The 61,750-nt window shown below is 49.6% G+C and overlaps 3 protein-coding genes across 5 annotated transcripts; all 3 read right to left on the bottom strand.

Annotated features, from left to right (window-relative positions):
- Positions 1 to 2,103: 2,103 nt before the first annotated feature.
- Positions 2,104 to 3,828, bottom strand: LOC310923658 (class II histocompatibility antigen, B-L beta chain-like; the record flags this gene model as incomplete). The annotated part of the gene is made up of 3 exons (XM_083885578.1): positions 2,104 to 2,388; positions 3,035 to 3,304; positions 3,744 to 3,828. Coding segments are annotated over 3 exons (640 nt in total), but the record flags the coding sequence as incomplete, so codon positions are not given.
- Positions 3,829 to 17,447: 13,619 nt separating this feature from the next.
- LOC310923659 (uncharacterized protein) lies at positions 17,448 to 40,719 on the bottom strand. 3 transcript variants are annotated; one of them, XM_083885580.1, is made up of 2 exons: positions 40,639 to 40,719; positions 17,448 to 18,511 (listed from the first exon to the last, which is right to left on the bottom strand). In XM_083885580.1, exon 2 carries the CDS (start codon positions 18,390 to 18,392, stop codon positions 17,472 to 17,474), a length of 921 nt encoding a protein of 306 aa, XP_083741706.1. In that variant the 5' UTR covers positions 18,393 to 18,511; positions 40,639 to 40,719; the 3' UTR covers positions 17,448 to 17,471. The 3 variants fall into 3 exon arrangements, with proteins under 3 accessions (XP_083741706.1, XP_083741705.1, XP_083741707.1); XM_083885579.1 differs by having other exon boundaries at positions 40,597 to 40,701; XM_083885581.1 differs by lacking the exon at positions 40,639 to 40,719 and adding an exon at positions 24,355 to 24,376.
- Positions 40,720 to 40,794: 75 nt separating this feature from the next.
- Positions 40,795 to 45,833, bottom strand: LOC310923657 (serine/threonine-protein kinase PAK 3-like; the record flags this gene model as incomplete). The annotated part of the gene is made up of 6 exons (XM_083885577.1): positions 45,720 to 45,833; positions 45,230 to 45,329; positions 44,634 to 44,830; positions 43,011 to 43,093; positions 41,274 to 41,384; positions 40,795 to 40,873 (listed from the first exon to the last, which is right to left on the bottom strand). Exons 1-6 carry the CDS (start codon positions 45,804 to 45,806, stop codon positions 40,795 to 40,797), a joined length of 657 nt encoding a protein of 218 aa, XP_083741703.1. The 5' UTR covers positions 45,807 to 45,833.
- Positions 45,834 to 61,750: the final 15,917 nt, after the last annotated feature.

Below are 61,750 nucleotides of genomic sequence, written 5' to 3'. Positions count from 1 at the left end.
CTTCTGGGGGTATGGGGAGACAGATGTAGTGCTAAGGGCAATCCTGCCCCTATATATTGCAGCTGTGTTAATTACTGAAGAGTGAGAACAGCCTTGCCCTCACAGCTATGGGTGTGATACAAAAGTGAGTTAGTTGGTAGAGAGTCAGTTGGCATCTGCTGGCCGTGCTGTGAGGAGGAAGGGACAGGAGGCTGGGCAAGGGACAGATAAGGTGGGCCACTGCATGAGGGACAGACAGAGTTAAGTGGCTTTTGTAGGGACAGGAAGCAGTGAGCTGGAACTGCCAAAGAAAGAGAGAAGAAGGAGAAAAAGAGCCTGAGCTGTGTGGAGCTGCCTGGAGGATTGCTACATAGAAAAGGTATGAAGAACTTCTAGATAACAAGGTGCTGATACTTGAAGGCCTCTGAAGCTTTTTGAAGCACTCTGAGTTCATGGCCGTCTCAACTCCAACATGGGGGCATCAATAAATACTGGATAGTCTTGGAGGTGTTTTCCAACCTCAGGGATTCCATGTTTTGATTTCCTATTGCCCAAGAGTGTCTTCCACAGCCAAATGGTGATGATCTGGGGCAAAGACCAAGATTTTGGAGATTGCGGTGGAAACCCCTCCAAAAATGGTACTTCCCTCCCACCCAAGCATGTGGATGCTCAGCTGGCTCAGACAGGGAAATCCTTTTCTTTTGGCCTTCATTTGCTTTTCATTTCTCTTCATTTAAAATATCCAACACTGTGGTAAAAATAAAGACATGGAACTAAGACATGGTTGGGATGACAGGGGACATAGACATGGAGAGTGACATGGGGACACATGGATATTTGGGGGGTACATGGTCATTCATGGGGACACGGGGGGAACACGGGTACAGATAAGGACGTGGGGGACAATGACAGGGATGGAAACATTATGGGGAGACAGCCACGGGTGAGGACAGGGTGGGACATGGCCAGTGACATGTGGGGACATGGCCATGGCCGGTGCCATGGGGGGATCTTTTAGGGGCTGTGGGGGATGCTGGGTTTGAGGGAGCTGAGGGTTCCTGGGAAGGACATGGGGCTTGCTGAGGGCTTTGGGGACCCCAGGCCCAGCGGCTCTGGCTGTGCTGGGAGACCCTGGGGGGAGGTTCTGGGGCAGCTGCTCCCCGAGACCAGGGCAAACTTCAAAGCTTTATTGGGAACACTGGGAGCAGCCGGGCAGGGACAGAGTGACAGCGGGGCTGGGGGGACACACGACCCCCCCAAAATCATCTCGGGGACGAAGCGGGAGGTCCCGGCTGGGCCCGAGGCCACGGGGAGGGGCTGCGGCCGCCAGCGGCTCAGGAGCTCTGTGGGCAGAGAAAAGGGGGTGACACTGGGCTGGGGGGCCCCGGGGAGGCACACACGCTCTGGGGGAGGGGGGACACGACCCCCGGGACCCCCCCTCACCTTCTTGCACAGGCAGAGGCCCAGCCCCAGTGCCAGGAACACCGAGCCCAACACCAAGCCCCCGATCCCCGTCAGCATCTTGCTGTGGGCGGCGTCCGGCGGCATCTCTGGGGGGTCCAGAGGGGTCAGGATCCCCCAAAACCTCTCACCCGCACCCCAAGCCCCTCCAAACTCCCTCTCAGTCTCCCCCAGCACACCCAGGAGCCCTCAAAACCTCCCGATCCCTGCCTGCCCTCCCCACCGCCCACCAAAGCCCCTCCTGGCCCCTCTCACCAGCCCACAGCCCCAAACCGCTCGCCCCCCACCACCCCACGACCCCCCCAAACCTTCTCCCAGTCCCTTCCCAGCCCCTCCACCGCTCCCCCACACCCCTCCCAGTCTCTTCCCAGCATAACCGACCTCAGCCCCAGCCCCGCTTGCCCATCCCCCAGCTCCTCCCAGCCCCTCCAGCCTCACTCCAATCCCTCCCACTTCCACCCGCCGCCCCAAACTCCCTCCCGGCGCCCACCAGCACCCCCGGCACCCCACACCCCCCTCCCCAGCATCCTCCCGACTCCTGCTCAGGCCTTCCACAGCCCCCAGCCCCTCTCCCAGGTTCAACCAGGATCTCTCCAGTTCCCTCCCACTCGCTCCCAGCACACGCCAGTGCCTCTGCCAGCCCGGCCAGTGGCTCCCCCGTACCCCAGTGGCGCCTCAGGGGCTGCTCCAGGCTGACGTGCTCCACCTGGCACGTGTAGCTGAGCCCGCGCCGGGGCGGCCTTTCCAGCAGCACCAGCAGCTGGTGGCTCCAGTCCCCGTTGGGGACCACGTCGGTGGCCACCACCTGGCCCGACAGCTCCTGCTGGCCCTCGAACCACCTCACCTGGATGTGGGCGGGGTAGAAATCCATCACGGAGCACAGCAGGCCTCTGGCACTGCCGCCCTGCGAGCTGGAGGGCAGCAGCGAGATGGAAACGCTGGGGGGCACTGGGAGAGAGCAGGGACACACTGGGATCAGCTGGGGGCCACTGGGAGAGAGAGGGGAGGGGCGGTGTGGGCTTGGGAGGGGCTGGGAATGGACTGGGAGGGACAGGGAGTGGATTGGGAATAGACAGGGAGAGACTGGGACACACTGGGGTGGCAATGACAGAGATGGGAGGGGATGGGGGGCACTGGGAGAGGGGGTCAAAGTCTGGCACTGTACTGGGAATTAACAGGAAATAAACTGGGAAGGACTGGGAAGAACTGCTATTGGACTTGGAGGGACTGGCACTGGACTAGGACTGGACTGGGATGAACTGGGATGAACTGGGAATGAAGCGCGCGGCACTGGGAGGCGAGTCCAGCGCGGGGCACTGGGCACTGCGGGTCTGCCTGGCAACAGATGAGTCATCAGAGAGACGAGCGCTTTCATTGGCTGATCGGCGTCACCCCACGCACGGACAGGATGGACACCCCGGGTGGGGGGCACTGGGATGGACTGGGAGAGGCCCAGGTTACCCTGGGAAGGACCGGAGACGCTGGGAGTGGTCCTAAGGAGGGCGGAATACTCTGGGGTGATTCCCAGGGAGGGTTTGAGGGGCCCCAGGGTCATTGGCAGGGCCCGAGAGGACACGCTCTGCCCCACGCTCACCCCTGCGATCAGTGAGGAACGGGGCGGACAACTCGTAGTTTTGGGGGCAAAGTGTGTCCGCTTGATCCTGATAATACCCCAGCATTTCTGGGTTATTATTCATGGACCAAGCCACCTTCTCTCCATAGGGCGTTTCTCCCACAAAGTGCCCCACGTCGCTGTCGAACGTCACGTACTGCTCCCTGTTGTAGAGTTTCCTTAGCACGAACCTCACCTTCTCCGTGCCGTTAATGAAGTGACACTCGTACTTCACCATGTGCTGGAACACCCCTGAGTGTGCAGGACACAGGTCAGGGGGGCCACCCCGGATCCCCACTCCGCACCCCCCGTGCCCCACGGCCGCCCCGGGACCCTCCTGCCCGCGCTGCCGCTTCCTCTGTAACACCCTTCCCCCATTTCCCCTTTCCCATCTCTTCCCCTCCCCGGCCGCATCCAAAATTAGTTTTGGAGTCATATTCCCTCCTTTTCTCCCTTTCCAAACCTTTTAAACACAATCCTCTCAATCCCAAGCCCCCTCCCGCTCAGTTTTGAGGTCCCACCCTCCCCTTTCCCCACTTTCCCACCCTTTTCCACCCCTCCCTCGCCTTCCCCCGACCCTCAGCCCCCGCCGCTCTTCCTTTCGGGGCTCCCCTCCTCCTCCTCCCCCGCTTCCATTCCGGCCTCCCCCCTTTGCCCCCTTCTCCGCCCCTGCCCACCGCCCCCCGCTCACCCGAGAGCTCCGCGCCCGCAGCCGGGGCCGCTCCCAGCACCACCAGTGCCCCCAGTACGGCCCCGGCTGCCGCCCCTCGCCCCATGGCCAGCGCCGGGAGGGGCCGCCAGCCCCAAAGCAGCACCAGCCCGGCCCAGGGCGGGCTCGGCAGCAAAGCCGCGCGCTCTGATTGGCTGAGAGCACTTTTGGGAGCCGATTGTCCCGAGGCTCTGCGCGGCAAGTGATGAGGCCAAAACACCAACTCGCGCTCTCATTGGCTGCAGCGCGCCCCGCCCGTGTTGGGATTGGCTGAGCGGGTTTTGGGCCGCTGCAGCCGCGCCCTGGGGGTTTTTGGGTTTTTGGGGACGGGGGAACCTCGGGGCGCGGGGCAGGCGGGAGCTCAGGTGTGCCCAGAAATGTGTCCGCAGGTGCGCGGGGGGCGGGCGGTGCCCGTGGCCAGGGGTGAGGCCGGCCTGGGGCCGGGGCCGGGCACCCCCCAAAGCCGCCCTGGCCCTGCCCCCGCAGCCGCGCGGGGCACAGAAAATGGAACTGGGGGTTCCTGGCTGGGGACAAGGACAGGGAGAGATCCCTCAGCAAACTCCGACACGGCCACGGCAGACCCTGGGAACAGCGAGGGAATTTATTACCGAGCAAACCACACCACTAAAGTAAAAATAATTTGTGGAAAGTGAAGTAAAATACTTAGGGCATAAAATTAGCCAAGAGACCTGGCGTTCGAATCCTGAAAGGATTGCAGGAATAACCTCACTCGCCTGGCCAGAAACTGAAAAAGAAATCAGAAAGCTTTTGGTCTTCTTATTGTAGGTTATGGATAGAAGGATATACTCAAGTTGTTAAATTGCTGTATTAGTAAAAGGTGAAATGGTGTGAGGAAAAGAAGATGAGCAAAATTTTGAAAGTTTGATAGAAAAATTGATCAGTGCACCTGCTCTAAGTCTTCCTGCTTTAGATAAACCCTTTTACTAATTTGTTGAGGCTGAAAATGGAGTAGCCCATGGAATCTTAGCCCAAGAATGGGGGGGATCCAAGAAACTGGTGGCTTATCTGTCAAAATTGTTTGACCCTGTTAGCAGGGGGTGGCCAACCTGTATCCAGGTGGTGGCTGCCACTGCCTTTCTAGTAGAAGAAAGCAGAAAATTAACTTCTGGAGGGAAAGCCTAAAAGTGCACACCCCACACTCAGTGAGAAATATTTTGAATCAGAAAGCTGAGAAATGGCTCACTGATTCTTGAGTACTGAAGTATGAAGCAATTCTAATAGAAAAAGATGACTTAGAACTAATTACAGATAAACCCCTCAATCCTGCCCAGTTTTTGTATGGAAAACCAATAGAACTAGTGCATGATTGCTTAAAAATGATAAACAGTCAGCCCAAAATGAGAGAAGATCTGACAGACCAACCCCTTCAAGGGGGGAAGCGATTATATGTTGATGGGTCTCCAAAGGTCCCTTTCAGGTGCTGCTCACCACTGAACCATCTGTACAAACTGCAGAACAGAGATGGACTCACACTGCCAGAATAAAAGGACCAGTAAAAGAACTCGGCAAGTGGAAAATCGTCACTTCCACAAGAGGACTGAAAATGCCTCTAAAGCAAAGTGCACAAGCTCAGTGTGGCAAACAGACAACGAGCGACCACAAATCAATCCAGGCTGGGAGGGAGTTCCTTGTAAGAGCCTGAATGAGAGATATGGGGTCCAGGCAGCTCTTTAAAGGTGCTGTTTATTCCATAGATTGAAGTCACAGCAGTCATGGGTCATGGGTAACAGAGCCAAGCCTACAGCTATCAGCATCAGCCTATGGGCAAAACCTGAAACCACTTCAGCTCTGGTTACAATGCATTATATAGTTTTCTTTAGTGAGCATCTTAATACATCAAAACCAATCAGCATCCTATAAACAAACATTTACCTATAGCCCATCATAACTACTATTATTACCATATTATGTTACAGTTTAAACTTAAAGTTGCTTTTCAGCTTTCTTGCGGTGGAAAATTCTTACACCTTTTTTCTACTTGGTAAAAAACATGTTTTTGTTTGCCTGTGGTATCTTTTGCTTTTCTTGAGACCTCTTTCTGCTTGCTAAGAACATCTTCTTTGTTTGTGGTCACATATCCTTTGCTCTAGCCATAAATCTCCTTTCCAACTTGACACAACCTTTGCCTTCTTAGTTGTCCTTTAACTGGCTCAGTAATCTTTAATTTAGACATCTTTTATTCTTCTATATCAAAACTTGCTTCTACCTTTACTCCACTTACAGGTTCCACATTCAGAGAGCCTTCTCCTTAGCTTTCATATCTGTGAAACTTTCCTGTAAACTTTCATCATTCCCAGCACCCATGGTGGTGTCATGGTCCTCTTGTGGTCATCTCATTGTCACGATCATCCCATGGTCATCTCATGGTCATGGTCATTTCCTGATCACCATCTGTCCTGGGTTGTAGTGTAGGATGTACACAAAGTATTTATTCTATTACCATCTTCATGAACTGTTAAAACAAGTGGGGCAGTGTTCTAGTGTTTCCAGTCCCCCTTTCCTTTGGGCTCTTCTGCTAATGGCCCATCAATGCCTTGCCCAGGACTCACAGGTAACTCCCTCCAGGAGTTATCTCTGTTTAATCGGCCATCAAGAACCCACTGCACGACTCCTCATCCCATTGGGAGATGCTCCGCCCAGGGGGAGAAGCCAAGCATTCTCACCTGGATAGAAGCTGGGATTTGGGACAGGACAAGCAGCCCTGACCCACTGGATTCCCAGAGGAGCAGAGCTCCCAGACCTTTCTACAGGATCACTGCTTCAGGAAGAGCACCTCACCTGGACTGTTTCCACCATCCTGCTCAGGTTGTATTCTGACTCTGTCAGTGATCCTTTGTGTTATTGCATTTATTTTATTTTATTTTTACCTTTTTACCTTTCTTCTTATTAAATTATATTTCTGACTTGGAGCCTCTCACTCGTTTTGCTTTTCAAACCACAACATTTTTTGGTGCCCAACGTGGGGCAGAGGCACTGAGAAAAATCAGAATTAAAATTTTATATTGAAGAAGACACCTGTTTGCTATGATGCTCAACATGCTTACATGTGTCTTATACCTATCTCTCTCTATTTTTCCACACATGGGGCACTATCTGCCGGTCTTAATGCTCCTGCATAGACCAGGGTATGGTACTAAAATTGCCTTATTGGTCTATTATGTCCATTGCTTGATAAACTCCGAGGCAATGAACAGCATTCAGAATATATACCCAGTTTTGGATTCGTGTCCTGGTCTAGGATGCTACATCTGGGGCCTCAACAATCTCACTCAGCCCCTGTGGGGAGGAGTAAAGAATGATTTTTTCCAGCTTTTCAGGCATCACACAGCAGTTTTTGAAAATATTGAGTACCCTCTGGATGCCAAGGACAATATTATGTTATTGTTAGTCCTGCTTTCTCTTCTCTGCACAGCCCTTTGTTTTTTCTGCACCATGCTTGGGATCAAAACACTACCTGGTGTGATACAGCATGTTCCTAAGGAAGAGGAAGAGGGAAGGAGAAGCAAAGCAACATCATCAGCGTCTACACAGACTGTCACAGAGGAGAAGGGAACCAAAGGCAAGTCAACAGTGTCCTCATCTACACAGACCATCACAGAGGAGAAAGAAGCCAAAAGTGAGGCAACAGTGTCCACATCTACGCAGACTGTCACAGAGGGGAAAGGAACCAAAAGTGCCGTCAGCATCTCCACACAAACCATCACTGAACTGGAACAACCTAAACCAGTAGCAGTTGCCACCACTCAGAAAAAAAAGCCAAGGAGCAAATCAGTCCGTGTAGTGACTGACGAGGATGCAGCAGGACCTTCGCAGCCAGCAGAGGAGACAGAGATCATCACTCGCTCTCTATCCCTGGGTGAGCTGCGTGACCTGCGAAGGGAATTCACCCGCCAGACCAACGAGTCCATCCTGACCTGGCTGCTCCGCATCTGGGACGCTGCAGCCAATGACACCATTCTTGATGGAATTGAGGCCAGGCAACTGGGATCGCTGTCCTGGGATGTGGTCATTGACCAGGGGATTGGGAAAACCCAAGAACCTCTGAGCCTCTGGCAGCGACTGCTAACAAGTGTGAAAGACAGATACCTTTGTAAAGAAGACCTCCAAGTGCACCAAGGCAAATGGAGCACAATAGAACAAGGTATCCAGTGCCTGAGAATTCTCTCAGGCTGTGCTGGAGATCATTTTTTCAGAAAATGAGAGATTTCCTAAAAGCCCAGATGATGTCCAGTGCACATCACGGATGTGGCTGAGACTTGCACGGCTTGGACCAGAGATGCACTCACGTTACCTGGCAACACTGCAATGGAGGGAAGGTGAGGACAAGGTCAGTGTCTTGGCTAATAAATTAAGAATTTACGAGGACACTATCACTGCCCCAGTTTGTACCCATGTCTCGTCTGTGGAAACAAGACTGGCTGAGCAAGTCCGGAGCTTGATTGAAGAAGGCCATCAGAAATTAAAAGAACTTAAGGAAGAAATGTATCATATCTCACCAGAGCCGATGAGAGTCTCTGCCATTAGGAGCAGGTGTCCCCCAGCCAGGGAGAGAGGATACACACCACAGGGTAACCTCTGGTCTTTCCTTAGAAAGCATGGAGAAGACATGAAGAAATGGGATGGAAAACCCACCTCCTCCTTAGCAGCCCAGGTACGTGAACTGAAAAGAGGAACACCTACCACAAGAAGTCCATCTAGAATCAAGGTTGCCCCAGTCTCTCAGAACTCCAGGCGGTACAGGAATGATAATATGACTGATCCTCTGGAAGGGACCTCAGAAACATACGTACAGGAGGAGAACAATGTATGCCATGACCAGGAAAAGGGGGCCCTGCCTCTAGCCAGGAAGAGAAAAGGGACAACCGGATCTACTGGACTGTGTGGATCCGATGGCCTGGCACATCTGACCCACAAGAATATACGGCGTTGGTTGACACTGGGGCCCAATGTACCATGATGCCACCAAGGTATGTAGGAACAGAATCCATCTCTATTTCTGGGGTGACAGGAGGGTCCCAGGAACTGACTGTATTAGAGACTGAAGTGAGTTTAACTGGGAACGAGTGGCAAAAACACCCCATCGCGACTGGCCCAGAGGCCCCCTGCATTCTCGGCATAGACTATCTCAGGAATGGATATTTCAAAGACCCGAAGGGATATCGCTGGGCGTTTGGGATAGCCGCAGTTGAGAAGGAAAACATCAGACAGTTGAATACTTTGCCTGGTCTCTCAGATGACCCCTCTGCTGTGGACTGCTGAGAGTCGAAGAACAACAGGTACCAACTGCCACAACAACAGTACACCGCCGCCAATACCGCACTGACAGAGACTCTGTGATTCCCATATGTAGAGAGCCTGACTAAAGAATGGCTGCATTCCAAAGGACATATACTATGCGGCTAGTAAAAGTTTAAAAGGTCAAAGTGTCATTGAGGCAGACCTGGTTTAGTTAACAAAATGCAGAAGCTTCCTGAGGAATGAAGAGTAAGCCATAAAGATAAGGATAACACTAACAGTGGGATTAAGACTTAGCAACGTGTGCGTCATTGGCTGAGAGCCAATAAGGAGTTATACTTTTGCCATATGTATGAGCTAGTTATGAAGTGTATAAAAGTGTAAGACAAATTGTAATAAGACGAGATATGCTGACCATGAAAGCATGAGGCATGTCTACCACGGCTCAATAAATCCCTTACAATTGGCGCCCGAATAGCCAATTCCCCTTTCCCTCTTAAAAGAGCTGTGATGGGTTCGGGTCACTAAGACGGCGGATCTCGGCGCTGCGCCTTGCTTCATCGGAAGAAGTCGTCAGGCCACTCCGCCCAGAGGGGTACATCGGTGCACTCTGCCGATACGCGCTGCCGAAGCCTGAAGGTTGCAACTGTACCGGTTAAGCATGGACAGGCAAGCGGCGTATGAACTTTTTACTACTTTTCTTAGGAAGCGGGATATCAAGGGTGTAGATTTAGATAAAGATTTGCCAGCGCTTTTGGCGCATGCGCTCTCGTATGGGTTCTTTTCAGACCCTCATAGTGTTCATGAGTTAGCTGAGTGGCGCAGATACGGAGATCGTTTGTGGGATTTAGTGTTAGATGATGATAAGCCAGCAAAAAAGATGAGTAAATTTTGGAAAGTAGTGCAGAATGCGTTACTTATGGTTCAGGCGGAAAAACGAGCGGCGGAAAGCGCTCGGTTAGCGCAGGCGCGAAACCGGGACTACGATCCTTCCGCACCTAATCCCCCTATGTTCGCGTCGGTAGAAATCCCAGAGCGCCCCCCGCCAGCTCCCCCTTTCCCTGCCGCTCCCCCGCCAGCTCCCCCTTTTCCTGATAATCCTGCCGCTCCTCCGTCAGCCCCCCCCTTTCCTCATAGTCCTGTCGCTCCCGCGCCGGTCCCACCGTCAGCCTTGTCCGGCTTGCCGCCGGTACTCCCATCTGCCGTTCCGGTTCCGCTCGGACCACCCCCCCCTCCCAGTAATGCCACGGAGCCGTTCCCCGGTGCCCTGTCGGATATCGCGGAGGCTATGGCAAAAAAGAGAAGGGAGGCATGGGCAGCGTTGGCTAAGCAAGGCATTAATGACGGCGACTTAGATCTGGCAGCGGCGGCCCAGGAGCAAGTTCCGGCAATGTCGCTGGCGTTCCCTGTCATTTTTCACCAGCGTCAAGGGGCGCCCCCGAGAGCGGACGTGACACAGTTAGATTGGAAACTGCTAGCACAGCTCCGTGCCACTGTAGCTCAGTTTGGGGTCACCAGCGAGCCCGCAAAACAGATGTTAGATTATCTTTTTAACTCCACAGTCTTGTTGCCCGGAGATATTAAAGGCATAGCTCGTTTAATATATACCCCCCACCAGAAAATACTTTTTGAGGCGCGCTGGAAAGAGGAAGCAGCCGCTTCTGTGGCTTTGCCGCGCCCTGCGGGAGATCCTCTTCAGGGAATTACATTAGATGAGCTCATGGGCGATGGTAACCACATTCCTTTAGAACAGCAGGCTGCGTTAGGACCGGAAAAGCTTAGAGAGGCTATGACGGTTGCAAAAAGAGCCATGGATAAAGTTCGGGATCCGGGAGGTCTCCCCATCTATATGGGAATTAAACAAGGTCGCGAAGAACCTCTTGGTGCATTTGTAGATAAGATTATGACTGCTTTATCCAAAGCAGGCGTTGCTGATCACATGCGTGATGCAATCCTGAAACAATGTGTTATTCAGAACGGAAATTCATCCACTCGGTCTCTTATCTCGACTGCACCAGGAGATTGGTCGGTTCGTGACTTGTTAGACAAGGCTGCAGCACTCCCGGCTGGCAGTCAAGTTTTTATGATACAGGCATTAGAAAAAATAGGGAAAAAGATAAGTGAAGGTCTGAATAATCAGGCACAGGCTCAGCAACAGGTATTAGCTGCCCTTGCACCCCTTCAGGCCCCGGCAGTGCAGCGCCGTCCAGCTCCCACAGGAGCTCGGATGAAGTATTTTCGATGTGGACGTACCGAACACATACGTCGTGAGTGCACCGCAACACAAGGCGACAGTGGACTGGTATCTTCTTAACTCTTCAGAACTTGCGGAAGCCCTGCTTAATGCCCCTAGCCACATCACCTCAGCACCGCTGGCCCCGAAGCATTTGCAATAGTTAGGACAATGGCAGTGGATTGTTAAACCCCTTCAGGAGAATAAGCCTATCCCGAATGCGCTTAATGTTTTCACTGACGATCACGAAAAGCAGCTGTCACATGGAAAATCAAAGAACAGTGGCATCATCACATTATTCAGGCCACTCCACAAGACAACCTGCAAACCTTGGAATTAGTGGCGGTCATTTGAGCCTTTCAAACTTTTGCACAGCCCGTAAATGTTATCTCAGATTCAATGTATACTGTTGGAGTTGCGTCAAAAATAGAAGATGCGAGCATCAAGGAAGTCAACAACCCACGGCTAGGAAAACTCTTCATGCAGCTACAGAGAACACTACAGAATCGACAGCACCCATACTCCATACTACACATCCGAAGCCATAAACTGGAAGAAGGTTTAAGAGAAGGCAATGCCAGGGCAGATAAACTAGTAGCAATACAACAACCAGCTCCTCTCCCACGCACGACGGCAGCACGAGAAAGTCACAGCATTTTTCATCAGAATGCCAAAGGACTTGCTCGCGAGTTTAAAATTTCACTTAACGAAGCTCGAGCAATAGTAAAAGCATGTCCCACTTGTAGTTTCCACAATGGAGGCCAAGGAATTGGCCTAGGAGTCAACCCCAGAGGTTTGGAGTCTAATCAATTATGGCAGATGGATGTAACTCATTTTGCAGCATTTGGGAAACTGAAGTATATTCACGTTACAATTGATACCTATAGTCATTACATTTGGGCAACCGCACAGGCAGGAGAACAAGCAAAGCACGTTGAGAGACACCTGCATAGCTGTATTGCAGTTATGGGTGTTCCTAAGGAAATCAAAACAGACAATGGGCCTGCCTATGCCAGTCAGAGATTTGCAAAATTAGTTAGTTTTTGGAACATTAAACATGTTAGGGGAATCCCTAATGTCCCTACAGGTCAGGCAGTAGTAGAACGAGCCAATGGCACCCTGAAGCGGTATTTAGAAAAATATACCGATCTACACATTCCAGCAGAAAGATTGCTTAAGGCTTTGTTTGTATTAAATCATCTTTGCCTGTTTGCTGACAGGGATGTGCCCCCTGTCATGATGCATTTTCAGAAGGACCCCGCACCCGTCCCTCCTGTATATGTTACCTATAGAGACCCTAAAACTGGTGTGTGGCAAAGCCCTGCTCAGGTTCTTTACTGGGGAAGAGGTTATGTATGTGTTTCCACCCCTACAGGCTCTCAATGGATTCCTGCTAGATGGACACGTCCTGCAAATCCACAAGAGCAGTCCGGAGGAAAGAAAGCGTCACAGGCTTCAGATAACACTTGCACCATTGCTGCTAACAATACAGAAGCAGTTTGGGATCTCCTTCCACATCAAATCTGAGGAGGACGTGCAGCTCCACGTCATTCCCCTGTTGCATGAACTTAAAAAATAACTCTAAGTCCATCCATGCCAAGATAAAACAATTGCAGCAGCACACCGCATTGTTATGCAGGGATGATACATTCTTTGAACTTAATCTTGGGGACTGGGGACTTACAGGATGGCTTAAGGGTTTGGTTCAATTTATACTTGTAGGATTAGTTATTCTGTTTATGTTATTGTTACTTTTGCCTTGTATTTTGCAATGCTTGCAGCGCATGTTAATGTCAGCATTTACATCAAAAAATGTTGCCTTACTTGCTGTAAAAGAAAACGGGGGAGATGTAGAGAGCCTGACTAAAGAATGGCTGCATTCCAAAGGACATATACTATGCGGCTAGTAAAAGTTTAAAAGGTCAAAGTGTCATTGAGGCAGACCTGGTTTAGTTAACAAAATGCAGAAGCTTCCTGAGGAATGAAGAGTAAGCCATAAAGATAAGGATAACACTAACAGTGGGATTAAGACTTAGCAACGTGTGCGTCATTGGCTGAGAGCCAATAAGGAGTTATACTTTTGCCATATGTATGAGCTAGTTATGAAGTGTATAAAAGTGTAAGACAAATTGTAATAAGACGAGATATGCTGACCATGAAAGCATGAGGCATGTCTACCACGGCTCAATAAATCCCTTACACCCATACACGAGAAGATTCGTAAACTGGAGAGCCAAGGGGTGGTCAGTAAGACTCATTCACCTTTCAACAGCCCAATATGGCCTGTGCGTAAGTCCAGTGGAGAATGGAGACTGACGGTGGATTACCGTGCTCTGAATGAATTCACCACTGAGTGCTGCTGTGCCAGACATGTTAGAGCTTCAGTACGAGCTGGAGTCCAAGGCAGCAAAGTGGTATGCGACCATTGACATTGCCAATGCCTTCTTCTCCATTCCTTTGGCAGCACAGTGCAGGCCCCAGTTTGCTTTCACCTGGAGGGGCGTGCAGTACACCTGGAACCGACTGCCCCAGGGGTGGAAACACAGCCCCACCATCTGCCATGGGCTGATCCAGGCTGCACTGGAAAAAGGTGAGGCTCCGGAACATCTGCAGTACATCAACGACATCATCGTATGGGGAAACGCCCCAGGGGAGGTCTTTGAGAAAGGAGAGAAGATTATCCAAATTCTGTTGAAAGCTGGTTTTGCCATTAAACGAAGTAAGGTTAAGGGACCGGCTCAAGAAATCCAGTTCCTGGCAGTCAAGTGGCAAGATGGACGTCGCCAAATCCCCACAGAGATAATAAACAAGATCACTGCCATGTCCCCACCTACCAACAAGAAGGAAACACAAGCTTTCCTAGGTGCCATAGGCTTCTGGAGGATGCACATTCCTGAGTACAGTCAGATCGTGAGCCCTCTCTATCTGGTTACCCGCAAGAAGAGCAATTTCCACTGGGGCCCTGAACAGCAACAAGCCTTTGTTCAGATCAAACAAGAGATTGCTCACGCAGTAGCCCTTGGCCCAGTCAGGACGGGACCAGATGTGAAGAATGTGCTTTACTCTGCAGCCGGGAACAACGGTCTGTCCTGGAGCCTGTGGCAGAAGGTGCCTAGGGAGACTCGAGTCCGACCATTGGGATTCTGGAGCCGAAGTTACAGAGGCTCCGAAGCCAACTACACTCCCACAGAGAAGGAGATCTTGGCTGCCTATGAAGGAGTTCAAGCTGCCTCAGAAGTGATTGGCACTGTGTCCTGGGTTGACAGTGCTCTCTATCCCATATCATGGACTCCCTTGTTATGTCTAACAGCTGTCCCTGCTTTCCTGTTAGCTGGGCGGGCACTGTCTGCCCCCTGGGCTCTCTGCTGCTTGACTTCTTGCTTCCAGGCGGCTGGATCCACTTTTGCTGCTTTGCAATTTCTGCTCTTTTTTTGCCTTTTCCTTCTGTCTACTTCTGCTGCCTCTGTGCCTTTGTTTGTTTGTTTGTTTGTCTTTCCCTTTCCCTCTTATCCCTTCCCCCCTCCCTACCCCCCCCTTTAAGATTTAGGACTGGCACCAGACCTCGATCTCAACGGAGGAATCCGAGGATCTGCAGGGCTCGTGAAAGAAGCTCTGCGCCCTCCTCCTCACAGTAACTGGAGCTTTTTCTTTTCTTTTTTTCCCTTGTGTCGGGGGGTGTTTATTCATTTGTTAATAAACCGGTTTTTTTCCACTTTTGTTTGAGAGATTCCTTCCCAAACCCAGGGTTGGGGGAGGGGTGGTACAGGTTTTGTTATTAGGGGATTCCTTTGGAGGTTCTCCCGTAATTCAACCCAAACCAGGACACACACCAAGGTGCTGCTGCAAGCAAAGCTACAGAACCCCCCCAAGAGGCCCCAAGCTCTGTGTGCAGAGTTGCTTTTCTTGGCAAAAACAGAGCTTGCTGCTGCTGACAGCTCTGCCATGGGAAAGAAGCAAGGAGGCAGCAGAAACTGGCTTCTGGCTGCTACAGACATGGAGAAACAGCAAGTGTGGCAGAAAGTGTTCCAAGGCAGCTGGAGCTACCACCGACTCCTGACAGGCTTCTTTTCACTTGGAGAACACAGAAAACACACCAAGGTGCTGCTGCAAGCAAAGCTACAGAATCCCCCCTCAGAGGCCACAAGCTCTGTGTGATCCCTTGTCCTGGTGATCCCCGTTGGGTGTGGGGAAGGTGTTAGAGAGACTTCTTTCCCTTCTCCGTGTGCTGCTGTGGTTTGGTTGGTAATAAATTCACTCCCTGTGCCCAGGCTGGGTCTGTTGTGCTTGGGGCTGGATCTGTCCCGATCCTTCTCTCAACTCCCGGGCCTCTCCTCAGCCAATCAGAGAAGGCACTGAAATAACAGGGAGGGCAGGCAGGGATTGGGAGGAGGTTTCAGGGGCTGGTGAGTGGGCTGGGAGAGAGCAGGAAGGAGGTTGGAGGGTTTCAGGGTGTGGTTGAGAGGTTTTAGGGGGGGAAAGCCCTGCGGCCCCCCCAGAGATGCCACCAGATGCCGCTCGCAGCAAGATGCTGACGGGGATTGGGGGCTTGGTGTTGGGCTTTGTCTTCCTGGCACTGGGGCTGGGCCTCTGCCTGTGCAAGAAGGTCAGGGGGGGTCCTGGGGGTCGTGTCCTCCCTCCCCCAGAGTGTGTGTGCCCCCCAGCCCGGTGTCACCCCCTTTTCTCTGCCCACAGAGCTCCTGAGCCGCCGGCGGCTGCAGCCCCTCCCCATGGCCTCGGGCCCGGCCGGGACCCCCTGCTCCGTCCCCGAGATGATTTTGGGGGGGTCGTGTGTCCCCCCAGTTCTGTTGTCATTCTGTCCCCGCCCGGCTGCTCCCAGTGTTCCCAATAAAGCTTTGAAGTTTGCCCTGGTCTCGGGGAGCAGCTGCCCCAGAACCTCCCCCCAGGGTCTCCCAGCACAGCCAGAGCCGCTGGGCCTGGGGTCCCCAAAGCCCTCAGCAAGCCCCATGTCCTTCCCAGGAACCCTCAACTCCCTCAAACCCAGCATCCCCCACAGCCCCTAAAAGTTCCCCCCATGGCACCGGCCATGGCCATGTCCCCACATGTCACTGGCCATGTCCCACCCTGTCCTCACCCGTGGCTGTCTCCCCATAATGTTTCCATCCCTGTCATTGTCCCCCACGTCCTTATCTGTACCCGTGTTCCCCCCGTGTCCCCATGAATGACCATGTACCCCCCAAATATCCATGTGTCCCCATGTCACTCTCCATGTCTATGTCCCCTGTCATCCCAACCATGTCTTATTTCGATGTCTTTATTTTTACCACAGTGTTGGATATTTTAAATGAAGAGAAATGAAAAGCAAATGAAGGCCAAAAGAAAAGGATTTCCCTGTCTGAGCCAGCTGAGCATCCACATGCTTAGATGGGAGGGAAGTACCATTTTTGGAGGGGTTTCCACCGCAATCTCCAAAATCTTGGTCTTTGCCCCAGATCATCACCATTTGGCTGTGGAAGACACTCTTGGGCAAAAGGAAATCAAAATCATGGAATCCCTGAGGTTGGAAAACACCTCCAAGACTATCCAGTATTTATTGATGCCCCCATGTTGGAGTTGAGATGGCCATGAACTCAGAGTGCTTCAACAAAAACTTCAGAGGCCTTCAAGTATCAGCACCTTGTTATCTAGAAGTTCTTCATACCTTTTCTATGTAGCAATCCTCCAGGCAGCTCCACACAGCTCAGGCTCTTTTTCTCCTTCTTCTCTCTTTCTTTGGCAGTTCCAGCTCACTGCTTCCTGTCCCTACAAAAGCCACTTAACTCTGTCTGTCCCTCATGCAGTGGCTCACCTTATCTGTCCCTTGCCCAGCCTCCTGTCCCTTCCTCCTCACAGCACGGCCAGCAGATGCCAACTGACTCTCTACCAACTAACTCACTTTTGTATCACACCCATAGCTGTGAGGGCAAGGCTGTTCTCACTCTTCAGTAATTAACACAGCTGCAATATATAGGGGCAGGATTGCCCTAAGCACTACATCTGTCTCCCTATACCCCCAGAAGACAGAACTGAACACAAAAGATTTTCTAGGGTTGAAAGACAACAAGTCTGCTCCCCCCAAGGAATTCCCAATGTCCGTCTGTGTCCCGATGGATGTTCCTGCCCCTGTGTTCATCCAGGTGACCACAGAGATTCAGGAACCAGTGGATCCCTCCCCCAGCCAGGTGTCTTCCCAACATGGATCACCAGGGCTCTGCCCAACGGGGTCACTGGGGATCATCCAACGCCGATCCTCCCATGGGGGATGGAGCTGGAGCAGCGCACGAAGCTCTTCCTGCACTCGGGGCACTCGCAGGGATTCCCTTATGGTGCCTCTGTTGGTGTCTGGTCAAGACTGAGCTCCTAGAGAAGCTCTTCCCACACTCAGGACACTCGTAGGGCCTCTCCCCGGTGTGGATGCGCCGGTGCCTGATGAGGTGTGAGTTGCGCTTGAAGCCCTTCCCACAGTCGGGGCAGCGGAAGGGCCTCTCCTCTGTGTGAATCCGCTGATGGATGAGGAGACTGGAGCTGACCCGAAACCTCTTCCCACACTCGAGACACTTGTAGGGCCTCTTCCCAGTGTGGACACTCTGGTGTTTCCTCAGGTCGGAGCTCCATCCAAAGCTCTTCCCACATTCCAAGCAGGTGTAGGGCCGTTCCCCAGTGTGGATCACCCGGTGCCGGTTCAGGGCCGAACTTTCTCTGAAGCTCTTCCCACACTCCCCACACTTGTAGGGCTTTTCCCCAGTGTGGATCCTCCGATGTTTCATGATGCTGGAGCTGTGGTTGAAGCTCTTCCCACATTCCCCACACTCATAGGGCCGTTCCCCAGTGTGGACTAACTGGTGGTACATCAGGCTGGTGCAGTCTCTGAACTTCTTCCCACATTCCCCACACTCGTAGGGCCGTTCCCCAGTGTGGATCACCTGGTGTTTCTTCAGGAAGAACCTGCAGCGGAAACCCTTCCCACATTCCAGGCACTTGTGGGGCTTCTCCCCTCCATGAGGCTTCTCCACCAGCTCTGAGCTCCGCCTGGATCTCCGGCCGCCCTCCTGGCACAGGGCGGCTCTTTCCTCCTCGCAGCTCCCTGGGCTGGGTTTGCAGCCCCTCCTCCTGTGGGATCTCCTGGGCGTTTCCTCTTCCTCCATCTGGGCACTCCTTGGCAATGAAAAATCCAGGTTTGGGGAACAAACAATAGGAGAGTGCCTTAGGCTGAGGGTCCCTCCTTGCCCAAGTTCATCTCAAGAAGTCCTTGGCAATCTTCTCTCTGTAAGAACACCCAAAACACCAAGATTCAGCTCAAAAGTCTCCTCCAAACATCAAGACACATTAAAAGCTCCCTAAACATCCAGACAGACTCTGCCAAAACCTTTTCTAAAATATAAAAATGTCCTGCAAACAGGAGACCCCCATGAAAGGAAGAAGAGGAATGTGTTTTTACAAACAGATGCTGAGAATCTGCTTTGACACAGGGCCAGGCACTTGGACAAAAGGAAGGGACAGAAGAAGCCATCAGTTTCACAAAATGTTATTAACTGACCACACAGACTGCTGGCTCAGCCAAGGTCCTGCTAAATTCATGAACTTTGAGAAGAAGAACAAAGACCTAACCGAGCTGTGAATATCATTGCCTATACAGAAGTGGGGTGCAAATTAAGGAGGGTATGATCAGGAGACAGATCAGCAGTGAGAGATCACAGGGCTCTGTGAGGAGTCAGGAGGGAGAGAGCACTGAAAATCTCATCAGTGAGGACACGGGGATCTTCAGGGAGTAAACGTGGCAGGGCACCCATGCAGGGTGGAAAAGGGAAAGCCAGGAAGGGGTCCTGCCAAAAGGGATGATGATCCCAAAATATTTCTGAAGAGCCCCTTGGGAGAATGTTGAGGTAGTTCGCACAAAGTTTTAGCTTTCATGTTTTTAAGATTCTGTGCTGCCTAGGGGTGTAGTTCTGAGCCTCATATTAAGTGCTAGTAAGATCTCTTTACAGAGTTGGTAGACAAAACAAATCATGTCCTGCTGAAGACAAAGGACAACAAGCACAACTTTCAAGCCCCAAAGCATAAACAAAGGTGGACTGAAGAGAGAAACAAGAAGGATGACACCTCACCACCTGAGCCTGGGGCTGGACAACTGGGCTCCAACATGCAAATGGACCAAAACAGCAAAGTTTAGGACCTCAAAACCAGTTGTCCATGAGGAGACCATTTGAAGTCCACCTTGAGTGTAGCCCTGGTCAGGCTCCTGCCCTGCCCAAGGTCTGCCCTAAAGAGCTTTCAATAAATATCTGCTTTATTCTCTAGCTCTGTCCAGTCTCTGTTTCAGGCCAGCCTTCCCAAGGCATCATTCTCCCAGAGGTAATTAAGGACATGGACACCCAGAGGGGCAAGAAGGGAAGTCCAGAAGGGATTTAGACAGCAGGGGATGGATGGTGTTGGTGTGCTGGGAAGGGTGAGGGGGAAGGGGAGGCTGCAGGATTACAGTTAAGGCAAGAGGTAGCAGGACGAATCTCTGTGGTGAGAAAGAGGATGATGGAGAAGAGCAGGAAGAGAAAAATACTGAGGACTGGGACGTTTTCAAGCAGGTGTAATGCTGAAACTCTGGGAGCTGATGCAGATCGATTGTAACCCCGGTTGGCAGGAGGGGAAAACAAGGAGGTCAGGATCCCAGGGGGTTTCTCTGTGCTGGGGAGCGGCAGGAGCGGGCGCAGAGGGGCGGCACCGGGAGCACGGGCTGGGGGCCTGTGGGGAGCTGCGGGGCCGGGCCGGGGCTGTGGGGCAGCCGGGGCTCAGCGCCGGCCGCTGCCTGACCCCACCACCCCCCGGGCAGGGCCGGCACTGGCCCCCGGGCCCCAGGAGGCTGCGGGACGCCCCGGCCGCTGCCCGGCCCCGTGGAGCTGCCGGCCCTGCCCGCCGGGGGAGCCGCCTTTGGACACTGCGGCACCACAGGCACCGGCTCTGGGATACGGGCTCTGCAGGGCACGGCCAGCACAAGCACCAGCGCCAAGGAAGGAAGGAAGGAAGGAACAGCTGGGAAATGTGCATTATCCCTGCAAGGATCCAGATCATCTTTGAAGGTTCTTGTTTGGGCCCTGCAGAAAGGAATGATTGTGCAGAAAGCTCAGCAGCTGTCAGAGGATGAGCACCCACAGGCACTCAGGGGGGCTGCACGAGGGGCACAAGAAGCCCCTGCAGCACTTGGGCACAAAGGCACAGCAGGTGAAGGCAAGAAGGGAGCAGGAAAAGGCCAAGCTGAAGGCAAAGGCCATGGCAGAGTTTCCACAGCCCCTGAGGGATGAAGCCCAGGGCCCAAGGGGGCCCCAGCACCGAGGGGACGGGCTCGGCCACAAGCACCTGGCACAGGCATTGCCCTCCTCGGCAGGGGAGAGCCCACCCAAACAGCCCCTGCCAAGGAAGCAGGGATCCATCTGCAGCCCACAGGGACACTGCAAGCACACACAGCAGCACCCTCAGCAGGAGCAAGTCCAGCCCTGCACGGACATGGATTCCTAGGGCTGCCAGAGCTCCCATTACACCAGGGACCCACCACATTGGAGCCCTTGACAACATTCAGGCTGGGGCTGCATCCACACGAGGCCTTTCCTCATACACACAGGGGCCTCTCCACCCACTCTCAATCTTAGACCTAAGGGGGGAAAAGGCCAAAAATGTCTTTGATTATCCAGGGGACAAGTGGGAAAGATGAGGGGGGTGTTTTATTCAACCACTATTAGCAGATGTGGGGGATGGGTTTGAAATGCAGGAAGTTTTCTTTGCTCCTCATTGTGATTGTAATTTACTGGGAAGGCCTTTGATGGCTAAATTGGGAATGCAAATTAATATTGTAAAAGGTGATACAGAGGCCAGTTCTCTTGTACCTCTGTGTCAAAAGTCTGGCAAGGCCTGTGCTGAAGTGAACCCACAAGTGTGGGCAGCCCCAGGGAAAGGGGGAAAATTAGATTCCCAGCCTCTCCAAATTACTCTGAAGCAACCAGCACTGTTGGGAAAGATGGGACAGGAAGGACTTATGGATATGATTGTCTGGCAAGAAATACTGCAGATGAAAAACCTGTGAGTGAAATAGAAATGAAAGCCAGCTTTGACATGTAGGCATGGGAGGCAGGAAAACGGTGATTAGCTGAAGATGGGTTGAAGGGCAGAAACAAAAGGACTCAGGAATGCAGCCTTTCCACTTTGCAAGGGATCAGGGAAAAAGCAGATAAGAAAAGTAGTCTTTAGAGTTTAGAATATAAAATGACATGGTAATATAGTAGTTCTCATAGGCTGCATGCAAAGTTTGTAGGTTTTGTATCTTGCACCGGTTGGTCACTGTGAATTAGAATATTCAACACAAAAAGAGAGATAATGGATTGTAACAAGGTGCCCTCTCTCTTGCTCTCTTGCTCTTTCCCCCCAAGCTCTTGCCCCCTCTCTCTTATCCCTGCTGTCTTATCCCTTCCCCCACTCTTACCTCACTTCTACCCCTGAGCTCTCTTCTACCCTCTCTCTCCCCTCTCTCTCTCGCGGCTTCCCTCCAGCCCAGGCTGGTGGCTGAAGGCAAAGCCCTCTTTACCCACCACCCTTGAAATAAAGCCACGTGTTTCTAGAATATCTCAGCTCTGCAGAGTTCCTTGTCCCGGCCATCCACGGATGTTACTACACAGCACAAGTGGTGTCTAAAAGCAAAACCCTATTGCAAGGGAGGAAAGGAAGGGCTTTGTAATCTCAGAAAAGTTACCCAAGACTAAAAAGCAGCTGTGATGATTCTGAGGATTAATAGGGAACTGCAGGACCTGGATTGAGGATTCTCTGTTCTAGCCAGAACATTGGATGACTTTTTAACCCCACACAGCCTCAATGTTATGGTTTGGACATGGGAAAGAGAACAAGACTTGAGAAATGAAATAAAACCCCAAAATGATTGATGCCCCAGCCATGGCTCCTCCAGACTCAGAAAAGAAACTGGAATTGTATGTGAGTGTTAAACAGGGCCAGGCCAAAGGAATTCGTGTGCTAAAATGTTTAACCCAGTGGCCAGAGTGGGCCCATTGTCTGCAGAATTGTGCAGGCACAGCTTGAATGGGACCTGAGGCCTGAAAACTGACAGCACAAGGATCTCCTGTTGTCCAAGTCTGGCATCAAGTTCAGGCTTTGAGAACCAAAAGAGCAGGGCTGGGTTATTACAGCAGTGTTATATGTGTGTATTATAAAATTTGCTTTTCGCAAGATGTGTGCTATATGATTAATAACATAGTAAGGATATAGGATATAAGTTTATTTCTGCTATTGGTAAAATAAGATTAGATACAATGGGAGTGGTTGATGTAAGTATGCTTAAACTGTCTGTTTGGTTGGGATAATATCCAGTGAACATGTAAAGAGGACCCTGCTATTGATACACCAACTATCAGCATCTCCCACCTGCAGAAAGCACGGACCAAGGCCCAAGCTGGATGCGATAAAAAGGACACAGCCACGAAACACGCATGCTCTAAAAAGGTGGACCCAAGGAGGGGCCATGCAAAACAGTTCCTGGAATATGGAAACTAGTTTATGGAATTTTATGAATATTCATATATCGATATAACGGGAAGGGTATTTAACGAGTGTCTCTGAGAAAGCAAAGTGTGGACTTGGCTGAATGCCGAGTCACCCGGCCAGCCGTTCTTGGCTTTTTTTATCCCCTAATTGTCTTAATTATTTTATTAAACATATTCCTTAAAATTTACCAAAAAAGTGAACCTCGTTTTTCACAATTTGGGGGCTCTTGCCGGGATATACCTCGTCCCTGAAACCCCAGGAAATCCAGAGCAAGGGAGGCGCCCCGCCTGGGTTTTTGGCGGCCCAAAACTTTGTTTTTCTGGTGAGAATTGGGGATTGCAGGTAAACATCCAAAGAGACAAGCAAGGAGAAAGAAAAAAGCAAGTAAGAAAAAAGGGAAAAGGCTCCCTAAAACTGCAGTATTTTTGCTCCATAAAAACCTCGTGCACGAAGAATCTGAGAAAGAAAATGATTGGTAAGTATTTCTCAGGGGAGCGGGTTAAAGGGGGTCTGCATGGTGTGTGAATGGGACACTGGCTGGGTACCCCAGACTGGTGAAGTGAGTGTGGTGTGGCTTCTCATGCTGTTCGTTATCTCGCAAGGGAAACGGCTAGCACAGAGGTGAAGCAAAAGATAAAAAGTGTGAATGTGACCCCCGGGTGATTGGGACAGGGTCCCAGAGCAAAGAGAGGTTGTAAAAAAAACTCGGGTGGCTGGGATGGTCCCAGGGAGGGGTTGGACCCCTCAGGGAGGGAGCCGATAGTTTTCCTATACAACCCACTGGGAAAACGGGATACTGGGCGGGGGGGGGGAAACGTTTGAACCCCCTGGTCTGGGACGGGGTCCCAGGAAAAGGGCTTGGACCCCTTAAAGGAAGAGAACAAAGGACACCTAGACTTGCTGCTGAATTAAAAGGGTTACATAAGACCCAAGAGCATTTAGGGTTTGGCCAAATATAGGTATTTTGGGGTTTTTGCCAGATTGAGGATAGAAACACAAAAAAGCCTTGCAGGTGTAAGGTCCAAGACACCTGGGCTTTGGAAAAGGCTGCCAGGTTGAGGAATACTAAAGGCTTGAAAAGTATGATAATCTAAGAACATCTGGGGGTTAGTCAAATACCTATGAGTAAAAACTAACAATTTTTTTTTTAATGGGTACTAATCTTTTTGTGTTGTCTTTGTGTAAGTGGAAGTAAGTGCAGCTGAAGAGGTGTGCTTGTTGTGGAGTTTATTTGTGTTAAAGAAGTGAATTGTTGAAAGGGTTAAAATGTCTGAAAGGAAAGAGGGGAACTGCAGGCCAGAGTGGAATTCTGAGGAGTTGTGCTCACAGAGGGGGAACTGCGAAGGAATTAATGAAGAATTCAGGTTCAAGAAGGTTGTTTGCAATGACAGAAATGCGGGAAGCGGAATGGGAGGGGGAGGAGGAGGATTGGGGTCTCTTTGAAGCGTTGGCCCCTGTGCTGCTGCCTGCCCGCCCCTGCCCCTGCCCTTGCCCCAACTGGCGCCACTGCCTGTGCTCCCGTTCCCCTCGGCCCCCGCGCCAGCCCTAAACCCACCGGGAGCTCAGTCTCACCCAGCCTTGGCTGCCCTGACCGCGGCCGCTCCGCCTGCCACGCCGGGGGTCCCACTGCTCCGACCACTCCACCGCCGTCCATTTCCCCGCAGCCCTGTCCTCACCTGCTTCTGTTACAACAGAGGTTGTTCACACCTCCTCGTTCTTGGAGGACTCGGCGTGGAGTCGTTTTTCTCCCCTCTGCCTTAGAAGAATTAATCCATGAAACAGATTCTGTTCTTACATCTGTAATGAATGACTTTCTCTTTGAGACAGGAAGCCTAGTTAGAATCCAAAATTGTCTCGATTTGAGTTTTGAAGACAGAAAGAAGGGAGAAAACCAAACTGCGACAGAGATACATCTAAAAGAAAAACAAAGAGTTTGGTTTTCAAGGGATGAATATTTTATAAAGCCTTTAGTGACTTTAAAAATAGGTCCTAAAGAGGAGGTATTCCAATTTTTGGTTGATCTTAAAACAGAGAAAACATGTATCATTAAAAGACCCATAGGATGTAAAGTAAGTAAAGAAATCTCAGAAATGGTGACTGCAGAAGGGAAAAAGTTTGAAGCATCCATTATAAAAAACATAGTAATCAAAAGAAATACCAACATATGGATGGGAAATATATTATTAATGCCTGAATGGGGTCTTAATGTGTTGGGAAAAGATCTAAGAATATTATTGGGAATGAAGGCTATAGCAGAAGAATAATGAAAGTTTGGCAAAAAAACCCAAAAAAACAAAAAAAACAAACCTCTTAGAAAAAGAGAGAAAATGTATTGATGGTTTGTAAGAAAATCTTAAAGAAAAGAATGTGACTAAAAAAAAAAAAAAAAAAGGTGTAAAATGTTTACTGATTGGGGAATAATGCATACCTGGGAAAGATTGGGAGAAGAAGAGGGCTGTTTAAAAAGAGGATTGGTGCAGTTTTGCAGATTAATGGGGAAATTCATTTTGAAGAGATTTTATTGTTGTTGTTATTGTTGTTCTTGAGTGAATGTATGTGTAATATAGATTGCTGAAGTAAAAAAGGAAAAAAAGGAGTTTTTGTTTTGAAAGATGGAGTATGCAGCACATGGTGCTGTGCTGCTGAGCTGATGAGTTTTCTGTGCCTCGAGGGAAAAAGGGAGTGATAACATAGGGTTAAATTGATTTCTAAAATAGCAAGGGCCCAAAAGCAGGGATCAGCTCCACTTGTGACCAGGATGTTATTCCGTGCCATTGTTCTAATTAAATGAAGTATAAAGCATAACTTTGCACAGGTGGTAGGGGGAGAGAAAGGGGGAACCTTGGTAGAATGCATAGGCCCTAAAAGAATAAAGTTAGGCCAGGAGGATCTGTACCGATATAATCATTAGCAAGACGCATGCCAGAATTGTCAATTGTAATATCAGTTTGGTAACTAAATATGATTATTTTCTCCAACCAGAATCTTGAGCAAGAATCACACAGATTATTGTTCCTCGGGATGGAATCAATGGAACAATGGGGTTTAATGATTAACACGAATCCTTATGTAACAATAAAGGTATAAAACTGTAACCATAAAGCATGTTGGACAAGCCGAGATCTGGGTCCTGGACCCCCGGCTTCCAGAGCTCTGAAATAAAGCACCGCATACAATTTCGCGATTGTGTGTCTTTTCCTCGGCTAACATTTTGGCGACCCAAGATGGGACCTTGTGAGCGCTGCTGAGGACCTCCCAACCCGATCACGCTCCAGCCGGCACCGAGGGATTCTCGGGGAGCCCATCGCGCCGGGACCCCCCGCCGCTCACAACGTCCCCTGGGAATGAGGTAAGGTGCTTTATTATATGGTTTGGTATGGGGTGCCTGCCTGTTAGACGCGGCGAAAGCTGCGCGTGGTTGGGCTAAGGAATTCCTGGTATTGCCTAGGCAGCCGTCCGTCAGTCAATTGCGAAAGCATTGCAGGTTCGGCAGTGGTGGTTTTATGTAGTTATAAGGGAGAAGCTAAGAGGATTAAAAGGGGTTTTGGGCGGCAATGCCCCCATCCCACATGCTTCTCCATTGGGTTGCCTGTTGGCACATTGGAAGGAAGGAAACTTTGGTCAAGAGTTACATAAGGATAAGTTGATTGATTATTGTACTGTGTGGTGGCCTGAGTACATTTTGCCTGATAACCAGAGATGGCCGGAAAATGGGTCTTTACAATTGGAACTTATATCACAACTGATGACACATTGTAAATGAGAGTCAAAACTTGATGAATTGCCATACATAGATATTTTCTTTTATTTAAAGGAGAAACCGGCATGGTTGGTGGAATGTGGAATACAAGCACTGGTCTTAGAAAATAATCATTGTTTGGCTTGCGTCCAAGATAAGCGTTGTGTAGAACACCTGGTTTTGGGAAAAAAGGGGGGAGATGATTTGGAAGCTGATTTACTAGTAGGACCTACTGTTTCTGCCAATACTTCCTCAGCATCAAGTTCCACTCCATTTCCTCTCACCCCACCTGATTCTCTTCCCTCGCATACTCCAGTCCGAAATGCTCCATCTGGCTATCCCCCTCCCCCACCAACACCTACTCAGAGATTTATCCCTCCGCCGACACCTCCCCAGGGCTACCCTCCTCTCCCACCAACACCTACGTCCCCGACTCCTGTTTCCCCTACCCCCCCTAATCCTTCGCCAGGGTCGTTTACCACTTCTACCCATGATAATAATCAGGATTTGGCTGCAAGACAGGGACGAAGGAGAGAGAGATGTGGGAGATGTGGAAGGGACAGAACAGAAAGCAGTGATAGTGGAGAGGATAGCTCAGATGCAGCCAGGAAATATACTGGTCTTCAGATAGATAGTGAGCAAGCAAGGATTCAGCTTGCCTTTATTTTTCTAGACCAATCACAGGAGGACATTAGGAAAAGTTACAGAAACTGGAAAGCGGAAAGTTAAGAAGTTTGGACAAGCTTTTAGAGGTGGCGAGGACGTGGTGGCAGAACCGGTCGGGACAGCAATAGAGGTGGTTTTGGCAGAGGCTGTGGAGTATTAAGAATAAATAAATGAGAAGGACATTGAAAGTGAGAGTGCCCAAACTGGTTTAGTCAGTATGTTCAGCGTCAGTTGAATAGCATAGCCAGAGTCATGGATCTGTGAGGGGAAGCCAGGATCAAAGGAACAGATGGTCACTCTGCGCTTAGAAGGGAAAGATGTCACTTTTCTTGTAGATATTCCATATTAAATTATGTAGAAGGGCAGATTGGGGAGAAATTGATTGTAATTATTGGAGCCACAGGGAAGGAGGAGATACGGCCATTCCTGCAACCTCTAGATCTAAGCTTTGGAAATAAAACTTTAACACATGAATTTTTATATATACCTGGGTGTTCAGCTCTGCTCTTGGGGTGTGATTTTCTGGCAGCTCTAGAGGCAGTGATTACTTTTGAGAATGGTGAACTTGTAATGAGGATACCTGAGTCTGAAGCAGGAAAGATTTTAATGGTAAAAGAGAAACAAACTCCCAATATTCCTAAAGAAGTAGAAGCAGCAGTGATTCCCTCTGTGTGGGAAATGGATATACTAAGGAAATCTAAATTGGCACAGCCAATACAGGTAGAATTGAAGAAAGGAGCAAGTGCCATGCAAATTAAACAATATCCTATCAAGACAGAAGCACGACAGGGAATAGCAAAAACCATTGATAAATTCCTAAAGTACCAAATTCTAGAAGAATGTGAATTAAAATACAATACTGCAATATTCCCAGTAAAGAAATCTAATGGTAAGTATAGACTTGCACAAGATTTAAGGGGCATAAATGAGATAACTAAAGACATTCATCTAGTAGTTGCTAATCCTTATACATTGCTAGCATCTGTGAAAGAGACATACAAATGGTTTACTGTAATTGATTTAAAATATGCCTTTTTCTGCATACCCCTTGACCAAGATAGTAGGAAACTATTTGCCTTTGGGTGGGAACATCCAGAAAGTGGAAGAAAGACCCAGCTCACCTGGACTCAATTACCGATGAAGTACAAGAACTCCCCCACCCTATTTGGGAGTCAATTGGAGGAGGAACTGGAAATCTGGACTAAAGGACAGGTGCCAAGAGTCCAATACCTAATACTTCAGTATGTATATGAAATTTTGATTGCAACTGAGGAAGAAGCAACCTGCATAAAGGTAACCATTGAGATTTTAAATTCATTGGGAATGGGAGGATATATAAGGTGTCCAGAGAAAAAGCACAAATTGCCCAACAGACTGTGATCTATTTGGGATACAAAATCTCACAAGGGCAAAGAAAACTAGGTACTAATCGTATCCAAGCTCTTTGTGCCATTCCAGAACCCCAGAATCTACATGAGCTGCGGATTTTCCTTGGGATGACTGGGTGGTGTCACCTGTGGATCATGGACTATGGACTGATTGTGAAATCTTTGTACAAGGCTCAGAAGATGCAGTCATTCACCTGGGGAAAACCACAGAGAGAGGCCTTCCAGAAATTGAAGGTAGCACTGACAACTGCTCCTGCTCTAGGGTTACCTGATCTGTCCAAAGGCTTTCAGCTGTATGTACATGAAAGGCAGCAACTGGCACTGGGAGCCCTGACCCAATGACTGGGAAGCTGGAAAAGGCCGGTGGGTTACTTTTCCAAACAACTCGACAACGTAAGTGCTGGGTGGCCTTCATGTCTACGGGCAGTGGCAGCTACCATTCTGCTGATACAAGAGGACAGGAAGCTCACGATGGGAAGACACATAGATGTCTTCGTACCGCATATGGTGACTATGGTCCTGGAGCAGAAAGGGGGCCATTGGCTCTCTCCAAGCAGAATGATGAAATTCCAGGTAACCCTGACTGAGCAGGATGACGTGACTCTGAAAACTACTAACCTTTTGAATCCAGCCTCGTTTCTAGGTACCACAGCTGAGGAAGGCCCATTAGAACATGACTGTGTGGAGGTAATCGAGTACACCTATGCAGCAAGAGCAGACTTGAAAGACATCCCTCTAGAACAACCAGAATGGGAACTCTTCACAGATGGAAGCAGCTTCGTGGAAAATGGAATCAGATATGCTGGATATGCGGTAACCACAGTTGATAGGGTAGTGGAGGCAAAAGCATTACCACCAAGTACTTCAGCTCAGAGGGCAGAACTGGTCGCACTAACCAGAGCCCTAGAATTGAGCAAAGGAAAGACAGTCATCATATGGACTGACTCAAAAAATGCCTTTGGAGTAGTACATGTACATGGTGCCTTATGGAAGGAGAGGGGACTGCTATCCTCTCAAGGCACACGGATTAAACATCAGGATGCAGTCCTGCAATTAATAAGTGCAGTACAGAAACCCGAACAGGTAGCGATTATGCACTGCAAAGCACATCAGCCAGGTAACTCCAGAATCTGTGAAGGAAATCGAAAAGCAGATCAGACAGCCCGCCAGGTGGCACGAGAAGTACAGACAACAATGGTACTAATACCACCAAAATTTAATGTATCCCAATTCAATTTGCCTCCCCAGCCAAAGTACACAGTAGAAGACAACAGGCTAGCACGTCTGCTAGAAGCACAGAAGAACTCAGAAGGATGGTATGTAACTGCACAAGGGCAAATAGTGGTACCCCCCTTGGTAATGAGAGAAACTTTACAAATAAAACATAATGAGTGTCACTGGGGTGCAGAGGCATTGGTAGCATTGGTAAAATGACACCTAATCTCCTCACAGATGCAAACAATGGTAAAATCAATAATGTCAAAGTGTGAGATATGCTTAAAGAACAACCCAGTAGCTAGACGACAGGCACAGTTAGGGAGGATTCAGATAGGAATAGAACCAATAAATTATTGGCAAGTAGATTTTGCAGAACTACCTAGAGCTCGGGGATACACGTATCTGTTAGTAGGGGTTGACACATTTTCTGGATGGCCAGAAGTCCTTCCCTGTCGCACCAATCAAGCAAAAGAAATAGTTAAGTGGTTACTGCAGGAGATCATTTCTAGATTTGGGGTGCCCCTAGGGATATCATCAGACAGAAGTTTACATTTTATAGCTACAGTGGTACAGGAAGTAAGTAGATTATTAGGAATATTTTGGGACTTCCACACACCATATGAATCTCCTAACCCTAATGCAAATGTACATATCATGATGTGTATAATTATGTTCTGTCTCTTGGGAGAACTTTAGCTCAGCTCCAAAGTGTCCTTGTGTAGAATAAGCCACTGACTCTTGAGAATCCAGTCCATGATATCGAAACCAGGAAATGAGGCGTACACCAGAGCCCAGAAGGAAGAACCATTGAAAGAGAGGTGGACTGGCTCTCATCAGGTACTGCTAATCACCTTTGCAGCAGTCAAAGTGGCTGGAGTCGAACCCTGGATACACTACACTCGAGTGAAGAAGGCTGATCGAAGAGTTAAATAGTAGACTGTGCAAACTGTGGAACCAACAAAGCTGAGGATAAAACATCTGTAACTGTTTTTAATGGTATCAGTAACTATGCTTATGCTCATGCTTATATTATGGTTAATGTTAGTTCTATGGATTCTAATGTCACCATTAGAGAATGCTGTTGCTTTGGGATATGGAATGCAACAAGGTCAATCAACCGCTCTTCATTCTAGGATGAAGAGAGAAGTGCAAACAGAGACGCAGGTAATAGAAGCTCCTAATACAATTCGGGCTGAAAATGTGATGATTGGATTGGTTAAAGACTTTGCCAAAATGCAAAATACTAGTAGAATAACAGCCTGCCTGCCAATACCAATGGCAGCAGGGGACCCTATAAGTTGGGAAATCATAACATCAAATTTACCTGATATAAAAGGGAACAAAACAGTTAGATGTAAACAAGTGCCAGAGTCAAGGATTGTGCTTAAAGAGTACTGGAAAATAACAGAAAGAGCTTATATGAAAACCCTGAGGAAAAAGGACTGTAAGTTAAGTCATGGACAGGTTGGAAAACTGGTAGAATGGTGGGTTAAGGATGAAGACCTTGAAAAGTGGGAATGCTGGTTACCACACTACCAAAAGGTTAAAGAGAATGCTACAGAGAGCACTGTGGTATGGAGGTGCGAAGAAAAAGAATGGAAAGGCCTAGAGACCTGGGACAGTGCATGGACTGTAAGCATACTCCAGAAATTCCAATATATGGCAGACACTCCCTGGTGCATTAAATGGAAAGGCCCCAAGAATGACACAGACCCAGCAGTAACGAATACTGAAACCAGCAGTAGAAGGGAAGCAAATAAAGTAGATTGGTGGGCATGTGATAAGATTTATGACTGCACTTCTGATGACCTGGAAATAAAACAATGGTCACCATTGGCAATAGCTTTACGAATTGGTTGTGGTTGCAGAGGGATCAGACATAAACAAGGTAAGATAGACTCTAAGATTGTGGTGGGATGTAGCAGGAGTACAATCCGGAGTCCGGGACAATTTGTATGGGCAACAAGTGATAGTAGATGGATGACACACCTGCCAGTGGATGGGGAAGTAAAAGAATTACCAAGGGTCTCCCTACTTTATGTCCCATTTGGAAAAGGTCCCCATTTAATGGGAGCCATGAGCTTCTGCAAATCAGAACAAAGCAGGATGTCCCAGATAGTGAAGATCAAGATGATACCTGGCAGGAACCCTCTAGCAGAGTAAAGCTTAGGTGGGCCCTGGAGTCTTTGTTTGGTCCTGTTGCAAACTATCAAAATAGGGAAATGTTATATAGGCTCACAGTTCAGGTAGATAGACTAGCCAGAGTTAGGAGAGAAGAATTCAGAGAACTCAATATGCAATTACAAGCCACTACCAAAATGACCCTACAAAATCGATTGGCTCTAGACATGCTACTTTTAAAAGAGCATGGAGTGTGTGGATATTTAAAAGGACAAATTGACCACTGCTGCGTCCACATCCCAAATGTAACTGCAGATGTAGAATATGATATTAGTCAAATAAAACATATAGAACATGAGGTACAAGAGGAGCAAAAGGATTTAGCTACTACTTGGTTAGACAAAATCTTTTCAACAAGTTGGGATGGAATGTGAGTTCATGGGTAAAATCTATCCTTGAGAACTTGATAACTTTATTAATCATATTTCTAGTGATTTGGTTAGCTTTTAGAATCCTGAAGAGAGAAATACAGAAAAGGACATCCTGGAACAGAACAATAATGAAAACACTGACACGAGACAAGACCCCACATCCAGCGCCTGCAATCCATAACAACTTCCACCATGGGGCCCACGTCAACCATGGATTTGAAGATGAACATCCAGTATAGACACAGAAGATGAATGGACTGTAATTCTGTGAAAGCATTTGCATAGTAGAATGAAAATACTTTCAAAGGGGGGAATGATAACATAGGGTTAAATTGATTTCTAAAATAGCAAGGGCCCAAAAGCAGGGATCAGCTCCACTTGTGACCAGGATGTTATTCCGTGCCATTGTTCTAATTAAATGAAGTATAAAGCATAACTTTGCACAGGTGGTAGGGGGAGAGAAAGGGGGAACCTTGGTAGAATGCATAGGCCCTAAAAGAATAAAGTTAGGCCAGGAGGATCTGTACCGATATAATCATTAGCAAGACGCATGCCAGAATTGTCAATTGTAATATCAGTTTGGTAACTAAATATGATTATTTTCTCCAACCAGAATCTTGAGCAAGAATCACACAGATTATTGTTCCTCGGGATGGAATCAATGGAACAATGGGGTTTAATGATTAACACGAATCCTTATGTAACAATAAAGGTATAAAACTGTAACCATAAAGCATGTTGGACAAGCCGAGATCTGGGTCCTGGACCCCCGGCTTCCAGAGCTCTGAAATAAAGCACCGCATACAATTTCGCGATTGTGTGTCTTTTCCTCGGCTAACAGGAGGGGGTGGTGTTTGGGCTGTTGGATGGCAGAGAGGAGACCAGGCAGTGACTGGATGGAATCCTGAAGGTGGGACAGAAGCTTGGTGAAAATCAGAGTTTAAGAAAAAAAAAAAAAAAAAAAAAAAAAAAAAGGAAAAGGGTTGATACATGAGAGTCTTATGTTAGAGGTCTTGAAAGGTTTTTTGAGAATTTTGGAAATTCTTAGAGGTCTTAGAAGTTGTTTTTGTTTGGTTTGGTTTTTGGTTTTTTGGGGGGGCATTGAAATTGCCTAAAGAGAGCTATAAGACATCAAATGCTGGGGGGGTGACCTCAGAAATAGGAAGGAATAGTTTTAATGGAACAGGAGATTGGAGTCAAAAGAGTTGTGAGAGTTCTGGTGTTTGATAAGAAGGAATTAGAAGAAGAAGGAATTATGGATGAAATTAGATCTTTTGTTATTGGGAATTTTTTTAAACAAAATTAATGCTCAAATGCCATGAGTAAAATGTATGTTGGGAGTAGAGATGCAACCCAGATTGGAACCTGAAAGTAACACCCTATGAGATAATGTTTAAATTATGAAATAAAGAGAAATTAATGTTAAGAGGGTATAGCTTTACAATTGCAAAAATGGGAGAGGAAGTTCTTTAACCCCACAGTGGGAAGATGCTTTTTCAGGTATTGCAGGCAACTGAAGCTGCGGTATGGCTGAAAAACTAAAGCTGCAAGTTTTGAATCAACGTCAGCAAAATCAAGAGACCGGTGTGAGAACCCAAGAATGAACTGTAGCATCTAAACCAGGTGATACAAAGTTGAATTTTAAACAGAGCTGAGTGGTCATGAACTGGAAAAGACTCAAGTAAATTTGGAAGTTGTGGACAAAGGACTTTCTCTGTTTTACTTCTCTGCGTAACACCTAAAAATCAGTCCGGTCTGTCAAATGCTACCTCTGTTTCTTCACAGCTACAAAGGAAATGGACTTGCAAGTAATTCTAGTGTGGGGAGTTGAAATTGAAATATGTAATATTGTTTTTTTTTTGAAAGTGTTTATGTCACTCCACTGTATAATATTGCAGGTACATGAAAATCACAAGAAGAAGACGGGCTCCATATCCCTAACATTTTGGCTAATTTATTTTAGGTTTTATATCTTACAGAACAAACAATATGTTTTTGCCTCTTTTATTTTTCCTATTTTTGTGTGTGTTTAAGGTACTTCTTTCATACTAACTTAAAGACATTTTATTACTTATTAATCTGTTTTGTTTAAAGAGGGAGGGCAGAGAAGAGCGCCTATGTGAAATACCAAGAGGATATGTTAGTGCTCACAAAATATAGGGTGAACTACTACCCGGCAGAGTGGGAACTAAGGAAAGAGTTTTCAACTAAACTGGTACTGTGTCAAAGTTAATACAGGAGCTGTGATTCCTTTGTGTACACACACAACATTTGTAACCAATACAGGACATTCTTCAGTTACGCTGGCAGCGTTGTCCCCACAAAAAGGTACAGATAATTACTGATAGAAATCTAATTCTGTCAGGTTTATTCTCAAGAGCAAATTTTTCTTCTACTAGTTAGAAGTCATGAGAAAGGATATAAAGATTTGCTCTTCAAGTGGGTGGATCAAAAATAATTTAAGGTACTAATTATATAACTTTATAAGGTGGAAAAACTTTGTCATTCGCCTCTTAGAGACAGAAGTTGAGATGTAGGTATTGGTTGAGAAGTTTTTTTTTGGTTTTTTTCTTCTTTTTTTATGGGCAGTTCTTTGTGTGTCTTTGTTAAGAAACTTTTGAAGGTGTTTTGGTTTTCTTTTTTATATAAGAAGATGTCAGATTTTCTCGTGGAATATAAGGAGAGATAGTATGAATGACAAGATACTTGTTGCTTGGAAATATTATTGTGGTATATGCAAAATTTTTCTAGTAGTTTCATTTATTTCCCTGCTTGATAAGTTACTATAAATTTTGCAGAAACTGTTTTGGAAGTTTTGGGTTTTTTTCTTAGTTTTCCAGCTGGCTGCAGATGAGACCTAGCTCACAAAACTGGTGGTGTTGATTGTCAAAGGGGGTTCTCATCAAAGTTTCTAAGGAGTATCTAATCTTTCAAATCAATGCATGTCAAATTGAGTGAGTGTTTTTGCCTTAGATAGAAATAAATCCTATAGTGTATGTATCTTTCTAAGTTCTCCTAAATAGTGAAGGAAAATCTTCTAGAATAGCAAGAATTCATTGTCTTCCTGCCCTAAGAATAGGCTGAGCAGAGGATCGGCCCACCAGAAACCTTCAATATGATAAAACTCTAACATCAGAATATTTATTAAGTTAACAAGTTAAGACTAGTCCATAAATACTTCAATAGAAAAGAAAGAAGTAAAGGGGTAAAAGAAGTTTCTGGAGTTGTTTCTTTTTTCTTTCTCTCTGTAGTTTAAGTTATTTTTTTTGTTGAGTAAATTTTTTTCTCTCTCTTTAAATTTCTTTTTAACCTGTCCCTCAATCCTAGTTACAGTTAAAAAGGTGGAAGCTTTCAAAAATTAAATGGTATCAGAAGTGATTCCCCAGAGAGGAAGATGACACCCTAATTTCAGTAGAATGATCATGCAGAAAAGTCACAGTACATGGAATAGCTGAACTAAAGGCGCAGTTTTACTCGAAGTGCAGCTCTGGCCAGCATAATTAATTGTCAGTTCTAAAAAGGCTTTGCAGCTGGCCTTTGGATTAAAAGACTTTACTGCCTTTTAGTGATGCATGTGCACATATATCCCAGTAAATGGGGATTACCAGTGCCTGTTGAGTGGGAAATACCTGAGGAACAGTGGAGAGAATTACGGTTTAAAAAAAAAAAAAAAAAAAAAAAGTCAAAGGCAATTTGTCTGAAAACTAACAAACAAAAAACCAAAAAGGATTGACAAGGAAATAGAGGGCAAGACTGGGTTGGCCGCTGTACTTGCCACCAAGAAGATCATCTACTCCTGCTGTGGGTTGCAACCCCATAGGCATGGAGGGTGGAGGTATAAGCCATACCAGACCTCTGTCATTCCTTCTTCTGTCCCTTCATTCATTCTTTGTCTTTTGCCTTAAAGGATATTGGCAAAATCATGCTACAGATACTATTGAAAGTTCTATATGAAAAGACACCGAGGTTCCTTTCTTATTACACATACCTGTATCGACAGTCACTGTTATAACCCATCCAAATTAGACAGTTGTATTCATAATTGGGAAAATATTAAATTGTGGAAAAATTGAGGACCAGTGGTGACTGGTTGGAAAGTAAGTGTCTATAAGAGGAAATAATGAAAGCTAGAAAACAAGAAATATGGCTCAAAGCCAAATGAATTCTAAAAGAAGGAGTGGGGTTTGTTATATGTGTGTATTATAAAATTGGCTTTTCGCAAGATGTGTGCTATATGATTAATAACATAGTAAGGATATAGGATATAAGTTTATTTCTGCTATTGGTAAAAGAAGATTAGATATAATGGGAATAGTTGATGTAAGTATGCTTAAACTGTCTGTTTGGTTGGGATAACATCCAGTGAACATGTAAAGAGGACCCTGCTATTGATACACCAACTATCAGCATCTCCCACCTGCAGAAAGCACGGACCAAGGCCCAAGCTGGACGCGATAAAAAGGACACAGCCACGAAACACGCATGCTCTAAAAAGGCGGACCCAAGGAGGGGCCATGCAAAACAGCTCCTGGAATATGGAAACTAGTTTATGGAATTTTATGAATATTCATATATCGATATAACGGGAAGGGTATTTAACGAGTGTCTCTGAGAAAGCAAAGTGTGGACTTGGCTGAATGCCGAGTCACCTGGCCGGCCGTACTTGGCTTTTTTTATCTCCTAATTGTCTGAATTATTTTATTAAACATATTCCTTAAAATTTACCAAAAAGTGAACATCGTTTTTCACAGAAGGAACTGATAAATCATGGAACCTGTCAAACTAGGCTTTTACATTCTGACTAATCAACAGACCCCAAGAATACAATACAATACAATACAATCATAAATCAAACAGTCCTGGAAAAACAGGATTCAGTTGTCATGTAACACTAAAGGGGTAAAAGTCAAAGCTGAGAAAGACAAACTTTCTTCATCATTTTTGGGACCCCGTCCCATAAAAAAGACCACCGACCCATTTCAAAGAACAAACTGTGCATCCTGAATGGCTTTTTGGCTAATTACCATACAAAATAGGGAATGGGATGTACCAGAGTTATAAATGTGCATTTATGTTCTGGGTGTTCAATACTCCTGTGCATAAAAAGACCCTGTAATCATCTGTGGATTGAGGTGTGTATTTGGGAGCGATCCCGCACGCTGCCCGGCGTCGTAATAAACATAAATAAACCTAGACTTTCTAACTTTAAACTGATACAGAGTCTTTGTCCATCATAGTTGGATATTGGCATTAGATCAATATCCTATATTTTTAATAAATCACCTTGACTCTCTAACACTAAAAATATTGTTGGACAAATTCTGTTTTTCTCACCGTTTCTGTGACAAGATTATGCCATCAGAATAATTTCTCATAATAATCCTGCTTTTAATATGTTACATTTGGACCAGGGGTGTGAGAATCAATTCTTAGTCCCAGGAGAAAAAGTAGATAAAACTTGATTACTTTGAAATGTTTTTGTCTATGTTTGTGTGAGGCTCTTAGTGATAGCAAAATTTCGGTTTGGGTTTTTCGATGTTCATCTTTAGGCTGCATTTTGAAAAACAAGAAGAGCTTTAAAGGCAATCCTTTAACGCATAAACAGGTAAAATAATTAAACAGTTAAATTAACAGTTAAAACAAAAGCAGATTGTGGGCGGGCACATGTGAGTCATTCAGTGGCTGCTCTGGAAGAGAAGCTCCATTCCAGGCAGCCAGGAGAGGAGCTTGAGAAATGCAAATTAACACTGCTGGGGAAAAGTGGGGACAGTGCACCAGGCTCTTCTTGCCTGCGGGAGGAATTGGGCTCATTCCCTCTGCCCCTCAGCCCAAGCTCTGCCTGCTTGCACAGATGGAATTGGCACAGCCAAAGGCAGAGCCCACAGGGAGGAGATCTGACTCTGCAACACAAATTGCTTCAGCTGCAAAGGGAAACAGCCAGTGGAGAATGGTGTGAAAACTTCACTACAAGAAGTGGGGGGAATCATCCCTCTCCCCACTCCAACATGTGCTGGCACTGTCTGTGTCACACAGGGAGCATCAGACCACTGGGCTGTTTGTGCTACCACAAGCTCAGAGAAATCACTTGGGAATCCAAGTCCGGGATGATTTAATTAGAGAAAAGAGATCAATTGATGCAGCCCTGGCTGGAGGGAGCCCCCAAAAATGGGGAAAAGATGAACGGCCACCACAACAAATCCTACAACACCCTGGACCAGCCCCTGGGAACCCAAAGCAATTCACATCAGGAGCCAGAGAACACATTGATCATTCCAATGGCACAATTAGATTACAAGATGTCCACAAAATAATAACCAACCAGACAGATCCAGCTCCTCAGTCTGGCCCACCAATCCACTCAAACCAAGAACACAACATTTCACCATGGGCTGGGATCAGATTATCTGTGAGCAGAAGGAGGAGGACAGGGTGGAAAATTAAATGACTCAAGATGCCGTTGGCAAAGAGATGACAACAGAAAAGTGGTGAAACAGAAAACAAAGGAAATAAGAAAGCAGCTCATATTCCGGTCCAAACGTGGAAAGGATGGGAATGGGACACGGTTTGGTGGCTCCCTGGCACACCAGGGGTTAAAGGAATGCTCTTTCTCCTCTGTTGTGCTACAGCAACTCTCATCTTTGGGCCCTGCACCACACCTTGCTGAGGGCAGCTCATTCAGCAGCTGAGCAAGGGGATGCAGGTGGCAGCCAGGCCTCCTGAGCCACACACGGCTACAAAAGGACAGGGAACTGTACAAAATGACCTGATAATATTGGCTTTGACATTTGTGCATTAGTCTTTATATGTGGTTATTGATTTCAAGTACAGTGGAATTTATAATCCCTTTTAGCTGCCTGTTAATAAAACTTATTTCTAAGTATGCACAGTAAAGCCCATGGAAATAGTAGTGTGACGAGTGTTATGTTGATGTATTCACCTTACAGCTTATAGAAATAATTATGTGATGAATGTATTGTACCATAGGCCTTAGCAAAATATAAAATGTTAAAATACTTCTTGTAACCGAGAGAACTGTGTAAAGCAATTAGGTTGTTTCCCACATCTGCTGACTGACCTCTCCAAGTGATAAGGGTGACACCAACCAGAGCACGGGAGAAGAATTAGAGAAGAATTTGTTACCTGTTCAGTATCTGGGAAGTGTGAAACAACAGGATGAAGCCACAAGAAGAAATAAAATATATTGACCTGATCCACAGGATGTTATTTAGATAAGCCAGAACAGAAACCCAAAATAAAGCAAAGTTTCTATAACAATGAAAGCTACCAAGAATATTTGAATAATGCATGAAACTCATGAACATGTATGTGCCTTAGTAAAGTAACAGTACAGAGATAACACTGTCTTAATGCACCCACGGGTCCCTTGGCTGATCGCCAGGAACACCCAGCGCTGGACATGGAACTGGTTTGTCCCTTATTGAACTTTTGAAAAATATTCTAAGACTGAATATTCGTTTTTCTCAGAATTGAGGTCACTGACAATAATCCCAAAACCAAAGAGGACTCAGCAAGAAAAAACAGAGTCAACGAGTGAATCTGCTTGGAGACAGGGCCAGGGACTGGGAGATAAGGGAGCAACGGGAGAATCCATCAGTTTCAGAAAATGTTCCTCATTGACACGGACTGTGCTCAGCCAAGGCCCTGCGAAATTCCTGAACACGGAGAAGAACAACAAAGACTGAGCAGAGCCGTGAATATCGGATGTTCTACAAAAGGGGGGCGCATATTAACGAGGACATGCAGGAGGCCGATCGGGAAGTCGGAACTTTCCAAGGACCTTCGCCACGGGGCAAAGGGACAGGGAGATGCAGAAGGGAAAATCAGGAGAAAAAGGAGGCCGCGTCCTACAACAATTGGAGAGACCCCCCGGCAAAGGCCGCACGGCCTCTCCCTTTGTTCAGGAATAAAGTCACTTTTACAGGACTCCTCGGGCTCCTGTGGGGACACAAACCTCTGGCCACCTCTGCGAATTTTCCCGCACAGCCCCCCCCGGGGACAGGGCGGCCACCTCCGTCCTCCCCACAGGAACCGGGACGAGCCGGCGCTGCTCCGGCAGTGGCTCCTGCCGAGGCAGCGGCGGGAAGGAGAGCGCGGGCAGCCGCTCCCGCAGCGCCCTCAGGCCACGGGCAACACGGCGCCGACACGGCACAAGGAACCCGCCGGAGCCCCCTGCCGCCCCCTCGGCCCGCAGCCAGCCCCGAGCCCCGGCAGAACCGAGCGCGGCTCCCACCTGCGCTGGGGTCGCCTCCGAGCTCCGCCTGTGCCGCCTCACCGGGCTCCGGCCGCTGCCGCCGCTCCCGGGCCCGCACAAGCGCTCCCACAATGGCGCCTCTGCCCAGCCACGGGCGCCCGGGGGGCGGCCCCGGCAACGGGCTTGGCCCCGCTCCGCCCAATCAGCGCGCGCCCACAACCGGCACTGACGGCACAATCAGCCAATGGCGGCGAGCGAGGGCCGGGCTGTGCACACGGCCCACACCCGCCCCGCGCTCTCAGGCCCCGCCCCCGGGCTGTGGGAGGGGAAAGCCGCAGATGAGGAACCGCCCTGGGACGGGCCCGGGCCCGAGTCGGGATTGAGCTGGAAACACAAACAAAGTTCTCCGCACCTCCCGGCCCGCCTTTCCCAGCCCTGCGTGTTCGCTGCCACCGGCTCCGAGAAAAGCCCTCAGTTCTCCCGGCCCTAATGAGGAGCATCAGCGCATGGCTTTGATTTCCCCCCCCAAAAAAGGGAAAATCCCCAAGGCTCTTGGGCTGAGTGGAGGAGGGGGGAGATTTCTGTGAGAAAATTCCCAAAGTCGTTTTTCCCCAGAGTTGGCAGTTTGCCCTCGTGGTCCCTTGTATATTACCGGAGCTACGATTTTTCAGCAGTTTCAAAGTATCTCCTTTTAGTGCTTGTCATTTTAACCACACCCAGTGGTCATGAGGATCGGGGAGGGGGGGTATAAATCAGGTTCTTTGTCAGGATCAATAGGTCCAGGATCAAAAGGATCCTCCTCCAGACCATCTCGATCACTCTCCTCGCTGTCACAGTCGGCAGTGAAAACCCTCAGGGAGCTCAAAAACACTTTTTTCCTGGGCAGACATTCCCTGACCCATCGTCCCCTGCAGCAGCTCACCTCCAAAATCCCAGAGGGTCAGCTCACCTCCCATCTCTGGAGGGGTTCCTTTTGCCAGCTGTCATTCCTGCTTCTTTCAGCAGCACTTTGTTCTGCAGGGCTCCGTCACACGGGGCACCATTTGATGGCGATTGACAGAGACATGGACTCCATGGGGTGCAGGCATGAGGCCGTTTATTGATACGCCTGGCTGAGTTTATATACCTTTTCATTATATAACAGGTACTATTGCCAAGTACATTGCTTTAGTCATGCCTCACACTAACACAGGTATGTGCTGTCTTACCTCAGTCCTGCTTGCTAAGCACATCTTGTACCAAGCACATCGCTGTCTCTTACATTCCTCTCTCAAACTTCTGCTTTCGGTTGCCAAGGCTTGCGGCCACCTAATGCTGACATGTCCATTTGTGTCATGAGCTGAGCAGTGCTCCCAGCTCAGCTCTCTGGCTGTATTCCCGCAACTGGGCAGGTTTTTCCCTTGCATGGAGCCTTCCCCGTGGCCCTTCTGGCCTTCCCCAGGCCCCTTCTGCCCTCCCGCAGAACCCGTGGCATTTTCCACCACACACAGTTTGTGACCCAGAGTCGGCTGCAGCCGAGAAGGCTCCAAGCAGCTCCTTCCAGGCTGACTCTGCAGGTGCCGAGGCTGCTCTGGGCTCTGCCAGGGCTCTGCTGGGGCTCAGCTCTGGGCAAGGCTGGGCCCCCTCTGCCCTGGCATTGCTCCAGGCAACTGAGTCGCAGGGGGAGAAGGACAGGACATGTCAAGGGAGTTGAGGTTTAAAGGAGTTTTTATTCAAAAAGCTGCCATAATAAACAGGGTGTCATAACAACCATAGCAAACAGGGTGTCCTAATGACCATAACTAACTACCACAACTAACTATCAGTGCTAACTACCATACCTAACTACTTGTCCTAACTACTCTAACAAAAAACTGTTTCATATCCTCTGCTGCTCCCTCAATGTCTTTGCTGCAGCGATCAGACTGGTCAGGCTGGAGAGAGGCTTGGCCGATGATAAAAATGGGTGCTGCCCAAAGGATCAAAAAGAAAGAAATGAACCGTTACTTTCCAAAGTCAAGTTCCTCACAGGCTCTGTTGCCACAGGACAAAGGGGAATGGATTTTAACTGAAGGGAGGGAAGCAGGCTCAGCTTAGATCGGAGGAAGAATTTTTTTACCAGGAGAGTGGGGAAACACTGACAGAAGGTGCCCAAAGATGTGGGAGGTGCCTCCTCCCTGGAAACATCCAAGCTCAGGTCAGGCAGGGCTCTGAGCCACCTGATGTGCTTGAAGATGTCTGTGCCCATTGAGGGCACCAGGCCCAGATGACCTGGAAAGGACGCTGCCAACCCAAGCCAGGCCAGGCTTCTGCTCGCTTTGCGTGTGAAAAGCAGCGAGACCGGAGATGATGGGAGAGGGCCCCACAAGAAAAGCCCTCCCTGGCTCTGCCGTTTCCCCTGCAGCCGCCGGGCACTGACCTGCAGCAGCTCCTGGGCAGACCAGCGCCGCTCCTCGTCCAGCTCCAGGCTGCACTCGAGGAAGTCCCGCAGCAGAGCCGACAGGCGCCGGGGCTCCTGCAGCCGCGGGGTCCCGTTCTGCCGGATCAGAGCGCGAGCCTGCAGGAAAGGCAAACACAGCGCTCCGCCAGCTCCCTTCACACCCATAGCTGCTCACATCCACCCCGGCTTCTCAGCCCCGGCTCCAGGGGCACTTTCCTCCCTGCCACAGATGCTGCTCCACAGCTCATTTTTCTAGGCCAACCAAAACTCCCAAACCCTGGTGCAGCCACAGCCATTGCAGCATCCAAATGATCTTGCCTTGAGAGCCAGTCTCATTGCCTGACTTTGTTAGGAGGAACCTCCATCAGAAATAGCACATTTTGCTTCTCCAAATCCGGACACCAGCTTTACAGGCCATTTTCAAGAGTCACTGTGGTCTGACTGTGTCATTTCAAAGGGTTCTCACATCAAATGCATCTCTGCAGGGCCACTGACACTCAAGTAAATTCATTCCTGATGCCCCATCCCAGAATCTGCCCGACAAGAAACAGGTTTGTGTTGCTGAAAGCTCAGGCTTGGTGACATGGAGAAAGGAGCTTGGGATAGAAAAGAAACATGTTATGAGGCATAGATTTAGAAGAATTAAAGACTGTAGTCAAAATAGATAGTGCTGAGATAATGTAGCTAGGACTTCCCTTTTGCTAACAGAAGCCAGACTGAAAGAACTGATAATCCTTGGAAGGAACCGATCAATCAGAGGAGCTGTCAAACTAGGGCTTCTGCATCCTGAATAATCAATAGACCCCATGAATACAATACAATCATAAATCAAACAGTCCTGGGAAAAACAGGATTTAGCTGTCACAAACACTAAAGGTTAAAAAGTCAGAGCTGAGGAAGACAATCTTACTTCATCATTTTGGGACCCCACCCCATTAAAAAGACCACCGACCCATTTCAAAGAACAAACTACGCATGCTTGGTGGCTTTTTGGGCTAATTACCATACGAAGCGGGGAATGGGAGGTATCAGAGCTATGAATATGCATTTGTAGTTTGTGTATTCAATACTTCTGTAGATAAAAGGCCCTGTGATGATCTGTAAATTGCGCGTGTGTTTCTGGGAGCTATCCCGCACGCTGCCCGGCGTCGTAATAAACATACACTTTCTAACTTTAAACTGTTAGAGAGTCTTTGTCCGTCATAGTTGGATATTGGTATTAGATCAATGTCCATAGTTTTTTAATAAATCAGTTAGACTATGGGGATGTTAAAGAATCATCTTCATGTGTTAGACAACTTTCCCAGTGAGAAGAGCCAGGAAGGACTTCCTCTCGCTAAACCTGTTTTAGAAACTCCTTCGTAAATTTCTTGGGTTTGGGTTTTGGGGCGTGTTTGGGGTTTTTTTTTTGCAAGATAACATTAGAGCTGATCCACTGGCTTCACGTTTTCAGGTCATCCTCACAGACAGGACAGCTGCAACAACTTAAAGCCCAAAGCAAATTGTTACTGGAGACTGCAGAATATTCGTTTGTGTTCAGGTTTGAGTCCTCTGGGAATTCCCCTCCCGATGTGCAGAAACCTCCAGCTGCTCCTCCCAGGGCAGGGTCACACTGTGCTCACAGGCCTCTGCAAACACTGGAGAATTTGCCTCTTACCATGGCCCCCGTCTCCTTGAAGTAAGGAGGTTCTCCTTCCACCATCTCGATGGTCACAATGCCAAATGACCAGACGTCCACCTTGGGGCCGTAAGGAGAACTGGTCACAACTTCTGGGGCCATCCAGTGAGCAGTGCCCACCATGGAGCTGGGCTGGTCCTGCTCAGGGCTGAGCTGAGCGCAGAGGCCAAAATCAGCTGAGGACAGAAACAAACCCTGTCAAAGGCAGCTGGAATGAGGAAACCACTCACAAACATTCCCCACTCTCAGTCTGAGAATGCAGTACTGAATCCAGCTGGAAGAGTCCTCAGGGCTGTAGCCAAGGAAAGATGGAACTGGTCCCTTAAAGAAACCCTCAGCTTTCACGCAGTGGCTTTTACTGATTCCCTTGAAGCTTGAGATTCCAACTCCCGCCCCTCTGGAAGGGCCAGAGCCAGAGCAAAGGCACTCCTGACACTGCTGCTCCTCTCCTGAGCTCTCTGCAGGGGCAGCAGGGGCCGGGCAGGGCCACCAGCAGCACCTGTGGGGCTCTGGCCGTCCCTGGGAAGCCCCACACCCGCACCCCGGGAGCGCCGTGCCTGGCCAGGAACACCCACCCAGCTTGACAGAGCCGTCCATTCCCAGCAGGATGTTGGAGCTCTTCAGATCTCTGTGGATCACCTGGTGTGAATGGAGGAAATCCAGGCCCTGCAGACACTGAGAGGGAACACAAAACACCAGGGTAAAAATCAAGGGCTGGAATATAGCACACAAGAAAGGAGAGCTTAGGATTCTGCCAGCAGAAACTTTGCTGTGACAGGCCAGGAGTGCAGTGCAGACCAGCTCCAGGCAAATGGTTCAAGGCAAAGCTGAGAACAGCAAATCCAATCCAAACAAGACAGAGTACCCCAAGAGCAGGAAAGAGGACAAGAACAGAAGTGCAGTGATGCTGGCAGGCCATTCCTTTCAGTGGCTCTTTCTTCTCCAGCTCATAAAAACACCACAGAAACAAAGCCCTGAGCCCACGTGGAGCCACTCCTGTTCCCCTGCCCTGTTTGGAAGGACCATCGTGTCCAAGCCATGGGAGGCACAAGCAGGATCCCTCACCTCCCGACTGACAGCTGCCATCTCTCCTTCAGCCATGCGTGTGTGTCTGACAACGTCCTGCAAAGTTCCTCCATCCATGTATTCCATCACCAGCCAGAGATCTCCATCAACAAGGAAGCTGGAAGAGGAACACAATGGCCCGGAGATGAATGTGCAGTGCTCAATTCCCCCATGGAAAAGCCTCGACTGGGGTTTTGTTAATGAGGACAGAATCAGATGGAGAGACATTCCTGCCAGGGTGCACAGGCATTGGAATCTGCACAGTCTAAAGGAGAAGGAGACACCTGTGCAAAAGGAGAGGCCTTAGATGGCAAGCAAGTGAAAAGTGCAGTTTAGCAACAGCCTAGATCCATGTGAAACCACAACACTTGGCCCCAGCTGGTGCAGCATCTGAACTCATCAGTTCCACCATTCACTCCAGAGCAAGGCCACACAACTTCCAGAGTTATCCAGGGAGGGAGGCCCTGCAGCACTTGGGATAAAAGTGGTCAACTGTTTGGAAAACCTTGCAGAAAGTCTCTTCAGAAACAGGCAGGGCCATTGAAAAATGGGCAAATGAGGTGTTTCTGGAAACAAGAACCTGGTCTTCCTGGCATCTGCAGGAATGGAAAAGATTTGGGAAGAAGAAGCCAAGGGAAAGAATTTCTGCCATGGATTATCAGCACTTGTTGTAAGACACAGAAAATAGGGTCAACTTGAAGGAAACACCAAAGCAATAAAAGCACATGGAGGGAGTGAACTGCCAGGCTGTTGTTTTGGGAAGATATGGTCGGGTCAGGCTTTTTCAAAACAGGCTTCAGACTAGGGATGCCAGGAAAGATCAACGCAGGGCCCGTGCATGGATGAGACCTGAACACTCACCTGTCCAAAGAGTTGACAATGTTGGGGTTCTTCTTGTCCCTCAGGACCAGGGTCTCATTCAGAGCTCGTTCCCAGTTCTGCCCTCTGAGACTGATTTTCTTTATGGCCACCTGAAGGGACATTGCAGACCTTTAACTGGAGGAGTCTGTGGCAGGAGGCCACAGCAAACACGGGGCGAGTCTTTTTGGAGCGACGGAGCCGGGCTGTGCCAAACTGCCCTGGGATGGGACACCAGAGCTCAGCAAGTGCCATTCCCACAGCCCATGGCTCTGCTCGCTGGGGGCTGCTGACAGGACACATGGCCAGAGACATTTGGCCTCGGGAGCTCTGCAGAAATGGTCCCTCAGCCTCAAAGCTCTAACAACATTCTCTGCACCTACACTCTTCTCAAATGGCCCTAGTTTACCACCACTCTTATAATGATGACGGTGATGCTCATTATTATTCAAACACATTTTGAAAGCAGGAGGTAATTCTGGTCCTGTGAAAACTGAGCAAAATAGCTGGGAACCCTTTAGCAATTCTGTGGGGTTTGGTCATGATTTCAAATGCAGCTGCTCTGTTTGGGATTGCACAACAAAGCAAACACACACATCCCTTGCTCAGATGATCCTTGTCACAGGCTGTCACTGACCCCAGCCCCAAACACAACTGCAGGGTTTAGGAGAGAGCTTTGCTCTGGACATCCATCTTCTCATTGCTCTCCCTCTCTCTCTGTGAACAGCTGCAGTAGGACTAAAACCCCAAACTAAGATCCCAAGCAGGATCTCTCCTTAATTAGGACTTGAGGTACCCTTTGAAGATAAAACTCAGCATAGAAAAACTGCTAAACAGTGCTCCTGTCCAAGGCTGGGATGGAGATAAATTTGGCCTCAGTCTCCACCAGCTGATGCATTCACAGTTTTAGATGTGCAGACCAAGGCAGCGTGTCCTGCTCTGACACACACCGCTGCCCTCCTTGCATTCCTTTGGGCACTCCAGAAGCTCCAAGTCTGTCCCAGCTGTGCTCTGCAGGCTGACCCTGCTCTGCCTTCAGAGGAGCAGCCTGTGCAGGAAAGCTCTGCTGGGCCCCCAAAGCTCCAGCCACAGCTCCCAGCAGAGGGGAAAGCCCTCGAGAGCTGCCGGACGTGCTGGGCGTGTTGACACTGACCTCTCCTGCAGTGGCCCTGTCGAGTCCTTTGTAAACGGCCCCGAAAGCCCTGGAGACAAAAGAGCAGAGAAGAAAGAAGCAGTGCTTTAGCCCTGGGAGTGAAAGTCAGCCCAGACAGGAGATCTCTTCTGCCTGTAGCATTCAGAAAACACCTGGGTGCGTCAGCCCTTCAAACAACGGCGCAGCAGCCACCAGTCCTCTGCCATGCAAGGTGTGCAAGGGAAGGCTGAGGCCAAACATGAAGGAAAAGTGCTGGAGCAAATCCCAAATGTCCATGATGAATTCCTTTAGTTCAAACTCTAGGGTGGGGGGCTGGGTGTCTAAAGAACTAGAAAAGAATGTATTTCATCCTTTTGCATTTCCTGCCTAAGACCTGCAGCATCCACAAGAGCCCTGCCATCAGGGCATCATGCATTTTCCCCTCAAGGGCAGCAGCTCTGTGTCTGTTACTGAATGTATGGGGTCTGCTACTTGTGCTGAAAAGAGCTCTTAATAGTTCTTCTCTGGTTTCTGTTTGTAAACCATTATACTGATAATCCTGACCGATGGATATTTTTGGAAGTAAAATATTGGAAAGAAATCTTCTTGAGAACTGTTTTCTGACAGTCACCAGATGGTGAATTGCTCGCTTAGGCAATCCCATTCCAGGGACAGAAGATCTTCCAGGTCCTGCTCCTTGCTGCAGGCAGGACACTGCCAGCCTCAGGGGCCTTTGGCGGTGCCATCTGACCACAGTTATCAATTCTGGTCAGGACTGAGACACAGCAGGATCATACCCCAGTGTCTGAAGGCGTTTGGAGCTCTCCTGACTCCTCACTTGATCCTGCACCAGCAGAATACCTGGGCCCTGCTGGTGTAGAAGTAACTGCCTTGCACTTACCCTTGGCCAATCTGCTCCAGTTCCAGGTATTTCTCCGCAGGCTCCCCCATGCTCACGGTGTTCCCTGAAAGAAACCACATGGAAGACGCTCCCTCCCAGATGGAGACCCCGCCTTGCAGCAGAGCCAGAATGGGGCCCCACTCCCTGGGGCCCTTGTTCTCAGCCGGGGAAGGACAATCAATGACTCTGTGACATTCAGCTGCAGAGCAACACTGGGTGCAGCTGATGCTGAGACACACACACAGCCCCTGCTCGGGCACACAGGAACAGAGCAGACGTACTCAGCTGCCTCAGGCACCACTCCCCTCTCTCCTCTGCCTGCAGGGCTGTGCTGCTGTCAGAACGTTCAGCCCAGGATCCCTCAGCAGAGGGAGGTTCAGTGTCCTCTTCCCAAGCAGAGGGAGGTTCTCCATCCTCTTCCCAAAACGCTGCAGGTTCTTCATCCTTTTCCCAAAACGCTGCAGGTTCACCGTCATCTTTCCAAATCCCGGGACATTCGCTGTCCTCTTCCCATGCTGAGAGATGTTCAGCCTCCTCTTCCCAAGCCACAGGATGTCCTCTCTCCTCATCCCACACCAGTAGATGTCCACTGTCCCTGTCCCACACTGGGAGATGTCCACTGTCCCTGTCCCACGCCGTGGGAGCCTCGATGTTGTATTCCCAATCCGTGGGATGTTCGCCCTCATCTCCCAGAACAGTGGGGAGTTCACTGTCGTCTCCCAGCACAGAGGGAAGTTCACCACCATCCCCCAGAACAGTGGGAAGCTCACTGCTGTCTTCCTCCTCTTTGGCCTCCTCTTTGGAAGCAGAGGGAGCCAGAGGAGGGGCTGATGCAGCTTTTGTGCCCTGTGGACAGAGAGTAGTGTGAGGGACGGGAAGTTCTGTCTCAGTTATCACCTTATTTATCCTCAGCTACACATCCAGCTGCACTAAGCAGAAACGGTTCTGAGCTGTTCAAACAAACAATGGGCTAAAATCGACATTGCCACTTATTGTTGGGAATTTGATATTCCACCATGGCTAAAGCCAGCAAGCATCTTCTGCCTGCAAAATCTGACCTGCAGCTCTTCAAAAGCACTTCAACAGGAAAGGAGAAACTGCCAGGGATCCCTTTGCTGCTGCTGCTACTGCAAAGACATCGACAGGAACTTTCCTTCAGCCCCTCAGGCTTGCACTTGGCTGCCACACGCTGAGCTCACACCTTGCTCCACAATTCCAAACACCAAAGGTTCCTTTCAAACTCACCAAAGGAGGAGCTGCTCGAGATCCACGTCTGAGGTGCCCTGCAATGGGAGAGAGAACATGAGCCAGATGCTGTTAGGAAAAAAAGTGCCTGTGGTGGGAAATGCCACAGAGCAAGGCAACCCCAAGAGAGCCTTTTGCTTTCACAGCATCCCTCCAGGAGCCACAGTCCCTTCACACAGCAAGCAAGAGAACAGCACAAAATACTGGGCTGTGTCAGTTCTTGGCTGGACCAGCAAACGGAGGGAGTTCCAGGCTCCACTGCCACAGACTCTCCCCTTGAGAGTACAGAGCTCCCCCGGGCCTCACTGCAAATGCTGTGCACACCCCGCTGCCCACAGACATCCCCTTTTTCCCCTGCAGCTGCTGGCAGGAGCTCTCCCAAACCAATGGTGTCTTTGGGGCAATTTGGTTACAAAGTCAACTCAATTCCAGAGGAAGAACAGAAAGCACACAGCAAACCCAAGGCACAGATGCTGCACCAAGGGAAAGCCTCGACTTACGTGCCAAGTGGGTTAAGAAATACCCCGAATAAGCCACAGAGTACAGAGTGCAAACTGCAGCAACCACAGTGTGGATCATTTTGGCTGCGCTGCACATGTCTGTAGACTGTACCCCTGCAAGCACAGAAGGACACCCGTCAGGGGCTGGGCTGGCTGCTGAGAATGCCTCGGGCAGGAGGATCCTCCAGCAACGAGCAGGTGCCCAGAGCTGCTCTGGACACTGCGGCCTCTGTGTCCCACAGCAACAGGAACACCACGGGGACGTGCTCCTGTGACATCACAGCAGCGGGTCACGCAAACACCGCCTGGAAGGTTCTGCTGTGTCACAAAGGAGCACAAAGAATCCTCCCAGGGCACAGCCTATTGCCCCAAGGATCCAAGAGGAGCTGTGAAAATGCAGCGAACAAGGACACCCCACAGCCCAGCCTGAACACTGAGGATGAGCAAGGACGGGACCAAGCCAAAGGAAACTTGACCTTTAGTCACTGATGCTTCTGACTAAAACCAGCAAGGCTCCCTCCATCTGGGATCTTTGTTCTAGTTCTAAAAACAAACAAGGTTCTCCACTCTAAATATGGAAGGCAGGAACTGGGGAGGAGGTGGGATTAGGAAGCAGGAGGAGCAGGAGGAGGAGGAGGGAGAGAGGAAAAGGAGGAGCAGGGGCAGGAACAGGAGGAGAAGCAGGAGGTTCCAGTGCCCCTGTGTCTGCAGCACCCCCGGCCAGGGGACAATGGCCCCCACAGCATCCTGTGATGACGTGAGCAGGGAGGGGAACTTGGTCCCAAATCTACCGAGGGTTCTCTGAAAGTCTTTTTTTTGGGGTGTGTTTGGAGCTGGTATATTGTGGAATTGAGCCCCAAATATCATCTGGCGTCCCTGGGAGGTGCCCCAGGGAGGTCCCCATCGGTGTGTGTAGGTGCCCCTTGGGGGGATCTTTGGGGGTCCACGTGGCCATCGCTTGGGATCTGCAGAGGGAGGACATTGGCCCTGGGGACCCCTGGGAGAGCAGAGGAGGGAAAACCCTTGGACCCTCAGGGTGGGGAGAGCAGAGAGGGGTGAAACCAGAGCTGGGGCACCCCTGGCAGGCTGGAAAGGGATGAGCCTGTAGAGGAGAGAGCCCTGGGATCCCTGGGATCTCAAAGTGGAGCATCAGGGGAGAAGGGACCCCATGGGCCCCCACGGGCCCCCAGCAAAAGCCCCTGGATCATCCCTAAGCAGGGCCTCAGAGAGAGGGGAATGCCTGGAGCCATGGGACCCCCATCATCCCAGGGAAGGGAAACCTCTGGAACCCCAAAGTGTAGAGATCAGAGATGGGGAACACCGGGGAGGGATTTTTGGGCTGAATCTTGATAATTTGGAGACTTTCATGGATGCAAAACACCTGCTGTGTTCTAGAGATGGATTTGGGCAGCAGGAACCCCCAGCCCAAGGAGGACCCCCAGAGTTTTTTCCCCCCAAACAAGGATTTGTCATTGCCAAGCCACGGCTGGATGGAGGAGGAAGAAAAGCCCCACAAATGCTTGGAATGTGGGAAGAGCTTCATCTACAGCTCCCACCTGGGGTAACACCAGAACAACCACACTGGGGGATGGCCCTGTGAGTGTGGGGAATGTGGGGAGAGCTTCAGGTGGAATTCCAAGTTTGTCACCCATCAGCACATCCACAGTGTTGAGAGGTCCTGCGAATTCCTGAGTGTGGGATGAGCTTCACCCAGACCTCTCACTTGACCCAACACCAACAGAGGCACCATAAGGGAAGCCCCGCGAGTGCCCCGAGTGCGGGAAGAGCTTCGTGCACTGCTCCAGCTCCATCCCCCATGGGAGGATCGGCGTTGGATGATCCCCAGTGACCCCGTTGGGCAGAGCCCTGGTGACCCCTGTTCTGGGTGATCCCCACTGAGTGGAGGGAAGGTGTTGGAGAGATTTCTTTCCCCTGTCTCTTTCCTGCACTGATTTGGTTGGTAATAAATTCCCTACCTGTGGCCAGGCTGGGTCTGTTTTGCCCATGCTGGTGCTAAAGGCAAGATCTCTCCTGCTTATTTTATCACCTTCTGAGCCTTTCCTTGTATTTTCCTGTGCAGTTGCAGAGGGCAGGGACAGAGCAGTTTTGGTGGCTCCTGGCATCCAGGCAAGGCCAGCCCAGCCCCAGGGTTCCGAGAGGCTTGTGGAGGTCCCCTGTTTGTGGGACATCCCCACTTGAGGAGGGTGTCCCCCCTTGCTGCAGCCCCAGCCCTCAGGCAGTGCTCAGCCAAGCAGAGAACCCCCTCAGCCTGGGCCTATTTTTTGGGCACACCTGAGCCCCTGGACATCTCCATCTCCATTTTGGGGTGCACCTGAGCTCCTGGATATCTGGGACCCCGTTTTTTGGGATGTATTGGGTTTGCACACAACATTGTTCTGGTAGCGGGGAAGGTTCTGGAGAGAAGCTGCTGGAAGTGTCCTCCGTGTCTGGCACAGCCAGTTCATGGTGGCTCTGAAGACGGAGGTGCCACATGCAGAGATCCTTGTGGATGCAGAGATCCACCTACAGCCCCTGGAGATCCATGGGGATGCAGAGATCCACCCACAGCCCCTGGAGATCCTTGGGAATGCAGAGATCCACCCACAGCCCCTGGAGATCCATGGGGATGCAGAGATCCACCCACAGCCCCTGGAGATCCTTGGGAATGCAGAGATCCCCCCGCAGCCCCTGGAGATCCATGGGGATGCAGAGATCCACCCACAGCCCCTGGAGATCCATGGGGATGCAGAGATCCACCCACAGCCCCTGGAGATCCATGGGGATGCAGAGATCCCCCCGCAGCCCCTGGAGGAGCAAGGCTGGAGCAGAAGGATGCCCCAGAGGAGGCTGTGACCCTGTGGACTGAGGGGCCCCCACTGGAGCAGCCTGTCCTTGAAGGACTGACCCCGTGGCAGGGGGACCCACGCTGCAGCAGTTTGAGGGGGACTGTTGCCTGTGAGATGGACTCAGATTGGAGAAGTTCCTGGAGAACTCTGCAGTGGGAGAGTCCCCAGGGTGCAGCAGGAGAACGGCTCCTGTCCCTTAGCAGAGGAAGAAGCCTGAACTGAGGCTGATGAACTGAGCGTGGCCCCCATTCCCTGTCTCCCTGCACTACCAGGGCAGGAGGTAGAGCTGGAAGGAGGGAGGGCTGGGGGATGGTGTTTTGAAGGGTTTTCTTTTTCATCTCATTCTCCTGCTCTGAGTTTGTTGGCAATAAATTCAATTCACATCTCCGTTTTTGAGCCTGTTTTGCCCGTGACGGTGTTTGATGAGGGATCTCTCCTGGTCCTTAACTCATGAACCCTTGGTTAAATCTCTCCCGTGTGCAGCTGTGGAGGGCACTGACAGAGCAGCTTTGGTGGGTGCCTGGCATCGGGCCAGGGTCACCCCACTACAATGGGACACGTCCTTGTGTGGCCCCGGGCGATGGTGCCGCTGTTGCTTTTGTCTTTGGCATTAAATGTTTGTGAAGCGCCCCCGGTGTCCCTGGTGTTCCCTCGGCGCCGGCAGCCCCGTCCCTTCCCCGCTCCCCCTGCCACGTTCCATCCCGGCTGGCGGAGCCTTGGAGCTGCCGCGGGGCTGCCCCGGGGGCCGCGCCCCGAGCCGGGGCCCCTTCCCAGCGCTCCCGGTGCGCCCGTCCAGCCCGGAGCAGCCAGCGAGGGCTTCAGCTGGGACGGCAGAGAGGCGCTGCTGGGAGCGACCCGCCTCACTGGGCTTGGCTTTGTTCTTCCCCGCCTCGGGAAAAAAGATTTCTGGAGTTTTCTGCCAGAAATCTCCCCCCTCCTCCACTCAGCCCAAGGGCCTTGGGGCTTTTCCCTTTTTTGGAGGGGGAAATCAAAGCCATGCGCTGATGCTCCTGAGTAGGGCCGGGAGAACTGAGGGCTTTCCTCAGAGGCGGTGGCAGCGAACACGCAGGGCTGGGAAAGGCGGGCCGGGAGGTGCGGAGAACTTTGTTTGTGTTTCCAGCTCAATCTCGACTCGGGCCCGGGCCCGTCCCAGGGCGGTTCCTCATCTGCGGCTTTCCCCTCCCACAGCCCGGGGGCGGGGCCTGAGAGCGCGGGGCGGGTGTGGGCCGTGTGCACAGCCCGGGCCTCGCTCGCCGCCATTGGCTGATTGTGCCGTCAGTGCCGGTTGTGGGCGCGCGCTGATTGGGCGGAGCGGGGCCAAGCCCGTTGCCGGGGCCGCCCCCCGGGCGCCCGTGGCTGGGCAGAGGCGCCATTGTGGGAGCGCGTGTGCGGGCCCGGGAGCGGCGGCAGCGGCCGGAGCCCGGTGAGGCGGCACAGGCGGAGCTCGGAGGCGGCCCCAGCGCAGGTGGGAGCCGCGCTCGGTTCTGCCGGGGCTCGGGGCTGGCTGCGGGCCGAGGGGGCGGCAGGGGGCTCCGGCGGGTTCCTTGTGCCGTGTCGGCGCCGTGTTGCCCGTGGCCTGAGGGCGCTGCGGGAGCGGCTGCCCGCGCTCTCCTTCCCGCCGCTGCCTCGGCAGGAGCCGCTGCCGGAGCAGCGCCGGCTCGTCCCGGTTCCTGTGGGGAGGACGGAGGTGGCCGCCCTGTCCCCGGGGGGGGCTGTGCGGGAAAATTCCCAGAGGTCGCCAGAGGTTTGTGTCCCCACAGGAGCCCGAGGAGTCCTGTAAAAGTGACTTTATTCCTGAACAAAGGGAGAGGCTGTGCGGCCTTTGCCGGGGGGTCTCTCCAATTGTTGTAGGACGCGGCCTCCTTTTTCTCCTGATTTTCCCTTCTGCATCTCCCTGTCCCTTTGCCCCGTGGCGAAGGTCCTTGGAAAGTTCCGACTTCCCGATCCGCCTCCTGCATGTCCTCGTTAATATGCGCCCCCCTTTTGTAGAACATCCGATATTCACGGCTCTGCTCAGTCTTTGTTCTTCTTCTCCGTGTTCAGGAATTTCGCAGGGCCTTGGCTGAGCACAGTCCGTGTCAATGAGAGACATTTTCTGAAACTGATGGATTCTCCCGTTGCTCCCTTATCTCCCAGTCCCTGGCCCTGTCTCCAAGCAGATTCACTCGTTGACTCTGTTTTTTCTTGCTGGGTCCTCTCTGGTTTTGGGATTATTGTCAGTGAGCTCGTTCCCTGTCCTTTTGTAGCCGTGTGTGGCTCAGGAGGCCTGGCTGCCACCTGCATCCCCTTGCTCAGCTGCTGAATGAGCTGCCCTCAGCAAGGTGTGGTGCAGGGCCCAAAGATGAGAATTGCTGTAGCACAACAGAGGAGAAAGAGCATTCCTTTAACCCCTGGTGTGCCAGGGAGCCACCAAAGCGTGTCCCATTCCCATCCTTTCCACGTTTGGACCGGAACATGAGCTGCTTTCTTATTTCCTTTGTTTTCTGTTTCACCACTTTTCTGTTGTCATCTGTTTGCCAACGGCACCTTGAGTCATTTAATTTTCCACCCTGTCCTCCTCCTTCTGCTCACAGATAATCTGATCCCAGCCCGTGGTGAAATGTTGTGTTCTTGGTTTGAGTGGATTGGTGGGCCAGACTGAGGAGCTGGATCTGTCTGGTTGGTTATTATTTTGTGGACATCTTGTAATCTAATTGTGCCATTGGAATGATCAATGTGTTCTCTGGCTCCTGATGTGAATTGGTTTGGGTTCCCCGGGGTTGGTCCAGGGTGTTGTAGGATTTGTTGTGGTGGCCGTTCATCTTTTCCCCATTTTTGGGGGCTCCCTCCAGCCAGGGCTGCATCAATTGATCTATTTTTCTCTAGTTAAATCATGACAGACTTGGATTCCCAAGTGATTTCTCTGAGCCTGTGGTAGCACAAACAGCCCAGTGGTCTGATGCTCCCTGTGTGACACAGACAGTGCCAGCACTTGTTGGAGTGGGGAGAGGGATGATTCCCCCCCCTTATTGTAGTGAAGTTTTCACACCATTCTCCACTGGCTGTTTCCCTTTGCAGCTGAAGCAATTTGTGTTGCAGAGTCAGATCTCCTCCCTGTGGGCTCTGCCTTTGGCTGTGCCAATTCCATCTGTGCAAGCAGGCAGAGCTTGGGCTGAGGGGCAGAGGGAATGAGCCCAATTCCTCCCGCAGGCAAGAAGAGCCTGGTGCACTGTCCCCACTTTTCCCCAGCAGTGTTAATTTGCATTTCTCAAGCTCCTCTCCTGGCTGCCTGGAATGGAGCTTCTCTTCCAGAGCAGCCACTGAATGACTCACATGTGTCCCCCCCCTCCCCCCCCCACCCTCTAGTTTTGTTTTAACTGTTAATTTAATTGTTTAATTCTTTTAACTGTTTATGCCTTAAAGGGTCACCTTTAAAGCTCTTCTAGTTTTGTAAAATGCAGCCTAAAGATGAACATCGAAAAACCCAAACAGAAATTTTGCCATCACTAAGAGCCTCACTGTTATAAATGCAATGGCAAATATCGGATAAATAAAAGACAATTTATTAGTAACAAAATATCGAACACCAGAAAAATGAGAAAGCCACAAAAATAGGAAATGGTCAGCGCCGCGCTGGGTGGATAGGGGTCCGCACCGGGGTACAAGACTCCCCAATCCACGCCGATGCAGCTTTCAGTCCAGCATTTTATAGGGGTTTTTCTGCCCTTAGGCAGTCCAGGTGTCCAGGATGGGCTGAATAGTCCAAATTTCTTTTCGATGGCCTTCCTGGATCTCGTCAAGTCTCATTGTCTCATTCTGGGAAAGCTCTTTCTTCTGTCAATTTCACGGGTTAGTCTTATGCTGATTTCATTTTGCTTGTTGCGCCGGAGAGTTGATGAGATCGCCAGAGAGTTGATGAGATCGGCATCATCGTCACGAAGGAATTTCTTCCTTGCATTGGCAAGGAAGTGATTCTTATCGAGGTTGGCCAGTGTCTTTGTCTAGCTTGATGATGTTCATCCTGTCTTTGCAACTGAGACTGGCAGGCTGGGGGGGAAACGATTAGCCCTATACTGGATTTCACAATTTTTATTAACATTATTCCCATTACACATCAAGTTATTATTTTATACACGAATTTTTACCCGAAATTTATCACAGTCCCCCGCCTAATAATTCATTAAATTAAAAATTCATTCCTTTTATTGACCTCAATTCCAGTTAAGATTACACTCTTCCCATCCCTCCTGAGAGGATTTGTCCTTCTGTTGGAGCTTCCGCTCCTCTTCGAATCTCCTTAGGGCCTCAGCAGCCCTCCCTTTACCCTTCTCTTCCTCGAGCTTCATTATTTTGGACACAGTTCTCCCTTTGGCTGCCTCTGGATCCATAGGAAGGGAGGCTATTTGCATCCCTTGGACGACTGAATGTATCAGTCGAATGAAACATGGGATTAGACACAGGAGGAAAATGATGCCTGCGATGGAGCATGTTATGAAAAACACTACCTTCTTCCACCATTCCCCCTGTCCGAACAGCTGGTCCCACCATGAAGCTTGGAGGATTGAATTCCATTTCTGGACCAGCACATGGGCCACCTTTTTGATTTCTTGGGCTAGTCATTTGATAGTCTCCCCATAGTCATCGATCTCAATGCAGCATTCCAATTCATTGAATCTGCCGCAGACCCCTCCTTCCTCTGCCAACAGGTAGTCGAGGGCAAGGCGATTTTGGTACACAAAAGCCCTCATCTGTGAATGTTGTTTGGCTAGGAGTTCCAAGGCATCTGAGGTGTGGTTTGAAACCACCTCTACCACTGCTTGCAGCCGAATCAACCTATTCAATAGGTAAATGGGCGTTCGATATCCCCAACTGCCATTGTTCGCCCAGGTGGCTGGCCCATAATACTCAATGATTCTCTCTGCGGGCCATTCCTCCTCTCCCCATTTCTGGTTGCCCCCGGCTACAGGTAGCTCTCGCCTTATCTTCCTTCTCTGTCGGTTCAGTGTTTCAAAAAGAGGCGCTCCTAACAAATTGCTTTCAGCCCTGGGCAAACTGAAGAAAAAGGGTCTAATCATGCCTAGGGTACAGGACCCTTTCCATTTTCGGGGAAGTTCGCTGTAAGCTTTCTTTCCGCAAATCCAATATATCCCGTCTGGAGCTTTCCAGCCTACATTGGTTCTGCCTGGCTCATCCCAATATTCTCTTAGTCCCATTAATGCCTGGAACGGATTAGCCCCGGGACTTTTATGCCAACAAAGTCCCATGGTCTTGAACCATTCGCAATCTTTCTCTCGAATGTTGCCCCAATATCCGGAGGGTGGCTCGGGTTGCCGGACCCGTGCCTTATCATTCACCGTTAAGGTATTTATGCAAGGAGTATAGCCCACCAGATCAGTGAACTCCTTCCCTTCCCGGCTAATGCAGATAGTTCCGACTATCCTTTTTTCCAAAATCCATCCCTCCGGTCTCTTTATTATTTTTGATATTTTTGAGCTTTCCCATTTTAGAAGCTGTTCCGGGGCTAACCCTTCTCCCTTCCAGGGCCACCTTTCGGCTGACTTTAATCCCCCACAGATCCAGCAATCCGTCAGTCCCAATTCGGTAGCTATTTCCTGCATTAGTTCTACAAAGAGATTTTGGTTAAGGGCCGGAAATCCCCCATCCCCATATTGCTTCTCCAATTGTTCATATTGCTCACTGACTGACCTTAATCTTTCTTGCTCAATCCTCCTCTTTCTGGCCTCGGCTTCCTGTCTCCTGAGTTCCAGCATTACCTGTTTCATTTTACTTTCAGGATCCATCCCCTCCTCGTTCTTTGAGAAACAAAAGGCCTGGTCAAACTGCAAGCACACACGGTTATCACCCGGAGGCAATAAATCGAAAATGATGGGTTCAGAATCCAAGGAACCTATTTCCTCATGTTTGAGGTTCTTCCCTTCCCAATACAATTTTCCACCCATATTACATATTTTTAGTTTCGTTTTGTCGTAACACAGGGGATTCACCTTGTAGTAGGCAAGGAAAGTAGATTGCCTTTTTCCTCCCACCCATACAGTTTTGTTACATTGCTGACATGCTTGCACAAGGTAAGGGATTTCGATTTCATGCCTTTGTCTAATGAGTGAGCGAGCAGAATCCCTGAACAGTATGCCCTTAGGACTTGCCCCTGAGCGTTGGCACCGGACCATTTCTTCCGATTCACAAAGGTGAAATCGAGTGCCATTGGCCCAACAATCGCCCAGCTGCCTTTCCAGAGGACAATCCATTATCTGCCCAGTTTCTGGAGCTGTTAAGCACCATTCGCACTTAGTGGGAGGACTCTCCCCTAGGAGCGCCCTTGGAAGGGCCTCCTTGCCCCAGCACACAGCTAGGCTCAGGACCGTCAGGAAACCCCACTGGAAAACCCCTCTGCCTTGCCCTTCGCCCGTACGTGTACATACGGTGGGGTAAACCATCTTCTTGGCAGCAAGGGTGTGCTTCAGGGGCCCGTGGGGTCCTAATGGCAAACCTCCTCTTGTAGGTTGCCCACCGGGATAATTTGATCGTATCCCCTTGGCAGGGTATTTTGATGGTCCTTCGGCACTCAACGGCTAATGGTACTGCTTTAGCATCCAATTTCCCTTTAATCCCCTTTTTGAAAATATGGAACCACTCAGGAGAGCACAGTTCCAAAAGTCCCGCCCTAGTGGCAAGTACTAAGAGACGGTCTGTGTTATCCTGTTCCTCAGTCAGACAGTTAGTACACAAACCCTTCGGTCGATTCCCTCCCCGACAGTGGGTGACCCAAACCTGTTTACAGTATACACACTCAAAATGAATGAAGGGAAAACATTCACAACCTGGGGTAATGGAACTTATCTGATCGTTCATCTAGTTTGTCGTCTGAGTTTGATTTTGAGTTCTCCAGGAGGGGTGGTAACCTTCCAGTCCGAGGTTTTTGGGTCCCCGATCTTCTTCACCCTTGATGAATGAGTCCAACCCTTCTCAGCGGTTCGAACTGCAGTGTCGGTCGTAAGCAGCACTAGGAACGGTCCTTCCCACTGTGGAGTGAGAGGGGTTTCTTTCCAAGTCCTGATCAACACTTTGTCTCCCAGCTGGATCTGGTGGATTGGAAACCCGAGAGGAGCGCTTTGGGGAATGAGTCCGCGCCTTCGAAGCTCCTGTAAATTTTTGTTTACAGTGATGAGATAAGGTTGCAATTGCACATCCTCGACCCGGGGATGTCCCACTGGCATTCCGTGTTTGTATATGGCATCCCATACAACATTTCAAAGGGGGATAGCCTCGTATTAGAGTGAGGCATGGTTCTTACATTCAGCAAAGCAAGGGGAAGGCATCTCACCCAGCACATTTTTGTTTCCAACATGAGTTTTGCCAATTGTGATTTTAAAGTTTGATTCATTCTCTCTACTTGCCCTGAACTCTGGGGGTGCCAGGGGGTGTGATATTGCCATCTGATTCCCAAGGCTTCGGTTAATTGTTTTATAATTTTTGAGGTGAAATGAGTCCCTTGGTCTGAATCTATGCAATCCACGATTCTGTACCTGGGGACTATTTCTTCTAACAACACTTTGGAAACCGTTTGAGCTGTGGCTTTCGCCCTTGGGTATGCCTCTACCCAGTGTGTCAATTTGTCCACAATAACCAATAAATACCTATACCTTCCGACCTTTGGTAAATCAGTGAAATCCACCTGGATCCTTTCAAACGGCCGGTATGAAAGAGGACGACCTCCCCAAGCCGTTTGTCTGGATCTGGACCGGTTCACCCTCTGGCAAGTCACGCACCCTTGTACCTCCTGTTTCGCCAATTCAAAGATACCCTTGCACCCAAAGAACTTCAGAAACTGGTCAGCCAATGCCCGTGTTCCCCAATGGGTCTGCTCATGCAGACATCTCAGGATCCCTCTGGCCGTACTTTTCGGGACTAGTTCCCTTCCATCAGGCAACTTCCATTTTCCCATTTCCAAAGCCCCTCCCATCTCCTTGAATCCTTCAATGTCCTTTTCAGAGGGACATATTTGGATTTCGGAGTTCTCCTCCCCGACTACCTCGGGAATGCTTACTGTGGGCAACACTGCCCTTTTCGCTTCCTGATCAGCCAGATTATTGCCGCACGTTTGAAATTGCAATCCGGTCTGATGCCTTTTCACATGTACCACTGCAATCTCTTTTGGTTCTCTGATTGCCTCCAAGATTTGTCGAATCATTTCCCCGTGGACCAGACCTTTCCCTTTTGTGTTTATCAAACCTCTTTCTTCCCAAATCTTTCTGAAAGTGTGAACCACCCCAAACACATACCGGGAATCGGTGAATATGGTCCCCCTTTTTCCCTTTAGCCTTTTGAGAGCCGTCAGGAGAGCGTAAAGCTCACAAGCCTGAGCCGACCATTCGGGCCTCAGGGGGCTCGATTCCACCACTTTTCCCGTTCTGCCATCCACCACTGCGTACCCTGATTTCCTTTTCCCTTCCACTACTCTTGCCGACCCGTCCACAAACCATTTTTCTCCCCCTTCCAATTCCTGATCCTCCAAATCTGGTCTTACTTTTGTCTGGAGTTCCACGATCTCA

This window comes from Zosterops lateralis, assembly GCF_965231275.1.
Source record: "Zosterops lateralis genome assembly, contig: HAP1_HAP1_SCAFFOLD_174, whole genome shotgun sequence".
In the NCBI taxonomy this organism is placed as follows: Eukaryota; Metazoa; Chordata; class Aves; order Passeriformes; family Zosteropidae; genus Zosterops; species Zosterops lateralis.
The sequence above is the reverse complement of the archived record's forward strand: the minus strand, read 5'-3'. Positions and strand labels throughout refer to the sequence as shown.

Excerpts from the sequence above, each read along its gene's own strand:
- LOC310923659 (XM_083885580.1), bottom strand. The coding sequence starts at position 18,392 with ATGGAGGAAGAGGAAACGCCCAGGAGATCCCACAGGAGGAGGGGCTGC.